The following is a 72,089-nucleotide window of genomic DNA, read 5'->3' as shown; positions in this document are numbered from 1 at the left end:
TTTGTACACAAATAAGAAAAAAGAGCTGAAGCCAGATCTAAGACAATACTCAAAAGCTTCCTGGTCAAAGTTTTCAGGGAAAATATTTTTCTTCTCAAATGGTATCAGGTGGAGAACACTTGAAGCCAAACCAAATAACGCTGAGATGCTTCCCAGAGGTTTTCACAGAGAAATATTTTTTCTCCTCAAATATTTTCAGATGGAAAATCCAAGAGACACACAAGGAAGATCACAGTAGTTACAGCAACCCAATTTCCCATCAACAGGCTTTTGTTATCCTCACTACACTGTTTTTGTGGATCATAATGTGGTTTTGGGGAGAAAGCAGGCCCAGAAATTGAAAAGAATACCTACTACAAACGTACCTTTCCTCCTTCATCTGCCTAGAAAGAAATAAGCTCAAAAGTAAACGACTTCCCCATCACGACCTGCAATTTCTCAGATTCCATTTCCGGAGGACCCAGACCATGGAGTGGTTAACAGCATGATCTCCACAACAGAGAGAACTGGCTTCTGCTACTTCTTCTCCCTAACAGTGGGAACTAAAGCCTCAGTTTCATCTTTAAGCAAATTAAGCTGTTATCTCCTTCACAGCATTGTTATCACGTGCAAGTTTTAATGCGTGTGAAGTACCTAGCCCAATGTTTGGGACACAGCACATTCTCAATAACACTAGCAATAATTCTTGTTATTTTATCAGTAAGTTTTATCAGTGAGACTTGTGGTTAAAGATGCTGTAAATCCTGATGTTGTCATGAAAATTACAAGGTTGGTTAACAAGACCATGTGTCTAAGAATTTCCAGGATGATCTCAATTTTTGCTATCTTATCCCATGGTCATACATCCCAAGGGTTGGCTTTAGTAACTATAGTACTCATGGATAGATATCACAGGGTTTTTGGAAGGAAGAAATGAAGGGAGGGAGGGAGGCTGGGAGGGTGAGAGGAGAGAGACTGTAAGAATACAGAATGTACTGAACAAGGTGGTCCACCAACTGGCATTCCCGAACCCCTTAGAGATTGGGGAACAATCTTTTTGTATACCAAAGGTCCTAACAGATGTCCGGGTAGCAAAGACAGCCACAAAAAGTGGAGCCTCTAGTTCCCTCAGTCAGTTGAGCATCTGACTTTTGATTTCAGCTCGGGTCATGATCTCAGGGTCATGAGATTAAGCCTCGAGTCAGGCTCCACACTGGTGTGGAACCTGTTTAAAATTCTCCCTCTCCCTCTGCCCCTCCCCAGTGTACTCGCACATGCTCTCTCACCCTCTCTCTTAAAAAGAAAGAAAGAAATTTTGTGGAGTATCTGGCTGGCTCAGTCCATAGAGCATGTGGTGATTTTCGATCTCTGGGTCATGAATTCAAGCCCCACATTGGGTGTAGACCTTACTCAAAAAAAAAAAAAAAAAAAGGTTTTTTCTAAATAAGTTTAGTGATAGAAAACTTAGCAACCATCCTCCTTTCAGATCAAATTCTTCTATGGCTTCAGGAGACTAGACAGCAAAGTGAGACAGGGGCTACCTAGCGATGTTCTGGCCTACCTGAAACTTGCCATCTGCATTTTCAATGCAAAGAACAAAAGAAATGCTATTCTCATAAATCCTCTCCAAGCTCCTCTTACAACAAATCAGCAACTGCCTTCTTTTCAAACCAGAAATAGAAAGTGACACTTTCACAGAACTGGCTCAATAAAAAATCACATTTTAAAAGTAAACAGGAAATGTAAAAATGTATTTTAACTGAGGGTGCTAACCTTTGTGTACATAACATGACTGACACGTCTGGAATGGGACAGCAGTTCGAACAGTTACTTTTCAGCGAGACCTGGGTTCACCTCCTGTGCTTTCACCCTTATGGCTCCTTGTGATCAAACCGCATACCCCTGTCATCTGGATTCATGCGGATCCTACAGCTGTGGGATAGAGTCTACCTCTGTGGGGCATAACTGGTGGGCATGGGGGGAGCAGGGGCTGGTAGGGGTCTCCATCTCTAGCTTTTTCATGCCTACCTGTCGTATCTAGCACAAGACTTGGAAGCAGAAGACCACAGGTTTCCCCCAACTACAGAAACTTACAGACTGGGGATCCCTGAGTGGCTCAGCGATTTAAAACCTGCCTTTGGCCCAGGGTGTGATCCTGGCATCCCGGGATCGAGTCCCACGTCAGGCTCCCGGTATGGAGCCTGCTTATCCCTCGCCTGTGTCTCTGCCTCCCTCTCTCTATGTCTATCATGAATAAATAAATTTAGAAAAAAAAAAGAAAAGAAATTACAGGCTGACCATTATTACCAGCTCTTAAGTGAAGAACACGAGTCGGAACAAAGTAAAATTAAAGCATGTGAGGTTTCAAAACCAGAATGTCTGTATCGCACGTCCATGAGTTAAGAGCTGGCTGTGACACTCAACACATGTGCACACAAAAGAAATTCCATCCACAGAGATATTTGCATCTTTCCAAAGCTTAGGCTGGACTGTGGGTCTGAGGTGTGATGCTGTTTACCCCCGAAAGAGAAGAACTGGAAGGGAAGCCAAGAGACAGGAAGGGAGAAATATCCCTGTTCCTGGTTTCTGCTTTCCACTGTGTGGCTTCATCATTATATTTATTTATTTTTAATTTAAGATATTATTATTATTATTAAAGATATTATGATTTAAGATATTTATTTATTCATGAGAGACACAGAGGGGGGGCAGAGACAGAGGCAGAGGGAGAAGCAGGTTCCATGCAGGGAGCCGGATGTGGGACTCGATCTCAGGACCCCGGCATCACGCCCTGAGCCAAATGCAGACGCTCAACCACTTGAGCCACCCAGGTGTCCCTCATCATTACATTTAAAAGTATATTTGTGGGTGCTCTGGACATCCTCCTCTCTTTTCTTCCTAAATGAGGCTACCTATCTGAGGACTAGAAAATACTGTATTGTTACTATCTGAATAGAAATAAGACAAGTGAATAGTGAATACCAACGGATGCACCTCCTCATGACTCAACAGTATTTTTACCGCCCCCGTCAAGGCACACAGCTGAGCCGTGCTCAGGACGTTCCCACCCATCACAAGGCTATACTGCACTGCCTTTGGGACGATGGGAAGGTGGAGCTCACCCTCCGAGGGCAGGACAGGTGTGCTCAGTGCTATTTTCCCAGATTTATTTCCCATTGTGACCAAAGACTCTATTTACGACCAGAACTCTCTTTTATTTTTCCTTTTTTGTGATGCTTTAGTGAATGACTGATGATACTACAAGACCCCATTTATAAAGCACCTAGCTGCCTTCAGGGACAGGAATAAGCCCGTCACATCTGCCCCGGACAACACCCTTGAATATTGTCACCACGTCTGGAAGAGAAGTCAGAGGCTCAGAGAAGGTGCATACCATGTCCCAACCCAGGGTCCAAGATGCTGCCAGAGCTGAAATTCGGATTCGTGTCTCCCTGACCCCAATACCTGGCTTCTTACTATCTCACTACACAGGCCTGTCAAGAGGCAGAGGGGCCGGGCCAGGACGAACCAGATCAGGGGCCTAGTGCCAGGGCCGCCCCAGACACAGCCCTTCCTGAGCCATCAGAGCCAGTGCGTGAGCCCGCACCGCCAGGCCCCCCCTTGACCGAGGCCCGGCTTTGACTTGGGTGAGGTGACCCCAATCTCTTTGCTTCTGGCCGCAGTTCCCGACGTGCTTTATCCCAAATCCTTGCCTCTCACCTGAGCTTAATCAGCTCTTCAGAGGACTTCTGTCAGTCAGGCCCGCAGCCCTGGAACCGGACGCCAGCCACGATCACAGCGATCGCAACGTGGGAGCTAGTCGGGTTTGCACAGCAAAGATTCAGGAGTGCCTCTGGGAGGCAAGGGGAGGAGGAGCGGGAACGAGAGACACAAACACATTGTGAAACATGCTGACTAGTACGATGACCCTCCGTCTAGCCTAGGAGACACCTGCTAAGGATCCTCGCACCTCTACAGAGAATTCTTCACAGCCCTGCCCGTCTGGGGAACCCAGATCTGTGAGATCAAGTCAACTCCGCGCAGTCCACGACTCTTGGTGATTTTTGCCAGGCCTAGCTTGCCACCTACTGGCAAGAAGCAGGAGCAAAGACAGAGAAAAGGCCACCAGAAGCTGAACAAGACCCCTGCCCCTGCCGAATGTCAGCACCCCCTCGGATCTGCCAAAGCTCAGATCTGCCGGACACCCAGGGCGAGTCTGGAGCCTTCAGAAGCAGGGCTCACCCCCAAGCTGGTGTCAGGTCTAGGTCTCTCTAAAGAAACAGTACGAGCAAGGGCACAGTCATGTGCATTGGCAGAGCACTCCCTTCGATTGAGACATTGCACATGAAGGACAAGCAGAAAGAGAAGGGGCAGGTTTGAACTTCAAGCCAAGGCTTCTAAAGATTTATTATTATTATTATTATTATTATTATTATTACTATTCATCAGAGAAGCAGAGACATAGGCAGAGGGAGAAGCAGGCTCCCCACGGGGAGTCCAATGCAAGACTCAATCCCAGGACCTGGGGATCATGACCTGAGCCAAAGGCAGACACTCAACCACTGAGCCACCCAGGCATCCCTAAGCCAAGGCTTCTAAAGTCAGGCCAAGAAGAGTTTGAGGGTTCACAGTCTGCAGCAGACAGCATCAAGAATGTCTAAGCCCACAGTGGTAAGGCCAGAGGACCATCTCCACAATCCTCACAGCTCACCCCACGAATGTGAACTTGGCAGCCCCAGCTTGAAAGTGTGCCAGAATGCTGGAGGCCACAACCATACCCTCATGGTAACACTTTTACTGATCTTCCAATGGAAAAGTGTTCTAAAAAATTACAATATCCTCACCCAAGTCATAAAAAATGATAAGTTTCTAAATCTATCAAAATCATCAAAAACATAGCATGCAAATTGGGCTTCAGTGAGTTCTCACTGGCACTCCTACACCCTCGAGACATCATGAACATTTTACTAACAGTGAGTCCTTCCAAAAATGACTTTCTTTTTCAAGCTTTAATTCTGTACCCTAATTTTCTCCACATCCTGAGAAAAGAGAAGAATAAGGAGGAAAGAGTGACCCATCCTTCCCATTCCCCTCTGCTCCCACTTGTCATAAACTGGCAAAAATGCCTGATGGGTCATAAGTAAATTGTACATTTTGGGGTCTTTGCTCAAGGTAAGATACGTGTGAATTTCAAGGCAAGTCATGACAAACGGACCACATGTACTTGCTTCCTTCCTCCCCCCCCACACACTCAACCAGAAGGACAGTGACAAAATTAAAAAGCTATCATCAGTGGGACAAAGACAGAGGAGGGAGACAATGACAGACGAGGGATATTAGTACATGTGTGGAAGAATGAGGACCATAGATTTTACAAAGCACTGCCATTTCCACCTAACTGCCCATAGAGAGCAATGCAGGGGGGAGTACAGATATTACCTCCTCCGCAGAGCCTGTGTACTGAGAGGCATCCAGAATCAAAGACAGGGGTAGAGCAAGGAACTAGAAACAAAGGAATGGGTTGAAAATCTAGAGACAGAACAGTTGGGAACCAGGTCCCAGCCTTAATACCAAGCCCACAGAACCAGGAGGGGACAAAGGTCTTCACCCACCCAAAATTCCCAACCCCACCCACCCTGGAAACCAAGGTTTAGTCCCTGGAGAAATCAAGCCTTGGAGGCTCAAAATCCTAGGACACCATGCATATCACAGCAGAGGGCCCAATGGGGCTTTAGAACAAAAAACAAACAAACAAAAAAGGTTAAATAAGAAACTTCAGCATACCTCCTTCATCTGCACCATGAATGCCAGCAACCAGGTTTTTATGTGACTATGAGCTCAAATAGTATAAACACTAGTTATATTGACTGAACCAAAATTATGTCATAATTATTACTGACAGAACCAAGAATTGTAGAATCACTGTAGGAAGGAGTAAGAATAAAGATGGTAGAGACATTTACATTGACATGGAAGGAACTGAAGGGAATTATACTGAGAGAAATAAGTCAATTGTAGAAAGACAATTATCATACGGTTTCACTCATATGTGGAATATAAGAAATAGTGAAAGGGACCATAAAGGAAGGGGTGGAGGAAACTAAGTGATGAAAAATTAGAGAGGAAGACAAACCATGAGAGACTCCTGACTCTGGGAAACAAACTGAGGGCTGTGGGAAGGGTGGGGGGAAGGTTGAGGTAACTGGGTGATGGTTAACTGGGTGATGGGGCACTAAGGAGGTCACGTGATGGGATGAGCACTAGCGGTTGTAGGCAACTGATGGATCGCTGAACTCTACCTCTGAAACTAATAATACACTATATGTTAATTAAATGAATTAAAATAAGATAAAATAAAGTAAAATAAAATAAAATGAAGGAAATGAATAGTGTCCAAGTGCCGAGGGCTGACGTTCACCCATAGTATGATACAACTTCTGTGCACAACGCTGCTCTCAGAGTCCTCAGCAGTCACAAATCACAAGTCAGTGACCGATCACTACCACCCTGGGAACTGCCTGCCGGTCTTTTTCCCCCAAAGCTCCTACAGGTGCTCAAGCCACATGAATGACCTCACCTGACCTCTGTCATTGGAAATGTTCTCTTTTTTTCCTGAGAGCAAACAGAGGAGCATGTGTCACAGGCCAGGCCATCAATGAAAAAGAGGAAAAGACTTATCATACAAAAATATAAAATTTTTGCGGGACAAAACATACCCTAAAAAGTCAAAAGACAAACAATAAACTGGAAAAAACAGCTGGTAATATGTTTGACAAAAGGGTTAATACCCTTGATAAATTTTTAAATATAAGGGACAGGTGGTGATTAATCTTTATTCAAAAGCTCCACCAACATATCTTCCCTGAAAGAGATTGTCAGCTCTCCGCAGATACTTTGAACCCTATGTTGATTGAAGAAAAAATTAGATGTTTTACTGACTAAAAAGAAGTCAGCACTTATCAATGGTGGTGGAACAGCTAGACATTGTGGAAAAATCCAGAAAAAAAGCATGGGCTCATTTCCATGGTTTTACACTCAGCAAAATAAGGAAAAGGCAGTGTCATGTTGAGGCTGAAAAGTAGCATATTTCAACTAGAGAATAATGTAAAACTGGGACTTCCCAAAACTATTGAAATTCTAGCAAACTATAGGGAAAGTAAGTAATGGGGAAAGCATTCAAAAAGAACTCTATTTTTAATAAGCTAATGTTTTGGTAACTCTATAGGTTTGTTTAGTGGTTGGTTTTGGCAAGCTTCTTGGAAAGAAGCACAAAATAAAATAGGAAATCATTTGTTTGATAAACACATTGGTCACAGATGATAACCAGACCCACGGGGGCGACCACTTTGTAATGTGTGTGAATATCAAGCCCCTCCATTAGACACCTAAACCTAACACAGCACTGCATGCCAATTTTTCTTTAATAAAAAAAAAATTAATGAAATCAAAATCCGAAAGTACAAATACAAACAACAACAAAACCCAAGATTTCACATAGAGCAAAGGAAAGCAATGACTTCTATTCCTCGGGGATTGATAACCACACAGAAGCAGGTTCCCAGTACAGGCTGTCATTTGAGGGACCCTAGGAAGGTTCCAGCAGAGGTAATTTCCCTCCTTTCCTCCACTGAATTTCAACCTTTGAAATTTAATTCATTGAGATCTCAAAGGCCTTTGGTTTCTTATGCAAATAGCAATAAGCCCATCAGTATAGGCATTGCCAACTGTCGTTTTTCAGGGAGGATTTTTTTTTTAAGATTTTATTTATTTATTCATGAGAGACACACAGAGAGAGGCAGAGACATGGGGAGAGGGAGAAGCAGGCTCCCTGTTGGGAGCCGGATGTGGGGCTCAAGCCAGGACCCCGGGATCACGACCTGAGCCAAAGGCAGATGCTCAACCACTGAGCCACTCAGTTGTCCCAAGAACCTACCCTTTTAAAAAGGCTTCTCACAAGATGGAGAGAGAGCCTCAGGGACGGGTTTTCAAGAGCCCCTGGGCCACCACATGCTCTTCTCTGCATTTGCATACCCTGGTGGGTTTTACCCTGAAAGCAGTTGGTCACTTAGGAGTTAGAAAGGCGAGAAAGCTGGTCTGGGGCAAGAAAAAGAGAGAGCTTGCAAGACCTCCAGATGCAGACCACCTCTGACTAGGAACTGCTTTGGATTGAGCTGTCTTAGCAGAGGAGAATCGTCCTCCATCTAAACCCACCTCCCACCAACCCCAGGGATAGTCAAGCCATCTGCCCCCCTCGTGGCCTTCTGGGAGTATCCCTGTTGTTCGGAAACTGAGAACACTCAGTTCAGAAGAAAATGAACCCTCTTCAGCACCCACCATGCCAGGCACCGTGAAAGGTGACAGATGGGCATATAATCTTCAATTTACCTCTACTTGGAATATGGGTATAATTGGCCCTGTGTAACCAAAGAGGGAGCAGGGGCTTCCAGCGCTCAAATCCCTGCATGAAGTCAGGGGCTGAGCAGAGCAGGGCTGAGGGTAAGTCTGGAAAGGGTGGCGGGGAAAGCCCTCTGCACAGAGCCCTGCCTGAAGCCAGAAGGGAGCCAACCACTTGGCTGGGGGAAGAGGGTATTAACTAGGACCCACCAGGGCCAGAGCTCAGAGGTCTCATCCATCCTGTTCCAGGAGAAGCCAGGACAGTGAGACAGGAATGTGAGGAGCCAAGAGGTACGCAGTGACAGATTCTCAGGCCACAGTAGCCATGGTCTGGAAAATTTCCAGGGCAGCTGAAAATGCTCAGATTCTGGACTTACTGTGGAGGCTGAGAAAATTAAAGCCATTCCACTTTAAGTTCAACGTTAGCACAAGTACAGCCATCCCAGGCCCCTGGGAAGAAGAGCTGAACTTTACCTTACTTCAGTTACAGGAAGAAAACAGCTTACAGCTAAACGTCCTAGAAAGCCCCTATTAGAATGAGAACAGAGCCCAAGCCAGGGGCAGGAAGCCCCTATTAGAACGAGAACAGAGCTCAATGCCCTTGAAAGCACTTGAGGAATTGCTCCACCCCTTCTGGAGGTCCCTGAGACCAGCCCTTAAAACTAAGCTGGAACCCACCTCGGGGTCCAAGTCTCTGCTCTGCTGTGTCGGGTACACTTGGACCCAAGCTCGAGCTTGTAAATAAACCCTCGTGTGTTTGCATCGGTGTCGGCTCCTTGGTGGTTTCTTGGATTTGCAGTCTTGGGCACAACACTTATTGGGGCCGGGGGGGGGGGGGGTGCGGGCAAAGAGCAAAATCCAACAATGACTGCTCTGAGGCAGACCTACTGAGTAAATGGTGGGACTGGGTTTCATTTTACACATGCTCATTTTTTTTTCTTTTCATCTACATTTGAGTATAGTTGACGCACAAGGTGACATTAGTTTCAGGTGTAGAGCATCATAACTTGACAAGTCTATACATCACACTGTGCTCACCATGAGTGTAGCCACCATCTGTTACCATACAACACTATGCCAACACCTATATTGACTATATTCCTGTAACTTACTCATTCCAACTGGAATGAGTTATAAAATGCTCTATCTCTGAACAAATTCATTTTTTTAGATGTTTATTAAATTGGCAAGCAGGGAAGTGAGTAGGTCAGTAACTTATGTGTTTAAGGCTCAGGGAGAGGTCCAAGCCAAGGGTGTAGATTTGGGAGGCATCATTTTATAACCAGTACATACAAGGGTAAGGCAGGACGTGATCACTAGAGTGAGTTTAAATAAGAAATTAACCCAGGCACCTGGGTGGCTCAGTGGTTGAGAGTCTGCCTTTGGCTCAGGTTGAGACCCCGGGTCCTGGGATCCAGTCCTGCATCAGGCTCCCACAGGAGGCCTGCCTTTCCCTCTGCCTATGTCTGTCTGTCTGTCTGTGTCTCTCTCTCTCTCTCTCAATGAATAAATAAAATCTTTATTTAAAAAAAAGTCACCCTTCCACGAAGACGGCACCAAAGATAGAAAGGAAGCCTCTGCCCCTCCCAAAGCCTAGGCCAAAGCAAAGGCTTTGAAAGCCAAAAAAGCAGTGCTGAAAGGTGTCCACAATCACACACACAAAAAAAAGAAGATCCACACATCACCTGCATTCCAATGATCTAAGACCCTGTGTCTCTAAAGGCAGCCCAAATATCCTCAAAAGAGCACCCCCCAAGAGAAACAAGCTTGATAGCTTGATCACTATCTCATCATCAAGTTCCCTCTGACTACGGAGTCAGCCATGAAAAAAATATAAGACAACAATTCACTGGTGTTCATCATGGATGTCAAGGTCAATAAGCACTGGATCAAACAGGCTGTGAAGAAGCTCTAGACCTTGATGTGGCCAAGGTCAACATCTTGATCAGGCCCAACAGAGAGAAGAAAGCATATGTTTGACTGGCTCCTGACTATGATGCTTTGGATGTTGCCAACAAAACTGGGATCATCTAAACTGATCCCATCTGGCTATAAATCTGTAAGTTTTATCACCATAAAAAAATTTAAAATACAAAAGAAATAAATTTTCAATAAGAAAATATAAATAAATAAATAAATAAATAAATAAATAAATAAATAAAGTAAGTAAGTAAGTAAGTAAGTAAGTAAGTAAGTAAATAAGGGGCCCAAGTACGGAGCCCTCTGACCCAAAGACCAAAAAGGGAAGAATCTGTGACAACAGAAAAGCCCAGGAAAATATGAAGCTGTGGAAACCAAGAGAAAATTTGTTTCCCTGAGAAAGGAAGTGACCCAATGCTGAGGAGCAAAAGTAAGACTGATAAATGGCTCCTGGATCTGGCACACAACAAAAGGCAGCTGAAGAGAGAGGAGGTTGGGAATATATGGAGCGAGAGGCTCGTCTATGCAAGATTCATAATCATCAGGAGGCCATTCATTCTTATCAACACATTGTCAAAAATAAAATTCTGTCAAGAATAGACTTAATAGGGACACCTGGGTGGCTCAGTGGTTGAGCATCTACCTTTGGCTCAGAGCATGATCCCAACATCCTGGGATCGAATCCCACATCAGGCTTCCTGCAGGGAGCCTGCTTTTCCCTCCATCTATGTCTCTGCCTCTCTCTTTGTCTCTCATGAATAAATAAAATCTTAAAAAAAATAGACTCAATAATGCTGTGAGTACAATTTTTAATATATGCTTTTTATTTCCCTTTTTTGGATGTGGATCATGCAAAACAGAGTTTCTGAGAGGTCCTATGTTCGTCGGGTACAAACCTGTAGCAGTGATACAACAATTGAGGGTATCTTTGGGTCAAGTTGTAGGTTTTATGTATCCCCATTATCAACAATAAAAGATAATGATCAACTATGCTAGAGGAATTATCCTTCTATTACCTTTTTTAATATATATTTTAGAAAGGGAGGCAGAGAAGGGCAGAGAGAGAGGGAGAGACAGAGAGAATCTCAAGCAGGCTCCACACCCTGCAAGGAGCCCGACTCGAGGCTCAGTCTCACAACCCTGAGATCATGATCTGAGCCGAAGTCAAGAGTCTGTCACTTAACTGACTGAGCCACCCAGGTGCCCCTCTGTTCCTTCTTTAGAAGATTATAAAATTGGGATGCCTGGGTGGCTCAGCGGTTGAGCGTCTGCCTTTGGCTCAGAACATGATCCCAGGTTTGGGGACGGAGTCCCACATCAATCTAATTACATATTATAATATGTAAAATAATATTTTATTTCTTTATTCATGAGAGACACAGAGAGAGGCAGAGACACGGGCAGAGGGAGAAGCAGGCTCCCCATATGGAGCCTGAAGTGGGACTCGATCCCCAGACCTGGGATCAAGCCCTGAGCCAAAGGCAGACCCTCAATTACTGAGCCACCCAGGTGTCCCGGGAGGTTTGTGTTTTAATTACCTATTTACCTACATATTTTTTAACGACTTTTCAGCCACTGTTAAATGCTAGTTGTCTTTCAAGTAGAAGAGCCTATTCAATCAAAACCCGACCAGCATACCCAAAACATATCACAGATGAAAGCAAACCAATCAGGAGCTGCCAGATTTGCTGTCTACAAAGGGCTTCCTGCTTCCTCAACAGCCCAGCTGTGTCTTCACATGAAGGAGAGAAGGAGCTCTGTGGGGTCTCTTCAATAAAGGTGCAACAGTCATTCATGAAGCTTCTGCCCTCATGACCTATTCACTTCTCAGAGTCCCTACCTGCACACCTGCTAATACCATCACTGTGGGGGTAGAGATTTCAACCATGATTTTGGGAAGGGGTGAGGAGAGAGAGCCCCAAACATTCAGTCTACAGCAATCCCTTTCCTTCATCATGCCCTCTGGCCTCAGTGAAGTCATCATTCCCCTAATAATTTTAAATTTCCTAAACCTCATAGGTCTTCCCACTTCCCAAAGAGCTTCCCCACACCCCATCTCTGCCAGTGGACTCCTTTGGCCAAGGTTACTTGTTCACTGAGGTGGCTCTTCTCCCCATGAACTATGAGGTAGACATCACAGAATACTTTATTCACAGTGTATCCTCCGCGCCCAGCACCCACAGCTTAGCAGGGACAATGAGGACAGTGTGAGGATAGCAGATCCCTCTGGAATGCTCTGTAATATTGAAAGATGTAGAAAATGTAGTGTGTCTGTAGCCAATTTATTGACTCACAGGTCCCAATCCACCCTCCATTGCCTGCACCATGAAGGAAGCTGTGTTTTGCCTTTGCCAGCTGGCACCGTGTTAAGCCTGTTAAGCTTTGTCAGTAGAAGGCGTGGGAGGAGCACTGGCTGGGGAAGAGTTTTCTTCCTGGCTCCTCGGTGCTCCTCAGCAATCTCCTGAATTACACACAGCTGCCAGGACTCTCTGCTCAGGCAGCCTAGGTGGCAGGCAGCTGGCAGCCAGCAGCAGCTCCCTGTCGGCTTCCTCTGACACCTGCTTCAGTCCTCAAGCATGGTACCTCCCTTTGAACAGCTTTCCTTAGCTCCCCAGACCTGTTTCTAGCACGTTCCACCAATGTGGCACCTCAGTGATTTCTCCACCATGGAGTGGGTCACAGCTGCACACTCTCTGATGAGGTCTGGAACTCAGCCCAGAAATGTGACAAGGAGGGTGGGTGTTGGGGTTGAGGGGTGGGCATGGGTTTCAGATTTGCTCTCCTCTTGATTCCTGTCTCTCTCAGCTAGCTCCTATTCCTGTATTCTTTAATATTTTCTTTAGTCCTTACTAGCCAAATCCCTTGTTACCTCAGTTCCTGGTAGGAGTTAATATTTATGCTTAACTTTCCGTTTTCAAATTACTATATGGGTTTTGTCTCCTGGTTGGACCCTGACTGGTAAAACAGGTGGTCAAACAGAGGAGCCACTTTAACATACTCACTCTCCCTGGTAACAAAACCCAGACCAAACTTTTCTCTGCCTTGTTTGCCGAGTTAAAAAAAAAAAAAAAAAACAAAAGCAGAATTCAATATCCTGATATTGTTTACAGAATACAACACCAACGATATTTAATACAAGATATATAAAGAGTATAAGATTATCCTTCCATGAAGGACAAAAGGCTCCATGTTCCATAGGCAAGATTCACATGGTAACCAACCATTTACCCTCAATGCAGAAGGAAAAAAATCCTGTGAGTCAAAACTTGTCACTGAAATGAGCTGCTACTTATAAAGGTGCCCCCATCTTCACCTTATTCTTACAGAAAATTACAGTCCCTGGAAATGTCCGTGTTCATTTTCCAACCAACATCTGAAAGGGCGACAGTTAGAGTTAATTGTAGGTTTCTATTATCCTGTGCAACTACCATGAATTCTTTTGAGAACCCACAAATAAATCACAAATCAGGGCAATGATCTGGCTCTTTTGGTTAAAAGTGTTAACCGAGGTCTGAGCTGGGGAGCACTCCTGGCCCAGCTACATTCCAGCACTAGGGGGCAATGTCCTCATTGAGAATCTACTCCCCACTTACTCCTGACCAATTGTGGTGGCTTTAATCCTCCCAATTACACTTGCCTGATCAAAGAAAAGAATCCAGAGAGTTACACTGTGAAAGACCTGCTCTCCAACTATATTGAATACCCCAAGAATAGCCGGTTAATTGGGATTTTGACTTGTGCTGTTAAAACTTGCCATTTCCCGTGTGAATGACTCTGTAAGCAAAAACCCAAAGTCCCTACCGGCCTCTGCTGTCACTGGCCAATCACCCAGCCATCAAAACAAAACTGTTTTGTTCCCCAAGAGCAAACTGCACCCAGGCACTGTGAATTCAAAAGCGGGAAGGTAGAGTGAAGTGAAATTTCTCCCAGACTTGCTTAAACAGAATCACTTTGCAGTAGAAAAGGAGGGAAGTCAGGGAATTTGTTAATTAAGCTTCATTAGAAGAACTGCAGGAAAACAGTCTACCCACCTCCCTCAATACTTGGGGAACATAGTTCCCTTTCTCCAGGGCAGCAGGCCCTCCTCCAAGTCTAAAACTGCATAAAATAATACAGGTCACTCAGCACACTGACCAAGACATCGTTGCTCTTGAGGAAACCTCTAGCTTAGAAGAGTGATTATGAGGTCCATGGAAAAGGCAAAATTTAGGATACCAGGACCTATCCAATTCCCAGTTAAGATTATCGGGACACCTGGGTGGCTCAAAGGTTGAGTGCCTTCAGCTCAGGGTGTGATCCTGGAGTCCCAGGATCCAGTCCCACATCAGGCTCCCTGCAGGGAGCCTGCCTCTCCCTCTGCCTGTGTGTGTCTAGGTCTCTCTCATGAATAAATAAATACAAATCTTTTTAAAAAAATTAACATTTTTCTCAGCATTTATGCTTCTGCAAAACCCATCACTCATCTTACCTTCAAAGCAACCCTCAATTCCTGGAGGTAGTAAGTTGCTCAAGGTCAACTCAAGTGAAGACAGTAGAGCCAAGTCTGATACCCAAACTCATATGTTCATCTCTATGTTGGGGCCTCTTCAAGGGTTTTAAGTAAGACAAGTTTGAAAAAGGATTTTAGAGCATCACCCAGTCCAGTGAAAAACCCTGTCTTCGAAGGAATTCTCATACAGAATTTTGTATTTTAGAAAAAAGCTAGAAAGTAATGTTTTAGTTGGGTGAAGTGAGGGAGGGGACTCCTGGCTTTACCCATTCAGCAGTGCCCCACTCTCATCACATCACATCCTCACTAAAGCACCCCTTATTCCACCCAGCAAGCTCCCTGGACATAGGTCCAGTTCAACTCCCATTCTAAAGTTGAGGAAACGGGGGCACCCCCGTTGATGGTTTCATTGATGTAGTCTCAGACTCTTGGGTGGGGCTCAGGTCAGGATCTCAGAGTCATGAGATAGAGTCCCATGGGGTTCTATACTCGGTCTTCTTGAGATTCTTTCTCCCTTGCCTTCTGCCCCTACCCTCCCCACACCTGCTCATGCTAGCTTGCTTTCTCTCTTTCTTTCCCCACCTCAAATAAATAAATAAATCTTTAAAAAAAAAAAAGAGAGAGGAGGAAACTGAAAAATAGAGAATTACTATTCACACCTTCCAAGTTCAGCCAGAGACCAAAGCCATGGATCTGAAGGCTCCCAAATCATCACTCTTGCCAGTAAAATTGCATTTTTTAAGATTTTATTTATTTATTCATGAAAGACAGAGAGAGAGAGAGGGAGAGGCAGAGACACAGGCAGAGGGAGAAGCAGGCTCCATGCGGGGAGCCCGAAGTGGGACTCAATCCCCGGTCTCCAGGATCAGGTCCTGGGCCAAAGGCGGCGCTAAACCGCTGCACCACCTGGGCTGCTCTAAAATTGCTTTTTAAAACACAATAGGAGGGTGCCTGGCTGACTCAGTCAGTACAGCATGTGACTCTGGATCTTGGGGCTATAAGTTTGAGCCCCACATTAGGTGTAGAGATTATTTTTTAAAAAGTTTTTAACTTAAAAAAATAATTTAAAAAACACACACACAATAGGATCCACTAGAGAGGGAGGCCTGAGTGACTCAGTGGTTGAGCATCTGCCTTCAGCTCAGGGCATGATCCCCAAGTCCCAGGATCAACTCCCACATCAGGGTCCCTGCAAGGAGCCTGCTTCTCCCTCTGCCTGTATCTCTGCCTCTCTCTGTCTCTCTCATGGATAAATAAATAAAATCTTCAAAAAAGTGGGGGGGGGGGGATCCACTAGAGATGATTCCTCTGGGTGGTATGAAAAACTTCTCAAACTCAAACACAAAGAAATTAGCTCTATTTCTACCAAGGATTCTTAGTGGATGCCTATCTTGTCTTTTCAGTGGATAAGAATTTGGGTCTGTATTATGGCAGTTACATTAAACATTAACTCTATCCCAAGCACCAAGGCTGCTGCAGAGTTCTACAATCAAGGGGATGAGGTGGGGCTGGAACTCAGCCACCAAAGTGTACTTGACACACAATATTATACTAGTTCCAGGTGTACAGCATAGGGATTCAACATTATATACATTATGGAGTGATCACCAAAGTAATTCATTACCAACTGTCACCATATAAGGTTGTTACAGTATATTCCCTATGCTGCCCAGTGCCTCCCCATGTCTTATTTATAACTCAAAGTTTGGGGGCACCTGGGTGGCTCAGTGACTGAGCATCTGCCTTTGGCTCAGGGTGTGATCTCGGGATCCTGGGATCAAGTCCCACATCGGGCTCCCCACATGGAGCCTGCTTCTCCCTCTGCTGTGTCTCTGCTTCTCTCTGTGTGTGTGTGTCTCTCATGAATAAATAAAATCTTAAAAAAAAAAAACAAACCTCAAAGTTTGTACCTTTAATTCCCTTTGCCTATTTCATTTACCTCCACTCCCCTTGGGTGTCTCTTCCTAATCAACACAATATTGTTGTTTGCTCACCAAGCTCTGTAGCCCTCTGAGGCTTGTCTGGGCCAAGCAGGATGTCTTTTCTAATTCGCACAAAAGCATCACATGGGTTAGCTGAGGTCCTGGTGGTGAACATACGTTATAACATGGCTTAGCTCATTTAATCCTCAATTTCTCCAACCCTACAAGGTGGCTCCTGTCATGCCCATTTCACAGCTGAGGCAACTGTCTACTTCTACATTACCTGTTATTACACAGCCAATAAGTGGTGAAGAAGGAATGGAACCCATCTATGTCTGTGGTACCTAAGCCACTCCAAGATGTCCTGGTGCAAACAAATGAGGAGCTCTGTGGTCCCCAGTGTCTGACCCCACCACATTCACATGGAGTCCCAGTAAGAATAGTTGCCTTATGATCTTCCCAAAGTCCCCACTTGTACCTTTCTCTCGCCTATGCTCCAAAATAAGGATATAAAAATGAAACCAAATAAACCAGAAGACTGTTGTATTAGTTATTCCACTGTGAAATATTACATATAAGAATGCGCATGAAACAAATGGATAGCTTCAGAAGTAAAGTGAATGCTCCTAAAATTACCACCCAGGTCAAGAAATGACCAGCACTTCAAAAGACTCCCCATCCATTCCTTCCCTCTCCTAATATCTTCCCTCAACCCTACAGGTAATCCTATCCTGACTTTTATGGTAATCTCTTTATATGTTGACACCCACATATATATCCCCAAACAACATGGTTAAGGCTAGTCAATACTCAATGAGCATCTAATATTCGCTGGGCTCAGTTCTAAGCACTTGGAATAATAGTAATAGAGATCCTTCCCCTCATGGGGTTATGTTCTAGTAAATTTAGGTTGCACCTGTTTTGAGCTTGATACAAATGTCATAGGGACATATAGCACTGTATTTCTTTTGCACAACGTTGTGAGGTTCATTTACTTTGTCTGTAGTTGTAGTTAATTTTCATTGGTCTCTGTAATACTCTACTGTACAAGTGTTTCATTATTTACTGTATTACTGGTGAACATCTGGGTTGTTTCCACGGCAATGAGCTTTTAAAAAAAAACTTATTATTTTGGAGACAGAGTGAGCATGTGTTCACGGGGAGAGGAGCAGAGGGAGAGAGAGAATCTCAAGCAGACTCCCCGCTGAGCGAGGAGCCCAACACAGGGCTCCATCCCAGGCATGACCTGAGCCGAAGGCAGACTCTTGACCAACTTGAGTCAGCCAGGTGCCCCTGTAATGCAGATGTTAATGTGGATGTGGTGATAGCTGTAGCACAGCCTGACTGGGGCTTGGAATTTCCAGAACATCCACTCTATGCCAGACATCATGCCGAGCAAGCTATGAGGGAAACTCATCTCAAGAGGTTCTTCCAAGGTGAATTGTTCATTGGAGCCACACAGCAATCTAAGAGCAACTTTTCACCACCCAATCCCATATACTAGTCTCACTTGAAAAATAAAATGGTTCAATTACCTGGAAAAAATTTTTCTTTCCTTCAAGCATATTCTATGTTAACATGACACTAAACAACCAACCAAACAAACAAAAAACCACAACACTTACCATCAGAGAACAAACAAAACAGGAAGAAATAATCTTATTTCCTCAATCTACCAAGATCAAAGGAATGCTCATGTCACTGAATAGAGCCTTAGAACTGAGACAAATTCCACTGGGTGGCAGGACTGCAGAGAATCTTCTAAAGAAACTGGGGCTTTGTGAAGGAGAGAGGGATTCTTTTTTTGTGTGTATTTTTTTATTGGAGTTCAATTTGCCAACATATAATACCCAGTACTCATCCCTTCAAGTGCCCCCCTCAGTGCCCGTCACCCAGTCACCCCATCCCCCCGCCCACCTCCCCTTCCACTACCCCTTGTTCATTGCCCAGAGTTAGGTGTCTCTCATGTTTTGTCACCCTCTCTGATATTTCCCACTCATTTTCTCTCCTTTCCCCTTTATTCCCTTTCACTATTTTTATATTCCCCAAATGAATGAGACCATATAATGTTTGTCCTTCTCCGACTGACTTACTTCACTCAGCATAATACCCTCCAGGTCCATCCACATTGAAGCAAATGGTGGGTATTCGTCATTTCTAATGGCTGAGGAATATTCCATTGTATACATAGACCACAGCTTCTTTATCCATTCATCTGTTGATGGACACCGAGAGGGATTATTACTGAGTACTTATGCAGGCATACATTACTTCAAAATCCTACCCATTTTAAGATGAGGAATTTGCCTGGGAGGGCGTAGGGGGTCATGAATTGCCAAGGTCACCCCGCTAGGAGGCAGCAAGAGCTGCTGTTTGAACTCAAACCTCCCTGGCTCCAGACAGAGCTCCTTACAGAGTACCAGGATCCCCAGATGGTAGCTCCAAAAAGCATGCCAAATGAAAGCGTTGCTGGCAAAAATCCAGGAGAGCTATTGAGCCAGAATTTAAGTGACACTGATCAGGAGTTAGGGAGGTGGGAAGAATTTACCAGAAGCCATCAGCCCTTTATCTGTGCTATTACAATTTCAGAAGTGGTATAGCAACTTGCTGACAAAATTTTCTGGTGCACTTTGACGAGTGATTGATGACACCAAATGGATCTTCTAGATTATCCCTCTGATGCACTATTGTATCTTTTAAAATATCTGTAATAGGGGCATCTGGGTGGATCTAGTCAGTTAAGCATCCAACTCTTGATCTCAGCTCAGGTCTTGATCTCAGGGTTGTGAAGTCAAGCCTCACATTCAGCCCTGAGTTGGGCTTCACATTGGGCATGGAGCCTACTTTTTTAAAAAGTAAATAAATAAAAGACTTTTAAGAGCTTGTCTTTAAAAAAAAATAGCTTGTCTTTTGATAAGAATTGCCTAGTTGGCAGAGCAAGGGTTAAGAGTCCTGGGAAATTGCACTTTATTTTTGAGGTACCACGGAGCCATCCAAATGTCCATATAAGGATCTATACCCGATTCCAACGTGAGGGGAGAGGTTCCTCACACATCCAAACAATTCTCTGGATAACAACTGGTTGTCCTTCAATTCAACCCCATTCTGACACTACCTACCTGGAGACAGCATCAGATTCTACAGTTCAATGTATTAAAAAAAAAAAAAAGAAAAGACCACAAGCCCAAAATGGTATCACTTAGACCCAAGTTCTCAAACTAGTGCTTAATATATAATCTAATTGCATTTCTGACTCTCTCCCAGAAATGTAGCCTTAACAGATCAGTCAGGAATCTTTTCATTAGCACCAACAAGTCTGCCACTTGGCTCTCTCTCTCCATCCCCCACAAAGAAAGGGTCATCTGCAGGGCCAGAACTCCTGCTGTTCCCCTAGAAAGCAGCCTCACCTAGAACATTCCTTTTCTTTAGCCAATAATTCCCTTGCTTCGTGCTCCTTCCATTAAAAACCTCCATTTTATACAACTCCTTAGAGCTCTCCTCTATGTGCTGGATGGGATGTGGCCTGACTCATGAATCATTCCATAAAGCCAACTAGATCTCCAAATTTACTTGGTTGCATTTCAGAAGCCAATCACAAGTCCAGGTAGTTATCCGTGTTTCTGATCCACTGGCTATACATCAGAGGGTCCCATGACCCCCTCCCCCACCCCTTGGGATAGATGAGTTTACTAGAGCAGCTCATGGAACTTAGAGAAGCATTTTACCTACTGGATCACCAAAAGATACTAAAAGATATAACTCAGGAACAGCTAGGTGGAAGTGATGCATAGAGCAAGATACAGGGGAAGGGACACAGAGCTTATATGCCCTATGAGCATGCCACTCTCCCCAAATTTCCACGTGTTCACCTACTCAGAAGCTCTCCAAACCCTTCCTTTTGGGTTCTTATGAAATCTTCATTATGTAGGCATGTTTGATTAAACCACTGGCCACTGGTGACTTAATTCAATGTCCAGCCCCTCTGCCTTCTCTAGAGGTGAGGTGGGGAGGGTCTGAAAGTTCCAACCCTCTAATTACATGGCTGGGTCCACCAGCAACCACCCTCCATCCTCAGGTGCTAGTCCAAAGTCACCCCATTAACCTAACAGAGGGCATCTTTGTCGAGCTCTTCCCTTAGGAAGTTCCAAGGGTTGTTAGGAGCTCCATGCCAAGAACAAGGACAAAGACCAAATGTGTATTTATTAGGAAACACAAGGACACATTATGGCATGTTGGCAGTTGTATAAATGGGGTTGGGTATCAGGGGTCTAGGCTGGAGGAGACAAACCATGGAACCATTGGCAAATAGGTGGTTACTGAGGTTGTGTGCAAAGATGAGAAGATCTAAGGAATAGAATAATGTGCATTAAAGTTCCATTATGTCGGTAATGTCAATTAACAGACTGGAATTGCAAAATCCTGAAACCCTAACAGCAAATACAGATGGTCTAAAATTATTCAAAATTCTCTCCCAGAATGTCAGTATGGGGGGGGGGAATGCAATAATCTAAATTCTCTAACCTTTCTCTAAAGATTTAGCTCATCTGTGTATAAGAGATCCAATCTGTAACTATGTCCTCACACTGGCAATCCAAGCTTCCTAGTAAAGACCAGGATGGCCAGCCTAATTTCAGTTGCTATTTTTACAGCACATGTAGATACCTAGTGTTTTAGTCTGGGCTTCTTTTCCATCTTGCACCCACTTCTTCTATTAATGCACAAGCAGATTCCCCAGATGTCCAGGTCCAAATGAATAGTAGCCACCTGAATGCCAAAGGTAGCCCAACGTCCTTATATCACAGGGAACCTAGATTGGAAAGACTTAGAAAAATAGCCAGTTGGAGAACACACTGGGAAGGTGAGTAGGGGGATGGATGAAACAGGTGATGGGTATTAAGGAGGGTACTTGTGATGAGCACTGGGTGTTCCATGTAAGTGATGAATCACTAAATTTTGTTTCTGAAACCAGTATTATATGATATATTAACCAACTACAATTTAAATAATTTTTAAAAAGGCCAGTTGGGTAGAAAAGGTCAATATCATGGATCACCATAACCTAAGAATATTAAAGCCCACAAATTAAGCCTAGGTCAGTGAGTTATATTCCTAGATTAATTGGGAACTGACATAATTGACACAAATAATTGAACTTCATTTATCTTCTTCCTCAAAACATTTTGGACTAGGGCTCCTCCCTGGCTCAGCTCAAAGAGCATATGACTCTTGATCTTAGGGTTCTGTGTTTGAGCCCCATGTTGGCTGTAGAGATTACTTAAAAACAAAATCTTAATTTTTTTTGGACCATGTTCAACGTGTTTCCATAAATAACCTTTTGAGTATCAAGTAATGTTTAGTTGTCAAACTACATACAAATGAACTGTGGATCAGTTGGAAACCTGAAGAGGGGTTATTGCATCTTTGGGTTGAATTAAAATGGATGAAGCAAAGAATTTTGCAGGGGGAGGAGTTTTCTCAAATAGAGCTCCGATGAGACTATTTGAGACAGGCAAGCTGAAGGGGCTCCACTTAAGAAAGGCTCCATCTCCGCTATTTTTCTGCAAGACCAATTTACTCATGATCCATATTTTGCCTCTGAATCAGCCAAAGAAGCTATGTTCCAATTCAAGGGGAATCAAGAAAGTTAATGGTGGTCTGAGTTTTGTCCAAGGCCCCAAGCACCTGGTCATATCTCACTAGAGCCAGATCCCAAACATGTTCCAGGACATTAGCTTCAAACAAACCTTGGCTGATGCTACCATCAGGACTCCTTACCTCAGGTAATTCATGGAGTAACACCTACTATTCACCTGAGCTCACCTGTGATCAGGCCTTACCCTCAATTCCTAAAGGAATACATTCTCTAGGCCCTTTTCTAAGGAAGCCCCTCGCCCAAGCAATGATAACTTATTCTTCTCTTGGTTTAGCTCAAGATTAAAAGTCTCCCAGACATTCTCCCTATTCTTTCTCATCAGGCTACTCAATAAACTGTTTTCACTTTCTCTGAGTCCCGTTTGTGTTCTATCCTGGGTGAAGTCAAGGACACTCTTGGCTGGTCCTGCGGGACCCTCCCCTCGGTCCCCAGCCTGCCTGCATCAGATTCACACAGAAAAATCTTGAAAGCTTCAGGAGCACCTGGGGGGCTCAGTGGTTGAGCGAATGCCTTCAGCTCAGGGCGAGATCCCGGGGTCCTGGGATGAAGTCCCGCATCGGGCTCCCTGCGAGGAGCCTGCTTCTCCCTCTGTCTGTGTCTCTGCCTCTCTGTGTCTCTCATGAATAAATAAAATCTTAAGAGAAAGAAAGAAAAAAAAAAAGAAAGAAAGAAAAGCAAGCAAGCAAGCTTCAACCACCTCCATTTAGACCTCAAACTTTCTAATCAATCAGGTTCGGGGGATCCCTGGGTGGCTCAGCGGTTTGGAGCCTGCTTTTGGCCCAGGGTGCGATCCTGGAGTCCCGGGATCGAGTCCTGCATCGGGCTCCCAGCATGGAGCCTGCTTCTCCCTCTGCCTCTCTCTCTCTCTCTCTCTCTCTCTCTCTCTCTCTCTCATAAATAAATAAATAAATCTTAACCCAAGAAAAAAATCACAAAATAATCAATCAAGTTCTTCTTCCCGGCTTACCTCTTACCTGCGGCCAAAGACCCTGCAGGTGAGGCATCCCCTGATGGGAATGAACTAGCCCCTCAAGCACTCAGGACTACCCTGAGCCAGCAAGACCCAGCATGACTGACCCTAAGTCAAGAATCTAAGACAAGGATCGTCCTGAGCTTCACTGCCCACCCACATGCACCTAATCTTTGTTCCACATTTTCCTTATATAAGTATTTTCAGTGCTTTGGACATGGTCTTTGAGAAGCCAGTCCGCTGTCTTCCTGGCATCGGCCTCACTGCAATCAGTTCTTTTCTTGTTTCCCCAACACTCCCCTCTGCATTTGGATTCTGTCTGCAGTGAGTGGCGCTTTTTTTCTTTTTTAAGTAAGTTCTACACCCAATGTGCGACTCAAAATCACAACCCAAGATCAAGAGTCATGTGCTCTACCTACTGAGCCAAGACATCTCAAGAATTCTTTCTTGGTCATCGGCTCCGGACCTCACCCCACCAAGCCTCACCTGCACTCCAAAGCTTCATCACTGGCATAGAGCCCCGAGCTGGGCTCCTCCTCAGCGGGGGGTCTGCTTCTCCCTCTGCCCTCCCCCGACTTGTGCAGGCTCTCTCTTTCTTGTTCTCTCTCTCTCTCTCTCTCTCTCAAATAAATAGTCTTTTTAAAAAATAAATCAATCAAGTAAAATCACACAGGTATTAAATGATAAACCTCACAGAGGAATCCAAAGCAAAACTCCACACCAACCACTACCAACCATGCCCGTGTTCACAGCTTCAAACAGGCAGTAAATGCTGTGAGAATTCCTGCTGTCAAATATAAAACAAATCTCTAACTTTGCCTAATTTTGCCTAACAGCACGCCCACTTATTTCTTCTCCCTGCCTCCAAATCTATAAAGTACTACGAGATCATTGTTTAGACACGTACCTCTACAGTACTTTATAAATGTCTTTAGGCTTCCTTATCACCCGATAATTTTAAGGCATTTTAGGTATGCTTACGAAGGAATTCAAATGTCACATGTTAGGGGCACCTGGCTGGCTCAGCGGTTGAGCGTCTGCCTTCAGCTCAGGGCATGATCCCGGGGTCCTGGGATCGAGTCCCACGTCAGGCTCCCTGCATGGAGCCTGCTTCTGTGTCTGTGTCTCTGCCTCTCTCTCTCTCTCTGTCACTCATGAATAAATAAAATCTTAAATAAATAAAATCTTTAAAAAAAGATCAAAATGGGGGAAACAAATGCAGGTGTGATAACCTTAAAACTCTTAAATGTTATCACAAATTGAATCCACTCACCATATACAATAAAAGTCCAAGTTATAAGTGATTTTCGAAGAAAGTATCTTCTGCAAAGCACAAGGTACATATACACATTATAACTCCATCGTTTAAAAAAAACCCAAAACTTATTTTCCCTTAGAGTCAAGGTGTTATAAAATGAAAACCTGGAAAACTAATTTTATGGATCCATCATTCCAAAGATACTTTTCCTAGTTTCAAGATGGCAATGCCCTATCTGCTTCTTCCTCTTGAAAATCATCCCTCCCTTACCCCAAAAAAGAAAATCAACAAAAATACACAGGAAACTCAAAAGCCAACTCTAACTTCAGGGCCACCAGGAGGTAGGTACACCAGTTAGCTATGATGACAGCGGGGAGAGCAGATGGAGAGATTGCAAATGACCTGGTAAAGGAAGGTCAAATCTGAAAGCTTGCATCGGGAGAAACCCGTTACCCACGTAGATCCCCAGAAAGGCTCAAGAATGGCAGGGACAGGGCGCCTGGGTGGCTCAGTGGGTTAAGCATCTATCTGCCTTGGGCTCAGGACATGATCTCAGGGCCCTGAGATCCAGCCCCGCATAGGGCTCTGTGCTCAGCAGGGAGTCTGCTTTCCTAGTGCTCACTCTCTTTTTCAAATAAATAAAATCTTAAAAAAAAAAAAAAAAAAAAAAAAACCCTGCAGGCCCCAAATACAGAAGGCAGAAGACAGTCCTAGAGCTGGAAACCGAGAGAGGTTCAAAGTGCTGGGATGCAGCAATGATAAAAACTGGATACAACTCCTGTTCTGGTGGAGCTAATATTTTTGAGGATGTAAACAAAAGTGAAACGTCTAGGTGCAGGGAATGGGGAGTAGGCTGTGTTGCAGGGGGCAGGGGAGGACAAAATTTAAAGAGTACTTAAGGTTCTCACTAAGGTGACATTCAAAAAAAGATCAAGGGGAAGGATTGTGTGGATATCTGAAACAGTGGGAATTTGCAAAAGGTTCATGCTGATTTTGTGATGGAGAAAAAGTAAAATGGTGCAATGGCTTGAGAGATGCATGATTGGTGCTCGCCCATAACTGGTGGTCTCTCCTGTCTGCGCATCTGAAGGAAACAAGCTTCTCACTCCCATGCCTGCCAGTTTTAGCACCATGCAATTAGTTCTAGCTAATGGAACATGAATGCAAATGATGTGCTGGGGCATTAGTAGCTGTTGGGGGCTTTCCAGTGTCTTCAGTTTCTAAGAACTCTGTAAACGAGCAATGTTAGATAGCATCACAGCATGAAGGTAGCCTGCCCCTGCATTGCCAGGGGAGGAAAGGGTTGCTGATAGAGAGTTAATTTTGAGAGAGCAAAAAAAAATTTTTTTTGGTTAAGACTGGAGGTCTCAGGGTTTCTTAGGAGGATTTATTTATCCAGCTAATACACGGCCTAAGAGGGATGCTCGGGTGTCAGCTGTTGAGTATCTGCCTTTGGCCCGAGTTGTAATCCCGGGGTCCTGGGATTGAGTCCCACATCGGGCTCCCTGCAAGGAGCCTGCTTCTCCCTCTATGTCTCTGCCTTTCTATGTTTCTCATGAATAAATCTTTAAAAAAAAAACAATACACGGACTGAGGGAGGAGACCAGGTGAGAAGGTACTATTACAGGGATCAGGTGAGAATGGTGGTGGTACAGAAGAGGGGGGACAAAGTGGACTCTGGATAGTCTCAAAGTTGAGGCAATGGGCTGTTCGAAGGTTACTATACGGAATAGTTAACCCCTTTCCCAAACCTCGGCTACCACTTCCCAGCTCCTTGCAGCTGCATTACCAGTTACCCTTCCTCCAACCTCTCCTGCCCACCTGGCCTGCCACCACCACCAATCCCTACCAGAGAAGACAGGAGGTGGAGCTTCTGAAGAAAACTGGAGAAGTGACTCAGGGATGATGTAGAAATCTCCCAGGTAATGGTTTTCTAAGTCTTCATTTCTGTGTGTTTTTTTTTTAATTTTTAATTTATTCCCGCGAGACACAGAGAGGCAGAGATATAGGCAGAGGGAGAAGCAGGCTCCCTGCGGGGAGCCCCATGTGGGACTCAATCCCAGAACCCCAGGATCACACCCTGAGCTGAAGGCAGATGCTCCACCACGAGCCACCCATGTGCGTTTGCAGAACATTGTAAATACCTTTAAGCAGTCAGCACAATGGCCAATAGCCTTTTGCCCCCTTCAGATACACCAAGCTACTTCCCATTTGCACCAGCTGTTCTCTATTGAAGCTACCCCTAGAACCCCCACCAGATGCCTGCTTCTCCCTTCTCCACCCCAGGAGGATGAGCTGCCCCCCCCACCCCCCACCAGGACATCTGCATCTCTAGAGAGCCCTGGCTGAGTGGCTTCCAGTAGCATTTGGTCAATAGGCAGCACCAACAGATCCAACAAAGGGTATTTCTGACTCCATATCCTGGCACTGCATCTCAGGGATTAGCTGCCTCCCACAGTGAGCCCAGCTCCCAGCAAGGGAGCCTTCCTTAATGTCTCTTTCTCCCCCAACACCTAGGAACATGACCTCCCCTGGCCATCCTTGCTCTGGAGGCAGTCATGGCTTCTGGCTGTGGGTAGTCTTACCAAGGCCTCATCCTTACTTGTTCTTCAAGGTGGCTCACATCTCTAAGTAACCCTCTCATTAATATTTCAACTGAACCCTCCAGGCCGAATGCTATTTCCTGCCCCAACTCTGACCAGTTCGCCATCTCCAAGCCTTTTTAGGCAACTTGTTTTCTCTACCCAGCACACGCTTCACTCAGCTCTTTGTACAGCCAGCTCCTTCCAGTGGTGTCAAACTTCTAGTGCCTCCTCAGAAGGGCTTCCCTAACCACTGAGTCTACCAGAGCCCATTCTTCTAACACTCTCTAGCACTTTCCATTTCCTCCAAAGGAAGCTCCTAAGAGCAGGAACTTGGGTGGGCAGTCTTGTTCACCTTGTATCCAGTATACCGCACAATGTCTCAGAAACAACAGGAGTTTTTGTAAATAAAGGAACTGGGTTCCAAATCAAACTTAACTAAATTCCTTCAAGTTTATTTGTGAAAGGCAAGAGAGTCCCCAGAAAAAATGTCAGTTCTCAGGATGTTAGTTGCAATAAGCACGTGAAGATCCTTTAAAAGGAATGCACACCTGCCTTGTAGAACAATTTCTTCAGCATATTCTTGCCTTTAACAGTTCTCCACTTTTTGTAGCAATGCCACGATCAGTGATATTCCCACACGGGACACACTCCTGGGGTCTAATCAGATGACGACCTAGAGTGTTTTCAATGCCTCGGAGATAGCTCTGATTCCTACTACTTTCCAGAAAGCAACTGCAAATATGAGAATTAAGTTATTATACAGTAACACAGGAATAGCCTGGAACTGATTTTTTCTAAAAATTAAGACCCATCAAGCACAAATAACATTTAATTGCAACACACAACCACCAGAGCCCAAAGGCCCAAGAGTATGAATGTGACCTAAAGAAAAACTCATCTGATCCAAAATCTGATTATGGAGCAGAAAAGGAATAGGAGACAATCTGATCAATTAGCTGAAGTAAATGAATTTTCATGTTAAGCTTTTCTAATGATCACTTCGACAAGAATTAGAGCTAGTTAAGTACATGCCCCAAATAATTTTACATAAAATCTTAGCTCTAAGTTAATATATTCAGCTGAACATGTCTTTATCAATGATTTTATTTCCATTTTCCACATAAATATACTGAGAATTCCCAGAATGCAGCTCAATAATTACATGTATTTCAATTTTTATTAAAAATGAAAGAAATCCAGGAGAATTATTTCTATACAACTATACAATGTTTTACGTGCCTTCCCTATTCCTATTAAAGCTTTATGTTTCAAATGTCTACATGATATGTGCTTACACAGGCTTGAGATTCAAACTTTATCACACACATGACATTAGCAGCCTTAATGCACAATCACCCACATAACACAGTGTATGTGTTTAGTTCAGCCTATGTCATAAAGTGCTATTCATTGGTGGGAAAGTAACAAAGCCTACTCAATACTGAACTTCACCACAGTATTTCCTACTTGAGTTGGGGGAAGAAAAGCTAATTTGATGCTACCAGCCTAAGTAATAGATTTCCATTTAAAAATACATATGAAAAACAAACAAATAAGGAAACCAAATAAGGCCTGAGGTTTTGGTTGGTCTATCAAAATAGATCAAAAGCATTTCAAAATCATTAGTGCTATGATATATAAAAGTCTAGTTTCTGAACGTTTTAATGTCCAAAAAATGAGCAGTCTAAATAAAAACCATCTAAGTTAAAGATAGCTTTCAAAAATGAATGTAAAATTTCAATTAAAATATTAATTCTGCAAATCAGAACTTTTAAAAGGGTACAGTCACTATGATTTTTGTTATTATTCCTCAACAACTAGATTTGTATTTTACTTACTTTTACAAAAGCTTATTACCAATGGACCACAGAAAATAACATCCAATGACCAGTTACTCTACATTTTAGAATAATTTAATGACATTAAAGATATATCATGAACTTTCCAAACATGTAAACATAAAACAGGACAATCTGATATATAATAATGGTGCCAAAAAATGAAAATCATAGGACACGATAAGAGAGCAAAAGAACAACTATGCCAAATATCAGTGTATCTTCACTACTATTTGTGAAAAATAAATTATTTGGTATTTTCATTGAGTAAGTAGCTCAGATATTTTCACTGAGTAAGAAAAACTGAAGAGAAATTTTAATGAAGTGAGAAGTTTTGTGTGTTAGCCAAGAACTTTTGTGTTTCCTGCCAAAAACAAAAACAAAAACAAAACCATGTTCAACTACACATGCAGGAATGGGCATCACAGCTAAGGAAACTCTTAAAAATATCCTTAAAAATACAATTTGTAGTCTTAAAAGAAAAAAAAAAAACAATATTCATTTCCCAGGGAATATACTCTGAATCTCAGTTATACACCTCAAAATACATTAATTCTCCATTTAAATATACTACCGTTTGTCTGGTCTTTTTACCTATCTCTAACTTGTTTTCCTATGAAAAACATATGCAAGACACAAGGCTAAGTACTAATTTCAATCCATAAGGCATCTAAAAAATATCTTTTTTTAAAGACAAACATGATACAAAATGAAAAACCAAACACAACACAAAAACATAATAATAAATACTTTTGAATCCCTTCCCCGCCCTCAAAAAGAAATGTGCCTATCAGCAACATGGCTGACATAAATAAATTAGATTTCCTGTTCATAAAAAAAAGAAAGACAATCCAGTTACAGAGTCAACCAGGAGAGTATCTTGACTCCCATGGCTTGTGAAAGGCAGGACAATGACACGGAAGAGGCAAAACTGTTTAGGGTTTCTGATTTAAGAAGAAACACACACAAAAACAAGTGTGGTCACAGACTACTTAGATGATATGTAATTAGTTACGAAGGTTACACCAAGGCATTATTCTGCCCCCCTCTTCCACCCTAAGTCACATCAGATGCTTAATCTACATGTGCTCTTGGTATTCTAGATACTTTGCCGTGATGGGTTCCTCAAGTTGAATTCCTCCACTGCCCATTAATGCAAATGCTGGGTACATTGTGTGCGAACAGTCCACCTGACGCTCATAAAGGCATTTCATGTGATCCATGTCATAGAAAGCCACTCTGCCTTTATCATAGTCAAGGAAAATCCCTATACTTGTTGGCATGGGAAGAACCCTATTCTCAGGTTCATTGGCAGAAGTGGCTGACTTGGGTATGAAAAACTTCTTCATGCCTATGGTGACCAGAGTGAATGGCTGGGAAGAATCAAAGCAGGCATCTTCACTTCCGCTGTCATGGCCGCTGTCTTGCTCATATCTAGAACACAATACACAAAGCAGTCTTAGCTCTGTCATCATCCACAAAGCATTTTCATGAGATAATACACATCGCTTTGAAATTAGACTGTGTGTCAAAAACTCTCTATTAAAACACAAATCAATTAAAAATATCTGGACTACGCATTGCCATTTAGAAATTATACCAGAGACTCAGCCCCAAATTCCCTGTCATGAAATATCATAAAACATCTCTATATACATGCAGATAAGAAAAATAATAAAAACCTATAAAATAATTCAAGACTCTGGCCTATCAAAAATGAACTAGGGGAGGGACGCCTGGCTGGCTCAGGCCGTGGAGCACTGGACTGTTGGTCTTGGGGTAATGAGTTCAAGCCCCACATTGGGAGTAGAGATTCTTTAAAATAAAATAGATAATAATAAAATGGGGGGAGAAAACTGAAGAGAACTGTCACAGATTAAATTAAATGTGTGCCCTAATACAAGGAATTACCAACTTAGAGTGAAATACAAAACAATGCAGGAGAAAAAGTCACATTTCATGGTTCTAAGGACCCTATTTCTGGATTGGGATTTCTACATGGATCTAGGTAAGCAAGCAGGAAGGTTTCTTTCCCAATATCATACAACAGTAGCAGCTTATATAAATTTTTGATACAAAGGTTCTTCCATTTTCTTCTTATGCATAGTTTACTTTTTATATATTTGTAATTATACTAAATCAATGCTTTTAATTGGGTTTTCTCACTTCTAATATTTTTTTCTCACTTCTGATATTTCCGATGTTACAAGCTCTTTAAAACATTATTAATACTAATATTCTATCAATATTCTAGGCCTGTGGTACTATGTTTAATTAACCATGTCCTGGTTAAAATTTCTCACACGTGTGCAAAAAGCTTTTTCTATCAACTCAGATGATTAACTGGGGATTCTGTTCACACCAGGGGTCAAACATTATCTATGTGGGCCAGTAGACCTTATACCATCTAAAACAACGAAACCATATGAACTCAGTCAAATAACCAATCTCTTAAGAAACTGGAATTCTTTGATGTGGAAACCTGTTTACCATGACCCAATTTTATCAAGTACTTACAGGGGTGTTTAAAGAAATTGTGTCCCATAACACAAGAACAAATTCTTATCAATTCTGAACTATGCGGGGGCATCTGGATGGCTCAGTGGTTGAGCTTCTGCCTTCAGCTTAGGACATGACCCTAGAGTCCCAGGATCCAGTCCCACATTGGGTTCCCCGCAGGGAGCCTGCTTTTCCCTCTGCCCGTGTCTCTGCCTCTTTCTCTGTACCTCTCATGATTAAATAGATAAAATCTTTAAAAAATTCTGAACTATGGCAACTAGAAGCACTTCACCATCCATGTGAGTAATTTTTATTACAGAATTAAGGTAACTGATACAAGAAACTTTGAAAATTTAAAACAGCAAGGCACAGTCAAGAGGTATCCAAAACAGGCTCAGTTCCTCATGGCACCAGAAATTAACCACTAAGTCTCATTAGTCACCGTGGGAATGTAAGCCAACCTGGCTCCTTTCCTTAGCCAGCCACCTTGGCACACCTAGAGCACCTGACTCTAAGGAATGCACTCCAACTGCAATAAGTAAACCCAAGTGGATTTCCAGTCTTGCTAAACACAGATATTTACTTTTATTGTATTTTTTAAATTTTATTTATTTATTTGTGAGAGACAAGGAGAAACAGGCTCCATGCAAGGAGCCCCATATGGGACTAGATCTCGGGACTCTGGGATCACACCCTGAGCCAAAAGCAGACGCTCAACTGCTGAGCCACCAAGGCGATCCCAGATATTTACTTTTAAAAGAATCATTGAGTCCTAGATCAGTACAAGAACCTACCTTGGACTAACTGCATCCCGGGGAGACCGGAGCCACTCCTGTAGCTTATCACTGGAAGCAACTCCTGCTTTTACCAGGTACGAATACGGCTCCACACGGAAGGCCCAGAAGTGCTTCCCCTTGGTAATCCCAACGTCTCCAATGATATAGTCCAAGCTTGTGTAATAACCCACTTGGATTCGCTCTGCAGCGAGCAGGAGATTAAACCCGGCTCTGCTCTCCACGCGGTCTCTCTTCAGGTTCAGCAAGAGGTGTTCATTATTATAGCCACATTTCTCATCAAAGAGGAAACTGAAAACTGTAAAGAGACCTTAAAATTAGCCTGATCACTACGTAATTGCATTTCTGTAATTGGTGGTTAACACGATCGGGCTCTGAACCAGAAATGTCTGAAAAAGCTGTGAAGAGGCACGTTTCACAATACCCTTGACAAACTGACAAACCAAATCCTTGACTGGAAAATCACTTCCAATAGATTCTCTCTACCTGAACGTCCTCAGAAATATCAAAAGGCAGAAGGAAGTATTTTAAGCATATGAGAAAACCAATGAGTGTGGTTCCTTGCAACAGATACAGATCTCTTCTAAATATTTTACAAGTGGATCTGTCCCTTTTCTCCTTAAAACGAGGGGTTGTACATTTTCATAATTATCAATACATTTTCCTAAACATGTATTCCACATTTTATAAATTTGGAAAACATGAGCAATTGTGATAGAGGCTTTTCCTTATCCATCAACATGGCAGACATGAGACATGGTGCATGGTATTTTAAAAAGGCAAAGGTTTTGGGGTTAGAGAGATGACAGTTTTAATTCCTGCTCAAGGATTTAAATGGAGTTTTTTTTTTTTAAGATTTTATTTATTTACTTGACAGAGAAAAAGTGAGCATGAGCAGGGGAAGAGGCAAGCAGAGGGAGAGGGAGAAAAAGATGCCCCAGTGAGGAGGGAGCCCAATGCAGGGCTCGACCCCAGGACCCTGGGAATCACGACCTGAGCCAAAGGCAGACACTTAACCCACTAAGCCACACAGGTGCCCCTTAAATGGAGTTTAACAGAACTTTCAATTTCTTCAACCACAGATTGGACATTGCCACTCTCCTGAGTCTCTATCAACTCATATCCATTAAGCAAGGACATTGGCTGTTAGCCCCAAAGTGGAAACAATTCAAAAGTCCATCAACACATGAATGGATAAATCCAAACAGTGGAATAGTATTCAGCCTAAAAAGGCAAGGAAATTCTTGGTTCATGCTTCAACATGGTTGAAGCCCCAAATATGCCAGGCACAGAAGGATTATTAGAATCCACTTCTACGAGGTACAGACAATGAAGAGTTATTATCAATCCACTTCTATGAGGTACAGGCAACTCATAAAGACAGAAAGTAGAAAAGAGGCTCCAGGCTCTATGGAGAGGAGGGATGGGGAGTTTGTGTTTACTGGGCACAGAGTTTCATCTGGAAAAAAATGAAGACATTCTAGAGATGTGAGTGGTGGTGGCTCTACAACAGTGTGGATGTACTTAATGTCACAGACCTGTACTCTTAAAAATGGTCAAAATGGTAATTTTTAACTGTATCATGATTTAAAAAAAAAAAGTCTACGAAGCAAGCTAAAGTCATTCTCCATACATAGGCTGACCATTCTTCCTGGTAATGTCTGTTGTCCTGCCATAATAATTCCTGCTTCCAATCTCAAGCCTCCCCATTTGCAAATTGTATTTTTTTTTAAGATTTTATTTTATTTGATAATGTGCGCACATGCACAAACAGAGGGGAGGGACAGAGGGAGAGGGAGAAGCAGGCTCCTCACTGAGCAGAGTCAGACCCAGGACTCGACCCCAGGGCCCCGGGATCATGACCTGAGCTGAAGGCAGATGCTTAACCAACTGAGCCACCCAGGCACCTGGCAAAATATATTTTAATGGTCTCCCAATTCACACAGCTCCTCTCAGAGAAAAGCTAATCAACTTTGGGGGCACCCGACTGGCTCAGTCAGTGGAGCATGCAACTCTTGATCTCAAGGTTTTGAGTTGGAGCCCCACAGTGGGTGTGGAGATTCCTTAAAAATAAAATCTTAAATTAAAAAAAAAGACAACTTTGAACATGTCCTTTCTTGCTTCCCCTTCCACATCGCTATTTAAAACAGCAGCTACTTCCAGGTTTTTTTTAATTCCACTTTCAGTCAGAGAGATGAGAAAAGAAAGGGGAAACTGAATAGATGATAAAAAGGCAAATTCATTTAATATTTGCAAATCCATCCTCAGACTCTACTGGATTTTATTCAAATTGAAAGAAGACAATTTTAGCCAACCCTAATTTGTATCTGTATTCTCTTTTTTTTTTAATTGGCCACAACGTGCATGAAAAACAAGTAGTGGTCTGCTATGGACAAAAGGGGAAGGAAAGACAATAGTGTACAAAAGACGGCACATAAAGCCACTAAACCCAGGCAGGGGCAATGGAGTCTGAGATCCAACTGGAGGCACCTGGCAGGCAGTGACAACAGGCCACAGTGTCTTCCTGCTAAAGCAGAAACAAGTACAGCCTTGGTTTTGCGTGTCCCTTGTCTATGGAGAACCTGCGGAGACCCCACCTGGCGATTCTCATTCTATAAAAACCCACAGGCGCTCTGTAAGGAGCAGCAGTGGTTTCTGACTCGGAAGGCAGGGGAAGTGGGTGGGTGTGGGGACTCTAAGTGTGGGAGGCACAGCTACCATGTGGTTCTCATAGATGCCCTTCACCCCCACGGGCCGGGAATCGCAGAGATAGAAAATCCAGACAGGTCAGAAGGAGGTTAAGTGAATTAGTGTTTCATATTAGAACAGTAATTTTTCTACAAATCTACCAGGGTCTCGGTTATAGAGCTTTCTATCAACTTATCAGAAATATGGAATTATACTATTTAAACTTGTAAGGTGGCACTGATGCTATTTTAATCTCAAATTAATAGCCCCGCTCACTCAAATGACTTCATGTTTTTCTATTATCTGATGTCAGGCCAAACTCGAATCCTGTTCCCAGCCTATCTGGTGAAATTCATGTATTCGGTCTATTTCTAAATTTTTTTTTAATTTTTTATTTATTGATGATAGTCACATAGAATGAGAGAGAGAGAGGCAGAGACACAGGCAGAGGGAGAAGCAGGCTCCATGCACCGGGAGCCCGACGTGGGATTCGATCCCGGGTCTCCAGGATCGCGCCCTGGGCCAAAGGCAGGCGCTAAACCGCTGCGCCACCCAGGGATCCCCGGTCTATTTCTAAATCCTTGCTGAGGATGCAATCTATTTTCTAGATTTTTTTTTTTTTTTAACACACAAGAGCTGGTTTCAACGCAGGTCTATCTAGAGGCACTGGCTAGGTTATTTTTTTTATCAAGGTCCTTCCAACTCTCTGGCATTTTGATTCCCAGTATTCGCAATACCTGGAGCTGGTGGAGTATGAAGAATCAGCTCCCTGCTGCAAGGACTGCAGATTGAACCCTTGTAGGCTCTTACTCTGAAAGCATAGTTACAATTGCTTTCCAGATCTGAAATGACTTTACTGGTGCCACACACTTCTATCTCGTTCCAAGACAGCATTTCTTCATCTCTGTTAATCTTCCGATATTCGAGGACATAGCTATCAGCTTTATCCTTTTCTGGATGGTACCAACTTATCAGAGCATTGTTATAAACTTTGCTCTGTTCCTCGTTGATCTCTGGCACGTCTATGCCTGAAAGTGTTAAGAAACAAAAAATGTTAAAATATCGATACATATTGGAATCTGGACATTCCTCAATAAAAACGAGGTACTGACAATACTTCAGTCATTTCTGTACTGTCCAAGTGTTTTCCAAAGTTGCAATACTATGTATCAGAGAAAGAGTAATTCTGGCAATGTACAACAGCATGGATGGATCTTGTGGAATTGAAAACTGAAATAAGCCAGACATTGATTGAGAGACATAATACTAACTGCATGATGCCACTCCATGAGGAATCTAAAAGACCTGGATTCACAAAATCAAAGACTGGAATGCTGGCTGCCAGGGGCTGGGTGAGGGAGAAATGGGCAGTAATTAATCAGGAGGCATAAAGTATCAGTCAAGCAAGATGAATAAACTCTAGAGATTTCAGTACTCAGTCAACAACACTATATTCCACACTTAGAACAGATCTCAAGGCAAGTACTCCTCCCACAAAATTTACAATGACAAACAATAAGCAATAAGGATTTTTAAAGATATATTTAGGTTGATAACTGAAAGGGCGAAGGATGAAAAGACAAAAAAATATTCAGTTTCAGCTTTACATGTTATATTAATTCTGAAACACCATAAATTACAGTTTTTAACCATTTGCCTTTAACTTCGACTTACTAACAGCACCAGACTTGACATTTTTAATCTGTGTCCTATAATAAATATTTTTAAATCTAAGTTTGGTGAGTATAACAAAGTTCAGTGAAACATTATACACAACTTTCATATTTTCTTCAAAGAGTTGTAAAGCAATTTAAATAAATTTTTCTTGGCATAAACATGATACATAATATTTTTTTGTAAGAAAATCAGAAACTTCATAAGACACACTTTAAGTAACCTGAAGATAATCACTACAATAATTTTATACAGATCCTGCCAGTTCTTTTCTCCCAATGGCATTACGCTCCATGGCTATATCAACATTTTAACAATTTTCAGAAATATGTTTCTAGTTTTTTTTTCATGAAAAATACAATACAAAAAGTTATCGCAGCTGAAGCTTTGTGCATATGTATAATCCCTTCCATAGAAGAAATTCCAGTAAGCTTAACTGCTTGGGACAAGCTATAAAAGTCACACACACATAACACATATTTATATCAAATGAGAGATTCTATGAAATGAAAATAAAAGTCTCCCTCTGGCCTCCCCCAGACATATATAAGCAAAAGAGAAGCATGTCTGGATATGGTACATTCATGCAACTGAATGTTCTACAGCTATAATGAGATCTGGAAAGTCATTCAGAATATATTTGGTGAGGGAGGGGAAAAAGCTAGCTAAAAAATAACTTGACATGTATACTCCACCCCACGCCCCTTTCTTTCTTTTTTTTTTTTTTGAAACATAGCTTACTAAAAAATGTGCATGCAGGAAAACGAGACCATCCATCAGTCAGAAGCTGGGTAACTACTTTTCATCCTCATCCATCTGCTCTGCTGGTTCTTTTGGTTAGACACTGGTCCTACCCAAGATCAACCTTCACCATCATCCTTCCAAGGACTGTTTTGGGACCCCCCACCACCACCCAGGGGAGATAGGACCTTGTACTCCTAAATAAACTGGCTTGTATATGGAAAACAATTCAAGTTTACATTACATGAAGTAGAATCAGCATTTGAAAGAGTAACAAGTACAGATATGGGAAAACAAGATTGTCATAATAAACAAGACAAGCACATATCCGGGGGTGCATAGTGGGCTCAGTCAGTTAAGCAACTGGCTCTTGATTTCAACTCAGGTCATGATCTCAGGGTCCTGGGATCCACCCACATGTCAGGCTCCTCACTCAGTGAGGAGTCTGCTTGAGGATTCTCTCTCTCTCTCCCCTTCCCCCTCTGCCTCTCTGCCTTTGTGTGCTATCTCTCTAAAATAAATCTTAAAAAAAAAAAAGATAAGCACATATCTGCAAGAAGATTCAGGTATAGATTCGAAAGAAAGTAAGTCATAATAATAATAATAATCCTTTAGAGTTTTAGCTTTAAAACTTTCTTTCCCCCTTTTTTTAAAGTAGGCTCCACTCCCAGCATGGAGCCCAATGTGGGGCTTGAAGTCACAATTCTGAGATCAAGAGCTAAGATCAAAACACTCTAACTAAACCCCAAGTGCCCCAAGAATTTTTAACTTTTAATGGGACAAATTTCCTCCAGGTGACTGTACAAATCTACACATTGATGCCTCTACAGTCATCAAACTCTATACTATTCTAAGGACTATTAATTATCCACCATCACTAGAAGAGAAATTGGAGGGAGATACGAACAGGGTGAGAAGGGAAAAAGTAAAGGAAGACCTCCCTGCTGGGGAACAGCAAAACACAAGCATAAGTGAGTGCTATGGCCCCAAAATTCATATGCTGGGGTTCTAATCCCCAGGACCTCAGAATGTGACTTTATTTGGAGAAAGAAGTCTTTAGAGGTAATTAAGTTAAAATTAAGTCACAAAGATGGGCCCTGATCCCACCATGACTAATATGACTGATATCCTCAGGAAAAGAAATTTCAGAAGACCATGTGAAGGCTCTGGAAGGTGGCCATCGGCAAGTCAAGGAGAGAGGCCTCAGAAGACACCAGCCTGCCAACACTTCTGCTGTTGAAGGCATGCCGTCTGTGGAATTTTGTTTCGGCAGCCCTAACAAACTAACACAGTCAGGTAAACACACATCTCAGAGTCAGTTTTAGCCTGGAAACATCATTTCTAGGTTTCCGCCCTAGAGAAACTCACAAACATGCGCAGAAAGTAACACTGATGAAGATGCTCAACACAGCAGTTGTTTACAAAGGAGAAAGAAGAGAAACAAATGGTCTCTCGGTAGGGAAACGATTTCTATACTGAAATACAATGAACAGCTAAAATATAGACCGGAACTCCGTGTAGTAACAAATATCTTCAACTTCATCTTCTGAACAATTCACAAAAGGGATGCACATGCAACGTGATGCCATTTAGACAGTGTTTAAAAACCACACAAGCCAACACAATACACTTTCTGTGCATAAAAACACGGTCTTTCGTCCTGTCAAACCGAAGCATGTGTTTCTCCCACGTCACGAGAACCCAGATTACAAGAGCAAGCTTTTGCAGTCATCTCAAACTTACCACTAGAGAAGAAAGACAATTCTCCAAGAAGTTCTGTTTGTTTAGATGTATTAACAACATAGTCTTCAAAAGAAGTCTGAGCCGCAGGTCTAAAGCTCTTCAAAGATTCCGTAGCTTTCTGTATTCTGCAGACAGATACAGTTTATGTAAAAATAACTCGTTAAAAGGCCAATCGGACTAAACATCTGCAATGTGATTAAAACAAAAGACTTTGCTCTTCACATGCAGGTTAAGTGTGCAGCAGGTGTGCGCACAGAGCGCAGCCTTAGGAACCCCTGAGAGTTTGGGATGAAACAGAGCATTTAATGACATTGCCATGGAGATTCTAAATCCAAAGCAACATACCTGAGGTGGAGTTGTTTCGCTGTCTGCACGAAACAGGACTGATCTGTCTCCTTCAGCACTTCTTGGGCATAGCCCACAAGCCCACTGTTCTCTAGAAGCCCCTGATACTCTTCCACTTGAGTCTGAAATTTGTCTAATCTTAGTTTCTTAGAAGCATCAATTGCTTTCAAAACAGATGATTTCCTCTCTTCTAGAATTTCAAAGAGCTTTTCAAAATGTGTGATGGCTTCTTCTTTCGCTCTTTCTCCGTTACACTATTATTAAACAAGCAAAGAGTTACCTCATCTGCTAAATCCAAATGTCTTTTCTCAAAATAACCAACATTTAATTTTGTCTGAGACTGACATCTTCAGAACAATAATTTGGCATCAACTACACTGAGCAGGGGGCATGATCACCAGCTTTTATTTAGACATCCTTTCTAATTTTATGATACTGTACTCTCCGCAAGTTTTACTCTCCAAAGTTCAGCAATAAACAAACAAACAACCTGCAACATTGTATACAAGGGAACTGAAGGCAGAAATTAACTGATTTATTTTATTTTTATTTATTTATTTTATTTTTATTTATTTATGATAGTCACAGAGAGAGAGAGAGAGGCAGAGACACAGGCAGAGGGAGAAGGAGGCTCCATGCACCGGGAGCCTGACGTGGGATTCGATCCCGGGTCTCCAGGATCGCGCCCTGGGCCAAAGGCAGGCACTAAACCGCTGCGCCACCAGGGATCCCAAATTAACTGATTTATAAACAAAGACACAGTATAACACAATTCTGGAGTTTTTAATTGATTTTTTAAATATTTTTTATTTTATTTAAAACAATTTTTTTAGAGTTTTTGATCTCTAATTCAGGTTACTTTTGACCTTTTCTATGCTTTTTCAATTTTTTAAGAAAAATGTTAAATCACAGCTATGACACTCAGGAAAATGATGTCCTTAACTAAGAAGAGTGTGACTCTTCTCTTTGAATGGATAGAATTGAATTAGAATTAAATCCTGTGTGACTTTATGCAAACTATGGAACTTCTGTATGCTTAAGTTTTCCTCTTCTGAAAACAGGGGATGAGAGAACCCGTTTGGGTTTTAAGGGGCGGGGTTGTGGGGGGTTTTGTGTTTTTTTGAAAAGATTTCATTTATTCATTCATGAGAGACACAGAGACATAGGCAGAGAGAGAAGCAGGTGCCCCGTGGGGCGCCCAATGTGGGACTCAATCCTAGCACCGCAGGATCACGACCCAAGCCAAAGCCAGACACTCAACCACTGAGCTACCCAGGCATCCTTGGGCTTTTTTTTTTTTTTTTTGAAGACTGAAAAATATTATTTACATAAAATGCCTACCACAATGGCACATACGCTGTACACACAGTATTATTATACTCAGCACGCAGCTCTTCCTCTACTTTGTCATAAAATGACCCTGTCTGTAGTGCTTATGAAACATTTTGAATGTCCATAAAATCAGAGACCAACTTGATTTTGAAAATAAGACCAGCAGAGCACACATATGCCACCATCATCAGAGACCCATAAGCAGCAGCCAACAGAAAAAAAAAAAAGTCTTCAAACACATTCTTAAAAGCTGACAACATATGGAAGAAGTGCATTGTGCACTTTCCAATGGCTTCTGGCCAACATTTCTAATGAAAGGAAATTTTTTCCAGATTCCCTTCTCTGCTTCCTAAACCCAACAGGCAAAAAAAAAAAAAAAAAATTTAAAGGGTGGGCAGGAGGGAAAGAAGGTTGGGGGACAGAGGGTGGTGACATTTTGGTAGCTGAATTTCAGTGATACATCACAATATTAAACTCAAAAGATCATTGCACACAGGTAAAAAGGGTGATTTTTACCAGCTAAGTGTAACTATATAGAAAAAAAGAAAGTGTCGCAGTCCTCACCGAGTAAAAGTCAAGAATGCAGACCAATTCTCCAGTGTGTGAAAGATTCTTGCTAACAGGCTCACAGAGGTAGCTTAGGTCAAAGGTACATAAGAAAGCTAAAAATTTCTCCAGGATCCCAAGGACTCGGTGTCTGCATGAATACTGATGGGAGAGTTCCTCAGTTTTCAGCCTACTGAATCACAAACTCAGCAATGGGTACTGAGGATCCCTTGTTTCAGGGATACAGCATGACTGAGGACCAGTAGTAAAAGAAACCTAAAATGACCAAAGATTCAATCCCTGAAGCAACCTCCTATGGAGGTGATTATCTGCCAAGGGCCGGGGGGTTGTACCACAGTGAGAGAGCTGGTCCATCAGACAAAAAGAAGTACAACAAAGTCCCACTTTGCAAGTACCTGAAAAAACAACTTACTCAGCCTGGGGAATGCAATCAGCCAGTAGCAGAAAAAGAGTATTAAGAACAAGAGCAATGCTGGCGATATGGCACTAATTTGCATAATTTCCCAATTTTTTTTTCACTCATTTTGGAAAATAAAATTTCAAGCAATTAACAGTCTCATACTAGCCAAGATATTTTTATATTTCATTGTTAACTTCTAAAGTGACCAGGAGTAATGGCTCTTCAGTTATTTCAAAGAGAGAAAAGGAACAGGCAGCAAAATCAATGCAGAGTATTTGGAATTTTTTTTTAAATTTTTATTTATTTATGATAGTCACAGAGAGAGAGAGAGAGGCAGAGACACAGGCAGAGGGAGAAGCAGGCTCCATGCACCGGGAGCCCGATGTGGGATTCGATGCCGGGTCTCCAGGATCGCGCCCTGGGCCAAAGGCAGGCGCCAAACCGCTGCGCCACCCAGGGATCCCCAGAGTATTTGGAATTTTAAAACAACCCAGTCCTTATCATCTTTTACTTGATTTTTAAAATGCTGTCAATTTTCTCCATTTTTAATTGAAATATATAATATACAAACAGAAAAAATATATATTTAAGTATGGAGATCGACCAATCTTTGCAAACACACACATGTAGCCCACATCCCAGGAAAGTAAAGGAGTATTATCTGGATCCCAGACGCCATCCCTTAGAACCTTTCCAGACACCCACCCTTCCCCTCCTCACCTTTCAACAATGCCTATCCTGAATTCTAATAAGAAAGTCCAGTTTTACCTTTTTTGGTACTTTTTATAAAGGGGAATCACATAGTTGTTATTCCTTTGTCTCTGGCATCTTTCTTTCAATATTATTGCAAGATTTAGCTACACTGTTGGATAGAGTTGCAGATCTTCCTTCTTACTGCTGATTATACTCCACTGCTGATGAATATTTGGATAGTTTCCACTTCTCAGCTATTAGACTGCAGCTATGAACATTCTAATGTTCATTCTAATGTGTGTCTTTTGACAAATGTGTCAGTTATACACTTGGGAACAGCAGCATTTTAAGTCAACATATATAGTATACTTTAAATGCAATCTGTTAACTTTGTACAATACAGATAAATTGCCAAAGCTATCATTCACATTATGTCACTACTTGTGAGATCGTAACCGCCACGTAAAGGGTTATTAGTCTTTCTCTCCCCTGTGCTTCAGTATCATTTAATCACCACCTCTATCAGCCACTGATCACACATTATAACTTGTATTTTATACTTGTTTTCCTAGTCCCAGAAAAGCAGGGGTGAAATCTAATACTACTTTGTACTCCCAGCTCATTTACTAGCCTCCAGATTTTACGAATGAATAAATTCTCTAGATGGATAAACAAAAATACGCAAACCAGTTTGTCACTTACCTCTGTTTCTTTCATTAGCAAGTTTAGTTCAGAAATTTGACTCTTCACCTGGCTCTCCTTGCCAATAAGGTAATCAATATCCTTTGAAAGTTTTTCCTGTTAGAACAGATCAGTAACACAAATAAGCAGAAATTTAACAAAGGCCCTGCTGATCTACCTTTCTTCCTTCTTTCTTTCTTTGCGCTTTTATTTTCTTATACACCACTCTTTCGCCTGTGATGAACAGGCAGTAAAGTCAACCCTGACGAGTCTCGTTACTAACCCAGGGTTAACTGTTCCTGGCCTTGAGCATGGGGACCCGCGGATCTATGAGAGATGAGAAGCAGGCTGAGTAAAAGAACAAGGCAGTGATGCTCAGATGAGTCAAAAAACCAGAATACATAAATAATACATTTTTGTTGTCTTTTCATCATTCCCAGTGGTCCTACGTTTCTAAGTAAATGCTAGAAGAGCAATTCAAATAGGATTGTCTTCCATCAGATTTTATAATTCATGCTTTCTCTGACCACACACACACACACACACATACACACACACAAAGAACACAGACCCTTCCAAAATGAATTGCACATCTCAGCCCAGACTAGATATTCATTAAATAATCACACAAAATAATGAAAATATAGATTTATAAAAATAGAGCTAAGCTTCCAGAGCTCACTGAAGAACTTATTTATAAAGTAGTTATTTTGAAGTTAGCCTGCTCACCATAGAGATAACATTGTGGGCTTTGGTGCAATCCCTACTTTAACCCAGAAAAAAGAATGTGTGTGACTGAAGGATATTAAAAATCCAAACAACCAACCCTTGAAGCACCATGGGGTACAAAGTTTTAAGAGACACATGTATGCAGAGTCTAAATCAGAACATCATCCAGAAAATGCCACCCAAGCTGGAGCCCTGACAAGAGGACCCGGGTATTTCTCAATCGTTGCTGCTGCTCTCAATTAAAGGGTGGGTAAGAAAAGAAGGCCAGAGATCTAACTTTTTGGAATTCAAGAAGTAAGTCTCCTACCTATATGGTTTCCCTCTTTTCTCATTTAGACCACGTGATAGAGTAAGAGAACATATGTTGAAATGGATATGACAGGTCCATGGCAGGACCAGTCTTCAATTCTCTGGAGCACCCAGTAACCAGACACACTGAGTTGCCTTGAGGGCTCACTGCAGGGCCAGAAGAAGGACCCGTGGGTAGAGGAATAAGATTCCTGAGGGCAGGATAGGACCAGAAAGAACAGGTGGTCAAGGACAGCAAGAGACATGAAATCTCATGTCTTGACTCACATTTTACAGATGAGGAAACCAGAGCTAAGTGCAGAGAGTACACAGTCGATACCGAACTAGAAGGTTCCTCGCCATGCAATCCACCGACCATGATTCTGCAGGCTGAGAGATGCTTCCTTGGCACCAAGCTACAAGGGACAGGAGAGCCCCTGCAATGCCATCCCATCAGGCTCCTGCTGGGACCAAAGGTGCAAGGGGCCAGGGGCTGTACCCCTTGTCACTATAGCAACAGAGAACTGGGCCATTTCAAGTGACATAGGGCTTGGTGGTTAGACAGCTTACGCTGTGAATGCAGGATGGGCTGGAACACAGGAAGCATGATGGAATTCAGGAACATGGAAAGTCAGAGAGCACGGGTGTTCACTGTCAGTGAGCAGTAAAGCTTAGGCAAGGTCTCCAGCCAACCATGGCCTTTAGCACCAGTCTTCTCTGTCCCCTCACAACGAAGCAGTCTGTGTCAAGATGACATGTTGGTTTGGGTTTTTTTTTTTAAAGATTTGTTTTATTTATTTGAGAGAGACAGAGCATGAGCATGAACAGGGGAGAGTCAGAGAGGGAGAAGCAGACTCCCAGCTGAGCAGGGAGCCCGATACAGGGTTCGATCCCGGGACCCTGAGATCATGACCTGAGTCAAAGGCAGATGCTTCACAGACTCAGCCACCCAGGCACCCCAAGATGACATATTTTAGCCAATAATCAGTGTGTCCATTTATTCATAGGCCTCCAAAAGTATAAACACCAGACACTGATACTAGATGCTGAAAAGTGAAACATTAGCAGAAATGGTTCCCTCAGGAAATCCATCTAATAGGGGAATCAGTTTTATTTATTTTTTTAATAAATTTTTATTTATGATAGTCACACACAGAGAGAGAGAGAGGCGCAGAGACACAGGCAGAGGGAGAAGCAGGCTCCATGCACCGGGAGCCCGACGTGGGACTCGATCCCGGGTCTCCAGGATCGCACCCTGGGCCAAAGGCAGGCGCCAAACCGCTGCGCCACCCAGGGATCCCTGGGGAATCAGTTTTAAATCCTTCAGCTAGGGCAGCCCGGGTGGCTCAGCGGTTTAGCGCCGCCTTCAGTCAAGGGCCTGATCCTGGAGACCTGGGATCGAGTCCCACGTCAGGCTCCCTGCATGGAGCCTGCTTCTCCCTCTGCCTGTGTCTTTGCCTCTCTCTCTTTCTGTCTGTCATGAATAAATAAATAAAATCTTAAAAAAATTAAAAAATAAATAAATAAAATAAATCCTTCAGCTATATTAGGGCCCCAGTTCCCTAGGAACTGACCAAAAGCTAACTGCTCAAGGACTCCAAATTTGCTCCAAAGCCTTCCCCTAGGGCAGTGATTCTCAAAAGCTGGCGTGCAGCAGAGTCTCCCGAGAACTAATAAAGACCACAGAGGCCCAAGCCCCTCAAGGAGAACAGGGCCTCTAGTTTTACCAAGTGTTCCATGATTCCAGCACCCTCAAAGTCTGAGAACCACTGCCTCCTGCTTTTAGTAAGATCACTGATCCAAGGTACCCAAAGAAACAGTCAACAAAACAAGGGAGAAGGGAGAGAGAAAGGGAGAGAAATTCATTCATCAATCACACTGAATATTTCTCATATGAGCAAGCTAGGAGAATAATAAATATGTTCCCTGACCCCTTAGGACATATCATTTTATTTTTAAAATTTATTTATTCAAAAAAATTTATTTATTCATGATAGACACAGAGAGAGGCAAAGATATAGGCAGAGGGGGAAGCAGGCTCCCTGCAGGGAAACTGATGTGGGACTTGATCCCAGGACCTCGGAATCATGACCTGAGCCAAAGGCAGACACTCAACCACTGAGCTCCCCAGGCTCCTCAGGACAGATCATTTTAAAGGTGATATCAGCCTTGCTACGTGTCTAAAAATGTTAAGAAGAAAATGATAGGAAGAAAAGGTATAGAATGATACATCTTGGTCAAGTGCCAAATGACTTCACCAAATATTGTAATGCTATATTCACCACAAATCTCACAAACCCCCCCAAAATACAGAAGCTGTATTGCTTTCTCATTCAATGGGGACTGGTTCTAGGGGTGTTTACATTTTCTACATTTCTAAGTCTTAGTTTCCAATCATCTCATCATGATTAAAATCACAAAGTGACCCCCTTCCAGAAGAGATAACCGCACATGAATAATTATTAACTCTCTTTCACAAATTAATGGAAATAAAGAAAAAATAAAAGTAGGAGAAACTCCTCAAGTAACAGTCTTCAGTAAAATGTCCATTAACTACTAGAAAATGGACAACTGAAGGAAGATGAGCTAACAACCAACCTCCTTAATGAGAGCCTGTATAATAGTGTGAGAAGTTGAAAAAATCCTAGAAAACCCACTAACACCCAAAGTTGGGAGAAGCAAGGTGTTGATGTGGGACCAGAAGGAGAGAGAGACAGTAAATATCCAACTGTGATCCCTTTTTCAGGGTAAAACAGAATTATAAACCTTAGCTGTTCAAACTGGCCAGAGGAGATAGTAAACATGGTTTCCTACGTTGGAAGGTGGGAAGGACACCACATCAGTCCCTATTCTGGAAGAGCGAGGCCAATAAACAAAGACAAGCTACAAAAGAGATGGGACCATTCAATCTGAAGCGTGTGCACATGCGTGCAGGTATCTTTCTATTTTGAGATTAACAAGGGTGAGGTTCTATGGAAGCAAACACAAAAACAAAAAGCCAAGAAAACAGGTCTCATTGTAACAGAAGACTGCCAGGAGCACAATTAGTCCTCTCTGCTATTCACTATTTAGGCCAGTTCACTTGAAAGTGCTAGTGCTTTCCAAAACGGGAAGGGCACCCTCAGTGAAATAACTTGGTAAAAATTCCAAAGAGACACCAGACACAACAACACAGTCTACCTGTATTAAAAGCCAAATCGAACAGATGTAGATGGGAAGCCTGGCCCTGGCTTCAGTGGTTTCAACAAACAGCAGCAACAAGATGGACAAAGTTACCCCACCATGACGATCATTTTCCTTCTGTTCTTGCAACACACAAGTGTATAAAAATGAAAACAGTATGGGCCGCCTGGGTGGCACAGTTGATTGAGCATCCAACTCTTGGTTTTAGCTGAGGTTGTGATCTCAAGACCATGGGATCGAGCCCCGTATCAGTCTCCATGCTCAGCAGGGAGTCTGCTTGAGTTTCTCTCCCTCTCCCTCTGGCCCTCCCCCCACTATGCTCTCTCTCTAAAATAAGTAAATAAATCATTTTTAAAAAATGAAAATAATAGAAACGTGTATCATGTAGCCACCTGCTTAAAACCTAAAACCAAGTGAAAAGAAAGATCTAAGGAGATCATTTTTGGCAAATGTATCAATCAAAATAAGTTTATCCTTACTAAAAAGTGAGTAAATTGAAAACCTCTTTAGGGACCCTATTGGGGAAAAAAAAAGTCTGAAACATGAATAAGAAAAGTTAATAGCAGAGTATAAAGAGTACTATCAAAGCTTTATCCCAGGTAGCAGAAAAAGAAATTTTGGACAGCTTGGATAAGATCAGGGGACTAAAAAATAGAACAAAAATATGTCAAAAGTTAAATTTAACTAGCAAACAATGGTAACACCATGGAGGCGGGGGCGGTGCACAAGTGAGTAACAAAGCCTGGATTTACTCTCCTACCAGGAGAAATTTTAAAACCTAACAGATGTATGAAATGGCTCTCAAGACGCTGGACATCAAGGAATGCCTGGGTGGCTCAGCGGTTGAGCGTCTGCCTTTGGCTCAGGGTGTGATCCCAGAGTCCCAGGATCAAGTCCCACATTGGGTTTCCTGCATAGAGCTTGCTTCTGCCTCTCTCTCTCTCTCTGTCTCTCCCTCTCTCCCTCTGTGTCTCTCATGAATAAATAAATAAAATCTTTAAAAAAAAAAAAAAAGCCCTGAAGAGAGGGCAACAAGATGGGTCTATGGCCGTGCCCACCTTACAGCCCAGACACGGTTTCCTCCAAGGCCAGGATGGAGGAGAACTGAGATAGATCCAGGGTCTCCCATGAGTTGAGGAGACAAGGCTCAGAGTCCCGGGAGGCCAGAGCTTATAAAGCAAAATCCCTAAGAACAGAAAGTGACAGAACTCTGAAGATGCCCAAAGGGGCTTCCTGGCTTCTTTAGCAGAGTACTGATCAATTCCCACGTGTGAGGAAACTCTCAGAAGCCAGGGAAAGAATCACCCAGAAGGATTACAAGGAACAATTTCAGGGGCTCACACAAGGCTGGGAATACTGCCTGTGACTCACCAGCCAAACCAACCAAACAAACAAAAAACAAATTAAAAACCCTCAAAAAATGCCGACAGAACTCAAAATCCAAACGTCACTGAAAAGAGTAAAATGAGAAGAGTAATCTGGTAAAATTGGCCTAGACTGCTGCTCTGTCCTGGCTAACAAAGGTTAAAAGACCCAACAAGGAACCAATTGTTCTGAGGTAACCTGACCACACATCAGAAGAAAACTCAAGAATATCTGTAGGATATAGAAGTATCTATGGCCCAACACGGTAAAATTTATAAAACTGACCTAGTAATGACATAGGTGACAGTTAGAATACCAGGACAATAAAACAATTATACCGTAATCCATATATTGAGAGTAGAACAGAGGCTGAGCATGATAGACATATAAAAATGCAAAAGATAAAACTGTAAGTAAGAATTAGATAAAGGCCCCAAAAGGAATGTACATATTATGAAAAAAAGACAGGAAATTAATTAAAATTGGTGAGATTTATGAATGAAGATACCATTTAAAAGAAAAAAGAATAAGACAAACAAAAAATAGCATTATATCACTGCCTACCTTACTTGTAGATTATCGGTCAAGTCTGAAAGTTTTCAAAGGTCCATGCATAAGGTTCAGAGATAGGAAGTAACTCAGTTTTAGCTGGTAAAGGTCCACCAGACCCTTAGTATAAATTTTCCCACTACTTCTATAGGCAAGTAATAAGAATCAAGTGTCTTAACATGACTACCATCCTTCCAGGTGTGTCATTCACACACATATTTACACTCAACAGGGGTGTCATTTCTACACACACACTCAACTGGTATGTCATTTCCTCACACACTCAACAGGCGTGTCAGCTCCATACACACTCAAGAGGCTGTAATTCCCCCACACATACTCAACAGGCTGTCATTTACACACACACACACACACACACTCAACAGGCTGTCATTTCCACACACACACACTCAACAGGTCATTTCCACACACACTCAATAGGCTGTTATTTCCTCACACACACTCAACAGGTGTGTCATTTCCACACTCAACAGGCGTGTCATTTCCACACACACTCAACTGCAGGCACTGGGCTCATATGGGAATCATAACGGAGTGGCCTTCACCCCTCTTTCTTCAGAACCAGCTAATCTGCTGAGTCACACACACTAACAACCTCATATTAGATCACTGAGGGACCCTTTACATTGCTGACTCGTTTCAGTAAAACAAGACTACACAGCAAGTTGTTACTTTATAAAGAAAAAGTTAAAGGCAAAAGTAAAACAAAAGTTATAAGGGATTCAAAATGTAGTTCTCCAAACATACAATCCTACCTTCAAGGTTTTGTAGGCACTGCTCATAGTAGTTACCCGGTGATTGGAATGATTACCGCCCAACTTACAGAGATGACAAACTGGCCTCCGACATAATTCACAGTACATGTTTATTCTCTCTGTTTCATGTTCTGGGCACATTAAAATCTGTCGAGCACAGAATAAAGGTGTAATTAAGGGTCCTCAGAGCCTGCAGGATACTCAATATCCCAACATACAAAGACGTCCTTAACCAAATCACTAAATAAAGCCATTTAAATGAATGAATTTTAAAAAGTGTAAAAGCATTTGGTGTATTAGAGTCACTATTTTTCAATTTGAGGATTCAAATGGCCAATTAAATATGCAGATATTATTTCCCCCAACTTGGTGGTAAGATGGTGACAATTCCATTGCTATCAGGTCTGCGTGCTTATTCAAGACAAAAAGGTCCTCTGGCCACACTGACTAGGCAAATTTGAATGACGTGACCAGCGCTTTTGTAAGGTACCATGACAAATAACTGATAGGAACCCAAGGCCTCACCATCTTCATAAGAAATCTGCTCCTAAAGTGGTGCCTGGCTGGCTCAGTCAATAGAGCATGTGACTCCTGATCTGGGGGGTTGTAGGCTTGAGACTATTAAAAATAAAATCTTAAAAAAAAAAAAACCCTGCTACTAAGAAGTCTTGGAACACTTTATGATATAAGCTTCCAGATGTCTGCCTTTACATATTAATCATGTACATGATCAAATTTAGAACTGTTTTTCTTTCGTTTTCTTTTTTTTTAGTACTGTTTTTCTGATTCAAGTTTCTAACTTACTCTGTAAACTATCACTATGTATGAAATAATGAGTTTCATTTGCAAGAAAGATATTTCTTTAGACTAGTGTGTCAATGAAATCAAAAAGTTGTCTGTGGCTCCAACAGTTCACATTTTCAGCAACCACAACTGTTTTGATAATATCAAGACACAAAGAAAATGTCCAATATGAAAAAGCCTAATACCAATATGCAGGACCAGGATAAAAACTGGAAGAAAATTCAAATTTTCCAGCATGTCCAAGTTCCTACATTCTCAAAACCATTAAATTTATTTATTTGTTCTTATTATTTTAATTCCAGTATAGTTAATACACAGTGTTACATTAGTTTTCAAAGCCACTGCATTTTAAATAAAATAGAAAATTTGGCATTCTCCAAGGAAGGATAAGAACTCAGTTATAGGCAAATATAAGAGACAACTTTGTAGAATTTTACTATATTTAGCATTACACTATTTAAGGAAAGTAATATTTTCCTCAATATAACCCACCTTTTCAGTTCTCCCTTGCCAATCTTTTATTGTATTTGTAAGTAGACTAAGTCTGCAAATTATATTCAAAAATTTTTTACTCAAGATTTCATGTGTTTTAAATCATAAAAGCCCAAGTGTGATAAATTCTATAATGACAAGTTCTTTCATAATGGAAAGAACTAGTATTAATCAGTTTAATTAATCTTCTGAGAGAGGCAATGAAGCCCCAAGTTGAAGTCATAAATTTTTAAAAGTCTATGACCTGGTGCATTTAAAATGAAATAAGGAACATAATAGGGGATTAAAAACTTTTTGATAAATATATTGCCACACTGACATAGTTTAAAAAAAAAAGACACAGTGTGAAAGCCCAGATTCTTTCTCTTTTGATCTACCAGTCTGGGGCCACTTACTATAATGTCAGAGGGGCACCTGGCTGGCTCAGTCAGCAGAGCATGCGACTCTTGATCTCAGGGTTCATGAGTTTGAGCCCCACAATGGGCACAGAGCTTACTTAAAAATATAGATATATGATGCAAAAAATACTCAGCTCATAGTCTCAAGATAACTTTTGGGATTTATTTCCATTGTATTTTTTAAGCAGACTCTACACCCAATGCAGAGCCCAACTTGGGGCTCCAACTTAGAACCCTGAGATCAAGACCTGAGCTGAGATCAAGGGTCAGACACTCAACCTACTGAGTCACAGTGGCCCCCATTCTTCTATGACAAATTAAACAGCAAATATTTATCCTCAAGAATGTAAACAGATTTTCATACTCACACACGTTACTAAGAAGAAATAAAAACTTTAATCAAAAGAATCTCTCAAGTTTCTGGTAATCTATCTAAATCAGAAAGTAGCATAAGTGAAGATAGCCAAACATCATTCTGCTTTTCTGCCACGAAGCAGGGCAAACCACAATGCATAAGGGTCTTGTGAGTGTTATTAGAGAAATTACCCAGAATATTTAAGAAAGATATTACATAAACATTATACCACAGTCTTCAAACCATTACGCAGTACTTACTCTTATATATGCACAGCATAAGCAGCTAATTGAAAACGTCAGAAAAATGTTTCCCAATCAAATCCTTTAGGCAACTATGGGTTTAATCACATTAAAGCACAGAAGCATTTGAACTTTATAACCACTTGGATCTCAGGGAGCACCTCTGAGACAATTCAGCCCTTCCCGTTTGCAGAGGTAGCATTGCGGACATTTGCGTATCGTGCTGCATGACGCTGTGTTGTAACATAGCGACCCAGGATACTGCTTTTGGGCTGTGCGGGGAGTGTCCAGCCACACACAAAATAACTCCAAATGCCAGGCCTTAGTTTCTCGTACAGGTTTTTTTTTCCTTTTATGTTCTCATTTTGTATTTTTTTGGACATACACGTCTCTGTGTTTGTGAGCACCATCCATTTTTTAAAATTAATTAATGTATGTATATATTTTGTTTATTTATTTTAAGTAAGCTCTACAGTCAAAGTGGGGCTTGATCTCACAACCCCAAGATCAGGTCACACACCCTTACCGGCGGCCAGCCGGGCGCCCCTCTTTTTATAGGCTTTTCAACTTACTCCCATTCTTGCTGTCGAGGTCTAGATGCATAAATAATTCCTGTTAGGATACCGATATTCTAACCAAATCAGAACTTCTCTTACCTTGGGCCTAAAATTAGTCGTCGGACCCACATACTCGTGCTGAGCTTTCACAGTACCCCACGGGTGGTAAATTTTGAAGCACTCATTGCAGTAGCTCGCGCTACAGTCCATGCAACTTTTCGTGGACTCCTGGGGTGGTGGCTTACAAAGGTCACACATGATAGCTGTGGCTGCCCTGGCTGCCTGCCGGTACCTCTCGACAATAGTTTCCAAAGTGAAATTTCGAAACAGACCATTGATTCCTCGTTCTCCAAGATCCACATCATGCTCACAGCCGGGGCAAGGAAAAGTGGTTGTCCTGGGGGTCAGTGAACCGCGCTTCCAGCCTGTGTAATTGGAAGTCCTTGTTTAGTTATGTCAGTAGGAAAGCAAACAGAATGAAGGAGAAAGGAGTGATGTTTTGGAAAGAGACAGAGCTACACCTACATTCCCATCACCACCACCAGCAACCCTATCCCCGAAAATAATGCTCAGAGTGGTGGCTTCACTTGAATCAGTCTGTATTCTGAAAATGCATAATGCTTATTTTTCCGTGGTATACAAAAGACAAGCCCAAGTTATTAGATAGGTCTTAAAGAGGAGAGGAAAATCTAGGGTAAATCCCACACAAAACCATATCAAACCAAACAGATATATAGACAAAACACAGAATACAATACTACACAGGGTCAGGATTTTTTTTTTGAAAGCATATAATTAACATTTATAGTTATTTCTATGTATCATATCCAAAGTAATTTGGTTTTCATTTAAACGAACACAGCCTCAGCTGATGGATAGGAAACAAACTCATACATAAATGACAGAAGACCCTAAACAGTGCCCCATGGAGAGGCTCCAGAAAGATCCAAATAGTTCTGTACGCTATTTGAAATTGTGTATACAATTTCAACAGTCCATGGCTTTGATCAGATTCTGAAAAGAATATGTGACCATAAAATAGTTAAGAACCACTACAAAAAAGCATTCCCCACAGTAGTATTGTTTTATCCAGGTAGGCAAAATCATTAGTTAACTGAGTGTAATCTAGAAGAGTGAAAACCACATCCATAGACCTAGAGACTAGTGACTTTAAGAGGGACCAACCATTTAGTATCTTCTTATGACCTGAAAAAAAGAACCATTAAAATTACTTAATTCAGTAAGCCAAAAGTTAACCCAACAAGTATAATTAATAATTTTCTAATATATACATAATTCAGTGAATGACCATGAAGAGCACACTTTTGTTCAATATTAACTTGATTTTTAACAAATCAAGAAACCAAGACATGACCGTCCTTACCCACAGGTTCAAGAGAACCTGGGGTTGTTCCTTTAACCTAAGCACATGCATACTTATTCCCTGCTCTCATTTATAAATCTACCCTGAGAGCACGTAGTCTTGGTTGTTCACAAAATAACTACCTAATTATAGACACAAACTTCTTATCCTAAAGCCTCTTTCATTCTACCATATATCCAGTACTAAAAAAACGAATGGCCAAACTTAGTCTACCACATTTATAATAAGTATTTCCAACAGCTATGTTAAAATTGCTTTGGCACATTACTATCATCACTGAAAAGACTGTCTTAAAATAGGTCTTGTATGATAACACTAAAGGTAAATTTTAGCCATCAGCTCACAATATTATTCATTTGAAGTGACTTGACAGCATGCTAAGTGGCACTGGGTTCCCAAAAGTACTTATGCAACAAACATGCAGAGCATTTTTGATATCTTCATTTACCTTTGCATTTCTAAACCTATAAAAAAAAGCATAACAAAAAAAAGCTGCCCCATAAAAATTAGAAAATTCTACATAAAATATATTTTTATGATAATCCTCAAAACATGCAACACAGTCCAAGATATTTCACAACACAGCAGGCATATAACGAAATAAGCAGCAAAGCCACTTTTTAAGACACATGCCAATGAAAATTTCATTCATGAAAAAAACAAGCCAAATAATTCTGGAAGTGATATAGTGCAGTGGTCAAGTTGAAACAAATGGAAAGTCCCTTTTAACTGCATGCTTCCATATGTGAACCAGGTGATAGAAATCAAAATGGATAAACCCAAACAGTTAATGTTTAAAAAAATGAGTTATTACTGCTTTTATGAATTGAAGGTGGAGATCAGTTTAAGTAACAGGATCAAACAAAATTAAATTACGACAACAAAGTCATGCTTTCACGTATATACTGGTGACACCCAGATTGTGGCCTTCATGTTCAGAAATTTCAAATAAAGATGTTTCGTCCCTTTTCTGTAAACCTCTTTTATTTTTATAACAAAAATAAGGTGTAAAGCATCACACAGCCTAATAAGACAAAATATTAAGTCGATACATCTCAGCTGTTTTCCTAAACAGATCTTAAAAAAAAAAATCTCATCTTTTTCTGTGAATGCCAAAGTATGTAAGTTTTATTTCATGTCTTGGGCTTCCACCATTGTCTTCAAAAACAAATGATAGTATATATGTTCAGGGCAATAAGGAAACAGAACAGATCTAAGGATATCCTAGGAAGTAAATCTAGTGGGGGAAAAAAAATCAAGACAGAGGGGCACCTGGGTGGCTCAGTGATTGAGCATCTGCCTTCAGCTCAGGTCGTGATCCCAGGGTCCTGGGATCAAGTCCCACATCAGGCTCTCTGCAGGGATCCTGCTTCTCCCTCTGCCTATGTCTCTGCCTCTCTCTCTCTGTGTCTCTCATGAATAAATAAAATCTTTTAAAAAATCGAGACAGTAGAACTAAGAATAAAATGTAATAGAGTCAACTTTTTACTCTACAGCTGTGTTCTCTACTATAGTAACTATTAGCCAAATATCACTATCTAAATTTAAATGAAAGATTCAGTTCCTTGGTTGCACTAGACACATTTCAAATTCTCAAGAGCCATATGTGACTGGTGGCTCCCATACTGTCCAGTGCATGGTCAAACAAAACATTCCCATGATCATAGAATGTTCCATCAGGTAATATTCCCCAACAGCATGACATAATGAGAAAGAAATTCATGAAAAAAACATGAATTGCCTACCTTCAATTTGAAGGTAAGGAAGCAATGCGGGCCAAGCAATGTAACTGTATATGTCAAACTCCATTTATGGGGCCAATTACATGTGCAGATTATTTGAATCTGTCCCCTTGCAAGAGTAATTATTTTCCCCAATAACACCTTGACTTCAAAGACAGATTCATGACACATATAAATGTAACAGATCTATGACACGTGTCATAAAATCATGACACAATTTGAAAATGAAGACTCCAAAAAAAAAAAAAATCCTCAAATTGGTTTCTAGCAAATCTCCCCTCAAAATTACCTTTCAATCATTATGTTTTGTCATTGAAATATCAGAGAAAATAAAGGATTTCAAAACCAAGTCAGTTCGTAAGGAGTTCAAAACTCTGCTAGCTGTATCCTCTCCCAAATTCTGACTACAAACTACTTCCCCACCATCAGCTGCCAGCCAGTTCAGGTCAGGCTTCTAGGTGCTTGGCAAAGGGCTCATGGATTGTGCTGCCACATTCATGCTTCTTTCAGCACGTTCTCACCATCTGATGCCTACGAGCTACAATCACCTTCCAAGTATTAGGGGCATGTTCAAACTGCAACACCTTTAGCTCAACTACTGTCTGAAAGAAATAGGGAGCAAGCAATGCTTAAGCCAACTGCTCCTGCCTTTCCTCCTATTTACTAAGTCTCAACACTTAAGATTCTCAGGGACTCACTGAAGCTTGTAAGAGAAAGGATGCCACATGGCTTTTGGAAGTGTCAGATCTGTAAACTGAGGCACGTAGAGAGGTAGGTAAGGAAGACAGAAAAGGGATAACATTTCAGGTGTTTATTTTCTCTAGTAAAATAGAAGGTATCACCAGCATTCTGCAAAAAAATAAAAAGTAGCCAATTTTACTTTAAAGGTCAACTGGAGTTAAAAAAAAAAAAATCCTTTTAATAAAAAGGGTTGGCCCATTGTGTGCCCAGAATTCAAATACTTTGGAAAGCCTAAAAGAGGCAGTGTACGTTATTTACCCACAAATGGGTAATACCTCAAGGTCAAAACTCAAACACTTTCAAACATTACCAGAGGAAAGACACCGTATGCACAAAAAATAATACAAGCAAAGATTGTATTATTAAGTACCCAAAAAACTGCCACTGCCCTTTAAGCAAAATTTTAAATGCAGAAGAGAGTACTGGCTCATTTGACCATGCCCAAGGTAGCAATATGGCCATTAATATAATCTTTGTTCCACTAAGTAAATGAAAAGAATCGTTAGGCATATTAAAAGAACTCATAGACACGAGTATGTCATTTTCTTCAAAAATATCTTGTCATGCCAATGGACAAAAGGGAGGCACTGGTGACTGGAGCTCCCTTTAGAAACACCAGCCCTCGCTTGGAAATTTAGTCCTGTTGACCTTTAAGTCATTCAGCCCAATTTGTCCACTTTCTACAAAATTTTGAACACTTGACCACTGATATTTACACACTTTATGTATACAAGGTTATTAAATTTAATTCTAACACTATACTGCCTGCGGCCACACAAGCAATAAAGCGTTTTCTACCTCTCCACCCCAAAGATCTCCGTTGTGACGCTGCGAACAATGAACAGAAAGCTGGATTTAGAATTTAATTTCAAAGAGAAGATTCACAACTCGTTAACAAAAGATAAAGCAGTAACTGTGTCCTGTACACAACACAATTCTTGCATTAACGGTAAGAAAATGTGTTTTTTTCCTGGCACACGTGGTATTTATGAAACCATCACTGTCAAACATTCATCAGGCTGACCTTAGAGTTCAGAATCAATCATTGTTGGCGCAGCCCTGAAGAGGTCTAAACTCTATCTTATAGATTCGTATGTTTGCACAATTGTATTTCTGGTAACTTGAAAATACACAGCAATAGCAAGCATCTTTTGTTTGATTTTTTAACTGATGTATACCAAACCAACCCTGTAAGTAAGTATTGCTAAAACTGACTGTATCATCTTCCAAAAAGAAATATAAAATGTGGGGAAAGCTTGTACACATGTGACCCAAAATGTATAGTAATATGGCTATTTTTATATAATTGAATGTGTTACAGTGTTGCATACACAAACCCTACTCTCCTTTCAAGGCAGCACCCTTTTATTTTAAAAAATCTGCCAAATATCCAATGCAATGATAGCCAAAAGGGCTATCTGAGCCAAAAGCATCAGCCACATATACCATTAAATTTTCTAGTAGCCAGATTAATTAAAAAGAAAGTGAAATCAATTTTAATATGTGATTTACTGAACCCAATATATCCAAAATACTAACACCTCAAAATGTAATAAAAACTATTAGAGACATTTTATATTCTTTTCATTCTAAGGGTTTGGCATTCACAGTGTATTTTTTATACCTCCAGCACACTGCAGTTCAGACTAGCTTATTTCAAGTGGTCAACAGCCCCATGGGGCTAGTGGCTACTGCACTGGACAATCCTGATCTAATTAATTCCTTTATTAAACCAGGGGCAAAACTAATTTTTAGAATTCTACTCCTCCCACACCAATACTCAGAATAGGATTTTTTTCCCAAGTATCTCTAAGTGATGAAAAATAATAATAAAAAAAAAGAAGCGTGCCAGGAAAAAAGGGGGGGGGGAGCATTACTTCCCTATGAATTTCTCTTTGAATCACTCCAAAAAAAAAGTAGAGGCAAATGCCCCATAAATGGAGGGTAGCATTATATTTGTAATATCATTACTTCTATTAATTCAAAACTGATACCATGAGAAGAACGGCAATCCTAAATCCACATTCATTTGATAAAATCCTCCAGGAATGATTATTATACTTGGAGCCCCCCAACCCTCTGAGTACTCGATCTGTATTTGTTAATTTGCTCTGTAGGCTCTTCTTGATGAATGATTGTGTTCTAACTATGATGCTCTACATAACGCTAGGCTATATGCCTCTTGAAAAGGAGGGACAGATCTATCTTGTTCATTCCTCTTGAGCATTTAGCCAAGCCTGGCAACCAGCAGGTAAATTCAGTATTTGTTGAACGAATGAATGCAAATGAATGCAAGCTTGAGAATTTCAATGTTGGAGAAGAAATGGCGGTTGACATACAACCGAATTAACCTACCACCCAAGGCAGGAATCCCCTCTACAATGTATTCAAATGGTGGTCACTCACCCACTCTTTAAAACAAAGATTTCAAATACTGATGGCCCAAATGCTGAATGGGACAGTCCTAGCCAAAGATGTGCACTGGCTGCCCTATCCTATGTTGAGCTGGTATGGAGTCATTCAATAATTTGAATTACCTACCAACATTTAAAAGACAGATTACACATCAAAAACACTATCAGGTTCTTTTGTCGGGGGCGGGGGGGGGGAGGAGGACAGTAAATCTGCAAATCTAGCACCCCTAAACTAATGCACTAGTGCCAAGTGGCTAAGCGCTCAATTAGACAAGGCATCCATTCTGGTCTACAGTCTCAAACCATGTGCCACCATGTTCTACAGGGAAGGCCTGGAGTCAACTGGCTGCTGGTTTTCTTAAGGTAGATGAGTTAATGGGAAAATGAAATATTTACTCTCTATCAAAGAAGTAAAACCAAGGTGTTTATTATGCCTGGGACCTGCTTCCCTAATGCATATGGCCCCCTGAAGCATTCTAAATCTGACCCCTCATTTGAATACTTCTACTGACAGTGAGCTGACAATCTCATCTTTGGAAACCCATGATGGGTGTTTGTTTTCTTTGGCACTGAGCTTGAAATCTGCATTCCTTTTCACAGAAAGGTTTTCTACCTCCCCCCATCTCAGGACATGATCCAACTTGACAGGGTTCTTCCTCAAGGAGAGGGAGGAACATCTCGGTAATTCTATTTCTGATCTAGATGGTGTAAAATATGGTGGAATGGATCTCTTGTTTTAGGGGGAAAAATAACACTATTATTGATTAAAAGCCATCATGGCATGTTTTGTGGAAATCTTGTAGCAGGGGTCATTCAACAACCACTCCACAAATATGTATTAAATATCTGGGATCCCTGGGTGGCTTAGCGGTTTAGTGCCTGCCTTTGACCCAGGGCGTGATCCTGGAGTCCCAGGATCGAATCCCGCGTCAGGCTCCCTGCATGGAGCCTGCTTCTCCCTCTGCCTGTGTCTCTGCCTCTCTCTCTCTCTCTCTCTCTCTCTCTCTCTCTCTCCTCTCTCTGTCTCTCATGAATAAATAAAATCTTTAAAAAAAAGATATCCACCAAGTAATATCTAGGTGTGCTTCTAAAAGCAGTTAACCATATTTCATCTAGTTAGATATATATATTTATCTGTATTTCATCCATACTCCATATGAATCACATATAAATACCAACCAAATGTTAAGATTAGAAGCCCACATGAGATACAGGATTTTATATATGTGTGTAAGCTCTATCTAATTATAGAAATGTTAGTAGATAACTAAAATTCCTTTTAATGATTTGTGTTAAATATTAATAGAAAAAAGCAAATTTCCCTTGGTCAATCAAAGGGTCTGTCCCTAATTAGCCAATGAGGATCTACCAACAGAATATCTGTTTTCCCTAGTAGGTAATTTCCAGCTATGGAAATCTGTCCCTGCCCCCGGGGCTGCCAGCTGGTTCCTAGCAGGGAGGGAAACATACAAGTGATGACTTCATAATAAGCATAACTCTCTCTGATCTCATACTCCCTGCAGCCACAGTCATTTAACACTCCCTTTTCAATATATGCTTATAATTTTTATATATGCAAAATATCTTCCAAGTAATTCGTGATTACCTTTTAAAGAAAAAGACATTTTTAAAGCAGCATAATAACTACTTTTAGATCAAATCCACTCTTATGGAGACGCCTGGGTGCCTCAGTAGTTGAGCGTTTGTCTGCCTTCAGCCCTGGGTATGCTCCCAGAGTCCCGGGCTCAAATCCCACATTGGGCTCCCTGCAGGAAGACTGCTTCTCCCTCTGCCTATGTCTCTGCGTCTCTCTGTGTCTCTCATGAATAAATAAGTAAAATCTTAAAAAGAAAAAAATCCACTCTTATCCACTGTCTGATGAAGCACAAAGACACATACATTGCCCTACAAGATACCAGATCACAGTGTGGACCAAAAAAGACAGCATTCACTAAATGCAAATGAGGAGAAGGAAATTCTCTTCTACTAAGTTTTTTTTTTTTATATTAAAGATTAAAAAACTATTCCTATACTATAGGGGGAAGAAATAAACAGAGGGTCCTAAAAGATCAAACTTAAAAGCTCCAAACCAAAACCGGGTAGAACCGAGGCAGTGAAGTTTGGTGTTTAGAGCTACTCACATACTCTCCTCCTCCAAATGATGCGAGTACCTAACCTGACGCTGAGATACTGGTACTCAAATCTCGGCCTCCTCTTGGACCTCACTACTGATTTTGGTCCTGAAATGCCCAGTGGCCCTGTTCCTGGGATTTCAAATTAGTTTTGATCTACTTTAATTCTGCAATGGAGGTCCAGAAGAAAGAAAGTTAACACTATCCCAACGGGTAACAATTATGATGAAGTTCTATCATTACTACAGAATTCCACCACTAGTTAGTTGATATTCAAAAATCCTGATTTCAAAAAATGGATTTAAAATGGCTGAAGAAGATAAAGTCCTCAGGTAGAACGTGACACCAAATAATTAATCTAAAAAGCCTTTTGGGAACAGTCATTATGGAATCTCATCCCTTAATTTGGCATATTTATTTCCATATTACTATAGACAGAGGATTCCCTAGTGAGTACTTCCGTGATCCATTGTTTCATCCCTCATCTAATCTAGAGGACCCCTTGGGTCAGAACACACCCCAAAATACAGACCATTAAGAGCTCTAACACAAAGCTGGGGTTCAGTATTCAACTTTAAGTGTATCCCAGGAGACAGGAGAAGTTCACTTCTGAACTTCTGAAGGGAAGGGCTCCTTTACAACCAGTTTCAATTTATTCACCTGGAAAGATCAACCACAAAATGGCAAAAATAATGTCCCTTCCACAAATATCGCTGAGACTCCCAGGCCCAAGGCTTTGGCCACATACCTGGTCTGCTAAGTCTGTCAATTTTGTCCATGCTCGGGGACGGGAGCCGAAGTCGAGGACTGCTCTGATTGGAGTTGTCTGATCCCACGTCAATGAATGAATCATCAAGTGTCAGTAAGAGTTCTTTTACACACTTATGACAGATACTGTGTTGACAAGGGAGAATCAGTGGGTGGGTAAACAGCTCCTTGCATGCTGGGCAAATGAGCTCTCTTTCGATATTCTTAATGGTAACCTGGAGAAAAATCAGAATCAAAAGCCCTCGGTGAGTGAACATTATTACCATGTTTATGTCTCTTGTGTCAGTTACATGTGTTTGCCTTGCCAAAGGGAATCAAGAAACGGTTTATAATCTGAGGTTGCTTTCTGGCAATGAAATTCTGTACCATCAGCCCCCCCCTTCCCACCCACAGCCTAGAACTGAAGGGACTCAGAAATGGAAAAAACTGAAGTCTGAGCAATATCAGCACCAAATATGAGGAGGCCCTATTTCACCAATCATGAAGTTATTCAAATCATCATGAATTCACTGATTTAGGACATCTGAAAAACCCTTAAAGTAGATGACTTCAGTAAAAGTTAAGAATACAGCCCACTAAGAATGAGACTGCTCCTACTGAGCACACTAACTCTGTGGCAAAAGAGAGCTGGCAAAAACTGGGTTAGCCAGTATGTTCATGGAAGCCTCCTTGACATCTCTTTACAAGCTGAATCATCAGCAATTGTCTACATTAAATGTGACCAATTTCCACATGCTGCAACTGTAATGTTGCTGAAAAGCTTGAGGTTCTGCTGCCTATCAAAGTGGTTATCTTAAAAGCACTTTATGAATATTGAAAGGGTGGAGAGGACTAGAAAGCACCATAAAGTGCTCTCAATACTACAGGCTTGCATTATTTTCCATGAGAAACCCTCAGTCTCTTATCACAACCAAAAAGGTTTGATGACCTCATGCTCATTTTCCCATCCTTTCCATATGCAGCCCCCCAAACTGCAGGTGCTATGAACCTATATTCAGCACCCCCTGCAGTTTTACAGTTCAATTTTAAAGTGCTCCTAACCATGTACAATCATTTCAATTACTGGAGATCCAAAGAAAATGAGAATTGAATCAATTTACTCATTTCCACTAAATAAAAAATGTATGTTCTTCTATTCCCCCTAAAGCGACCTTCAAGTGCTTTAATGATCCCCGACAAAAGCACTACATCCAACCGGCTTTATCACTGCCCATGGTCTTTGAAGCGTTTCTTGCTGCATCATTCAATAAATATTTCATAGAAGCCCACACCATGTCACGATTTTATTAAATTTGGAAGAGTGCCACACTTCACGATTCACAGCAAAGAAAATAGAATATTCGCATCCTAGCTCATTTCACAAAGAATCTGACACCTCAATTCGAGGGAAAATACTGTTCTGAAGGTCCAAGATAGGTCCAAAAGAAAATACTGTCCTGAAGGTCCACAACACATTCCCATCTGGTAAAAGGTCTACCTCCTGGTGGAAGATCTCAGATCACTTCCATCTTCCTTGTACATAAAGCGGTACATAAGCTCCTTAATCACGGCAGACATAAAGTAGTCCTTCCCCAAAAGAAAAATGAGTTCTCATTGCAGATCCACCGAGGGCAGCAGCAACTTGATTAAGAGAAATGGGATGCGGCGGCTCCCGCAATTAAGCTGAGGATCGGCAGGGTTCGACGAGAAACGAACAGGTCGGAAAGAAGGGCAGACCCGAGCCTTTCCAACAAAAACACTTGCGCCCCGACAGCTGGCGGGGCCGGGGAGGAGCCTGTGCTCGCGGAGCTGGCGGGGCGGCTGGGGAGCGCCCGCGGGGTCCGAGCCGGGTCCGAGCGGGGCCCGAGCGGGGCCCGAGCGCCCGCCCCACGACGCCCCGGGACAAAGGGGCGGTGGGACACGCGCCCCGGGCCGCGCCCGCCCCCGCCCCGCCCCCGCCCCCGCCTCCCGGGGCCAGTCGACTCTTCAGCCGGGCCCCGGTTAGGGCGCCCCGCCCGGACTCCCCGAGGTGCTCAGGTGGGCGGTGCCCCGGGCTCCAAGCCTCGCAGGCGTAGGCAGGGGGCGCCCCGATGGCGGAACCCGGGCGCGGAAGGCGAAGAGGAAGCGGGGCACCGCACGCCCGCCCTGGCTCCCGGGGGGGAGAGGCTCCCCGCGGCTCGGGGCGCAGGGGGGCAGAGCGCGCGTGGGGCGGCGGCCGCGGTCGCCCACTCACCAGCGAGTCGGAGCCATCCCCTTCCATGGTGGCCTCTGCCAGGTGTCATCAACGGCACGGTCCAAACCGGCAGGCGGGCGGCCCGGGCAGGGTCTGGTCGCGGAGCCTGGGCTCGGAGCCGAGGGCCAGCCGGTCAGCCGGACCGGCCAGCGGACCGACGCGGCTGGAGCGGGGCGGGGAGAGCACAGGCACCGAGAGCCGAGCGGCGCGCCCTGCGACGGCCCCGGAATCCCGCCCCGCGGCCGGCTGCGGCGGCGGCTCCTGCGGACTGCGGCGGGGCGGGCGGCCGCGCGGAGACCCGGGCGCCGACGCCGCGGGGGGCGGGGCCGGGGCGGGGCGGGGCCGGGGCGGGGCGGGGCGGGGCGGCGCCGTCGCCCGGGCAACAGCGCCCACCGCACAAAGGGGGGGCGGGGGGCGGGGGCGCGGCGCGCGCGCCGGGTCGGCCGCCCGGGCCCCGCCCCTCCGCCGCTCGCCCCCTCCCGGGCCGCCGCCGCCGCCGCCGCCGCCCCGCCGCGGTGGGAAGCCTCGGAGCGGGCGGAAGCGAGGGGCTCGGGGAGGCGGAGGGCGGCGCCGGGGCGGGGCCGGGGTGGAGCGCTCGGCGGGGCTGCGGCGACTGCGGCCCTGGCTGCTGGCCCGGCGCGGCCCCTCCGCCCTTCGCCTGGTTGTCCCGGCGCCCCCGCGAGGCCTCACGGCGGTGCCGGGTCTTCGGACGCTGCGCGGCCGGCGGGGGCGAGCGCGCGCGGGGGAGGGACCGCAGGGAGACCCGGGCCGGGGCTGCCCGAGCGGGCCCCTGTCCAGCTCCGCCCCGCTCTTCCTCCTCGCCTTCCCGCCGCGCTCGTCGGGCGAACTTCGCGTCTGTCGCTGGTCACCAGCCGCTCGTATCCCGCTTCTGCTCGGACACCCCGGGCGCGGCGCTGTCCCACGCGACACGCTCCCGCCAGGTGGCGCGGGGCGGGGGCCGCCGGCCTGCGGTGCCCCCTGGGGGACGGGGGCGCGGGCTGCTCCGGCCCCGGGCGCCCCCGCGGAGCGCCGCCGGCCCGGGGACCAGCCGCGCGACCTCCACCTGCCGCGGCTCCCAAGCGCCTTTGCTCCGCCTCCTTTCCCCGCCAGCCGAAGACGCTTGACTGCGGTGCTTGGAGAGCCGCAGTACTGGGTCACGCCGGGGCTCCCGGCTGGCTGAGTCCGGCCGCACGTAGAGAACAGGGACAACGGGAGCCCTCGACAGCCGGGGAGGGCACCTCGGCTGCAGCAGAGGAATCCCCGCGGAGGTTTGGAACGCCTCCTGCTCGTATTTTCTGTTGGGAGACGTCCGTCGCTGCGAAGAGCTCCCCGGTCTTCCCGCCGTGGCCCGTCAGCAGCGGTACAGCCTCTTGGCCAGCCCGACGACTGAAGTGAGGTGTAGCGGTGTGGGCCGTCGCAGTGGTCCTGAAGGGCACAGTCTGTTTAGTTGAGGTGTGGGGAGGATGAGCCCCTGCCCAGCAGCGACTGGACTGCTCTCCGGGTTAATGCCTGCTCTGGGGCCCCGCCCGCTGGAGTTGAGGCTGCTTCCTTCCCCCAGATTCTGAAACATCCTCATCTGGAGGGGAATGAGAATGACCAGTGCCTCCGTAATTCGGTTACCTGTATCATGGGCCACACCATGCTCCCCATATAGTTTTTAAAAGATGCAGCCCTTAAAAAGCATGACAGATCAGTGCTTGTTTTTAATGCTGGTCTGTGGGTTAAATTATTCCCCCAAGGTTGTGACCTCACATCAGCCCACCTGAGTAGCGCTTTGGTGAAAAACTAACTAGTGAACCGAGCAAAAGAGATTAGAAGGCTTCATTATACATGAGCTAAAGATTAAACTTGTACAGACAATATTTGGCTGAAAATAAATTTGAAGGCCCTCCTTCCATTATGCAAATTAGACTTTGATGAGATAGCATTTTCCACCTGATTCTCAAGGTTCAGAAATTATCTTAACACGCTTGGCAAGAATGTAGGGGACTAAGCACATTCAAGCTTTTTTTGTGACGCTGTAGATGGGTACAGCTTATTGGAAGGGAGATTTTGCGAATCCTATCAAAAATCTTAAATGCGCATACCTTTGACTAAGCAATTCCACTTCTAAGAATTTCCCTACTGAAAGACTTATATGTGTGCCCAAAAACCTGTACAAAGATCTTGTTGGGACCTCATTTATAGAAACCATCATCCATGATGTACAACCATACCATAAGAATACTGTGCAGCAGTTCAAATGAATGTACTGATGAGTAAGGATTTCCAAAACATTGTGTTGAAAAAATAAAAAGCCATATGGATTCTGTATGTTGCCACTTTGGCTAAAAGAGAGAGAGAGAGACAGGCATACAAGCTTATATAGGCAAATAATAAGTCTGAAATAAAGCACAAGAAATACCAACAGAATTGTGGAGAAGGGGATGCAATCAGGTGTGGGAAACACTTCTTCAGTCACGCTGTATTTTGCACTCTTTTGCACTTTATGCTATGTGCACATTTTACTTCTAGAAACTTTCTGATGCAATTTACATAGTTCATAAAAGTTTTTATCTGTATTCACTTAAACTATTAACCCATAAAATTTTAAAAGCAAAAGGTGGTGAAGGGTATATTGATAGGAAGATAGCAAAATACATATACCAGCATTCTAAACCATTCTGTCCATTTTTTTTTAAAGATTTTATTTATTCATGAGAGACAGAGGCAGAGACACAAGCAGAGGGAGAAGCAGGCTCCATACAGGGAGCCCAATGTGGGACTCCATCCCAGGACTCCAGGATCACACCCGGGCTGAAGGCAGATGCCCAACCGCTGAGCCATCCGGGCGTCCCTGTTCTGCCGATTTCTAATCCTTTCTACCCCGTCCCCCCTTTGGTTACCAGGTTTTGGGTCATCTCACCAATTTCTCTCAACATGCACACATACCAGCTTCCCAGTTATCAGATACCAAGACCCTTCCCAGTTCCTCAAGTTAAAATCCTGTGGGTTTGAGCCTGTTGTTGTTGATTTAACCCTCCTCTCTCCTTCCTCTCTACCTCCGGTCAGCCTTCAAATCCTCTTGTTTCTTCTCAGATCCCATCCTTTCTCATCCTTACAGATAATTCCCCTGCCCACCCTGAGCCTCCACTCCCCGTGCCTAGATTACAACAGCCTATCAAGTAGATATTTACAGATGACTTTCCATATGGGTATCACTGTCCTTACAGCTCTGTTTGTGACAGTGGCAGGGTAAGCTGCAGTCCTAGACTACAAGGAGCTTGGTGTGGGACCATACCAGGGAGGGATACATGTGCACACGAATGAATGTATTTGAACGTTTGTGTGTTGGGGTGGCAACGTGACAGGAGGAGTGGTGAACTTTCAATAATACAAAATGAGCCTATGTAGTACAGAGGGCCTGGAATGCCATGCTTCTTTTCTGTAGACTTCAGGAAGCTTCTGAAGGCCTTTAAGTGGGAATGACATGAGCCATCTGTATTGTTTTGTTTTTTGAATCCTTATTCTCCCAGTTTGCATTGCCCATGCTATCCCTTGGTAGCTATCCCTTCCCAATTTACAGTATCTTAGCACCTCCTATACCAAGACTTTCTTTTGAAATATGGTCAAAGTTCAACACCAGGAAGCCTGCTCCATACCTATCGCCACCCCCAGCAGGTCCAGAGACCTTCAGCACACTTGCCTACACTATCTCCTGCTGTGTTGCTTAATTGCTCTGCGGTCACAGATGCATGAGCTGTCTCGCATCTATTTCATCAGGCCCAAAAGGTCAGGGAAGGATGCTGTCAATTTCCCCCCTACTTCAACTGCCAACAACCACCACTCCCCCAACAGCACACACCACCATCACCACCACCACCATAAAGGTTTGGTAAAGGAGACGCTCAGTAAGTTCATTATCTGACATTTAAAATCTAAACCTGTTACCTTTCGGGCTATCCACTACTCACTAAATTGACCTGGTCTCTTTCCATACTGACTCCCAATACCCCACAAGATTTTAAGTTCCTGACAGAGTCCACTGCGAACAACCCCCGTGGGTATTTGGTCAGTGCTGTGCCACGTCACCGGCCCTTCATCTGTTTGGTCTGAGGTTCAACAGCCAGGGTACCAATCTGTTAGCAAGTCTTCGACAAGGAGTCTCAACAAGGCAATATGGCCACATATACCTATACTTTGCTTCCCCACGCCCAGTTGGGGAATCCTAGTCATCAGACAACTTGGGTAAAAAATTAAGAGAGCCCCTGGACTTTGGGGGAACAAGATAGCAGGCGAGGAAGTAAATCACAGGGGTTCCCATAGATTAACACATGTGCTGTCTACACTGCTGGGCATCTAGAGGTGAATGATAATTATCAATTACTGACCCAAGTCTCTGGCGGGCCAAGCTTACTTGTCATAAAGTGCTCAATGAGAACAACCTCAGGGAAGAGGAGTCCAGCAAGGCCGGAAGTTCAGATGTCCAGTGCCTAGCCAAGTCCTACTTATCTTTCAAGCTGCAGATCTACAGCCTCCTCCCTCATTGGTCTCATTTTCATTGATCAGCAACCCTGACTCTGAACTCCTTTGGCACCTAGAGTCTGTCCGCTCAGTTTAACACGATTACATACTCTCATTTCATACATGAATGTTAGATGTCTTGTAAGCCTTATCTTCCCAGCCATTTAAGCTTCTGTTTGTTTAAGAGAAAATTCAAGAGACATTTACTTACTAAACAGTAGCACCACCAGTAATTTGAAATTTGATGATAAGAACACAGTACTGCTCTGGCAGACATTTTTTCATTAATGGTAGGAGTGTACTGGCTGCATCACTGGTGGGAAATGGGGTCCCTTGACCAACATGTGGTGAACCACATTGGCAATATTTAGAGGTTGTCAGCAGGTCCCCTTTGACTACATGTCATTCCTATACTTGGGGTTGCTAGATTTAGCAAAAGCACAAGGCATCCAGATAAGTTTGAATTTCAGATGAGTTTTTTAGTATATGTATGCCCCACACCTGCACCCCAATGTCTGCAACAGCCAAACTATGGAAAGAGCCCAGATATTCTTTGACAGATGAATGGATAAAGAAGATGTGGCATAAGTGTGCAATGGAATATTACTCAGCCATCAAAAAATGAAATCTTACCATTTGCAACAACATGGACAGAGGGTATTAGGGTAAGAGAAATAACTCGATCAGAGAAAGACAATTCTATGATTTCACTCCTATGTGGAATTTAAGAAACAAAACAGATGAATGTAAGGGAAGGGAAGGAAAAATAAGATAAAAACAAAGAGGGAGACGAACCATAAGAGACTCTGAACTATAGGAAACAAACTGAAGGTCATTGGAGGGGAGGTGGGTGAGGGGATGGGGCAACTGGGTAATGGGCATTAAGGAGGGTATGTGATGGAATGAGCACTGGGTTTTACATAAGACTGATGAATCACTAGACTCTCTGAAACTAATAATACACCATATGTTAACTAATTGAATTTAAATAAAATTAGATATAAAAAAAAGTAACTATGCCCCATATCTTGCAAGGGACCTACTTATATTAAAACGATTATTTAGGGGTGCCTCGATGGCTCAGTTGATTGGGCATCTGCCTTTGGCTCAGCTCATGATCTCAGGGTCCCGGGATGGAGCCCCATATAAGGCTCCCGGCTCAGCGAGGACTCTGCTTCTCCCTTTCCCTCTGCCTGTCGCTCCCCCTGCTTTTGCAACTCTCTGTCACATAAATAAATAAAATCTTAAAGAAAAACAATTTGTTATCTGAAATTCAAATGTAATTCTATGTTCTCTATTTTATCTGGCAACTCCCTATGTCCACTTGTTGATAATCACAGTTTGGATAAAGGTATCTCAAAACCCAACACTGATGTCATAGAAGCTAGATGTAATAACTTTCATTTATTGAGGGCCTACTACTATGTGCCAATAACAGTGTGAGGAACTTTGCATAAAATATTCATTTAATCCCGGCAATAACCCTGTGAATAGGTATGATTCCCTTCAGAGGGACCATGTGACACTGAGATTAAGTAATACCCTCAAGGTCACATGACTAGATATCAAAGAGCCTTGAGATTCAAACTTGGGTCTCCCTCCAGCATCCCTATTTGCACTGCCCACAGGTGAATATACAACATGTAATTTACAGTTGCATAAAAAATATGATTTAAGCATTGCTCAACTAAGTAGTTTAAGATACTCTTTTTTTCAAATTATCTTTTGAACATGGTAAAAAATTCAGAGGAAAATTATATTTATGAAATTAGCTAGTTTCAAATGATATTGCTAAAGTCTAAATCCTCTGTTTGCCCTGCCTACCCCCCCCACCACGCACACATTTCACCCAGTCCTGAGATATAAAAAAATTTTAAAGAATACTTTGCAGTGGACCCAACCTTAGTATTATCACTCAGTTTAGATTTCAGTTATGTGAGCAACTACCTATCGAGCCCTCTGAAACAGATCATTTGGTAGTATTTTTGTTTCTGTCCCAGGAGATGTTTAAGACTTTCCATTAGTCTAGATTGGAGGATCTTCTAAACCTAATTCTTTCAGAGTACAAGTATCTTCTTCTTTTACAGTAAATTTTGTGTTTGTGAAAGTTCTTCAACTTTTTATGCCTCAGAGACTTTCAAAGTTAAAAGTAATTCAACAGATAATGGAATCACTACCTGTTTCTCTACCAAAGTTAAATGTAAGCTTTCCAAAGCTTCTAGTATTTTGCTCAAACTATTGCACTCCTTGGAGGTGTCTGAATAGTAACTACCGAACTATAGAAATTTTTCACAGGAAGTACTTTCTGGCGCTTAATGCATAAATATAAATATGTTAAATTGTCTAAATATTAAGAGGTCTCCTAAATTTAAATTCTTTTATATTCCCTGTCATCAAACCTTCATTCTATGGTTCCAGAGTATGTGGTGGTGTAAAGGGAAAAGGTGAATGAAGATGATAAAAAAAAAAAATTATCAGCCAAGTCCTTCTAGAGCCCAAAAGTCTAAAAACATTGTTTTGGATGATCCGAGATATTGACCACAGATTCGGAAAGGTCTCTTTTAGTATAAAAAGAGGAGCTACATAAGAAAAAAGTAACTTTGAGAAATGGTACAAATTTCTCTGATAGTGAAATACGAGGAAGTCCATTTATGTTGATTTTTAAACCTCTTGAGAATTATCATAGGCGTTAACTACACTCACAGAGTACTGTTTGATGAACAGAAAGACCACAATGGTAGAGATCTCCGGGAACTTTAAATATTAAAGTCATCATTAAAATGGAGTAAAATAAGCTGATCAAGAAGGTTGATCAAGTTTGTCATGTGGGTTTTAGGTTACCCTAAAGATGAAAGGCTCAGCATCCCCCTTATTCAGAGAACACACAATAAGGTAATTTAATTTGAAATAGACACATAAGACACTGCTGCCACTGGGGAAGGCAGTGGTTTAGAGGTGGGAGTGAAATTCCATTTTTTCCTCCGTACAACTTCTCTGTACCTGGCTTTTACTCAGAAAGCACGTGGTAATTTCGTCAAGTTCTAAAGCTATCAGAGAAAAGTGAAAGAAATTAGGATGATGGTCAGCCCATCAGGTCTCCACTTCTAAGGAAAGGAAGAGAAGGGATGGGAGGGAAGGAGAGGGCAGAGGAGGATAGAAGAGTGGACAGGAGAGGAGGAGGCAGGAAGATTATGGGATTCTGTGCTGATCTAACTCAGGGGGCGTGGCTATATGCAACTATTTCATATTATCCTTCACATTAAAACCTGAACTACACGGTGGAACCTAAC

General features: G+C 42.7%; 1 protein-coding gene and 1 pseudogene across 2 annotated transcripts; one reads left to right on the top strand and one right to left on the bottom strand.

Moving 5' to 3' along the window:
* Nucleotides 1-4,632: 4,632 nt before the first annotated feature.
* On the top strand, nt 4,633-10,407 carry LOC129494642 (60S ribosomal protein L23a-like; annotated as a pseudogene).
* Nucleotides 10,408-27,601: 17,194 nt separating this feature from the next.
* Nucleotides 27,602-64,547, bottom strand: LOC129495229 (E3 ubiquitin-protein ligase TRIM36). Of its 2 annotated transcripts, XM_055302698.1 has the most exons (11): nt 64,297-64,547; nt 62,065-62,299; nt 54,089-54,109; nt 53,003-53,328; nt 50,056-50,202; nt 43,187-43,282; nt 39,493-39,746; nt 39,148-39,272; nt 35,727-36,017; nt 32,302-32,599; nt 27,602-30,442 (listed from the first exon to the last, which is right to left on the bottom strand). In XM_055302698.1, exons 1-11 carry the CDS (start codon nt 64,321-64,323, stop codon nt 30,088-30,090), a joined length of 2,175 nt encoding a protein of 724 aa, XP_055158673.1. In that variant the 5' UTR covers nt 64,324-64,547; the 3' UTR covers nt 27,602-30,087. The 2 variants fall into 2 exon arrangements, with proteins under 2 accessions (XP_055158673.1, XP_055158674.1); XM_055302699.1 differs by lacking the exon at nt 54,089-54,109.
* Nucleotides 64,548-72,089: the final 7,542 nt, after the last annotated feature.

Source organism: Nyctereutes procyonoides, unplaced genomic scaffold (assembly GCF_905146905.1).
Source record: "Nyctereutes procyonoides isolate TBG_1078 unplaced genomic scaffold, NYPRO_anot_genome, whole genome shotgun sequence".
NCBI classification, from domain to species: Eukaryota; Metazoa; Chordata; class Mammalia; order Carnivora; family Canidae; genus Nyctereutes; species Nyctereutes procyonoides.
The sequence above is the reverse complement of the archived record's forward strand: the minus strand, read 5'-3'. Positions and strand labels throughout refer to the sequence as shown.

What these genes read in the sequence shown, in the direction of transcription:
- LOC129495229 (XM_055302698.1), bottom strand. Translation starts at nt 64,323, where the DNA reads ATGGAAGGGGATGGCTCCGACTCGCTG. An exon ending in CGACTAATTTTAGGCCCAAG is followed by an intron (nt 50,203 to 53,002) that starts GTAAGAGAAGTT and finishes TGTGCTCGACAG; the next exon opens with ATTTTAATGTGCCCAGAACA. An exon ending in CGGGATGCAGTTAGTCCAAG is followed by an intron (nt 30,443 to 32,301) that starts GTAGGTTCTTGT and finishes ATTGTGTTCTAG; the next exon opens with ATATGAGCAAGACAGCGGCC.